This window comes from Jaculus jaculus, chromosome 13 (assembly GCF_020740685.1).
Source record: "Jaculus jaculus isolate mJacJac1 chromosome 13, mJacJac1.mat.Y.cur, whole genome shotgun sequence".
Classification (NCBI taxonomy): Eukaryota; Metazoa; Chordata; class Mammalia; order Rodentia; family Dipodidae; genus Jaculus; species Jaculus jaculus.
In genome coordinates this window covers 90,097,141-90,169,229 of record NC_059114.1, presented here as the reverse complement: position 1 = coordinate 90,169,229, position 72,089 = coordinate 90,097,141, and positions in this window count along the sequence as shown.

Genomic DNA, 72,089 nt, shown 5'->3' with positions numbered 1-72,089 from the left:
GAAAAGAAAACAAGGCAAACAAAAATGTATACACAAAAGGTTCTAAAGAGGTCTCTTTCACAACATTCTGTTTGCTCTCAGAAACGCTCTGTGCTTCTCTGGTCTTCCATCAGTTTGTTTGCATTTGTGAAGAAGTAGGTATTAACGACCACGCCTGCTTTCAGAACTCAGTTCAGGCAGCAAATCTGACCTTCCTGAGAACCCATAGGTACAGAATGTCTGCGTCCACGGAAGCCATATCCTTTTACGGAGAATTGCTTTTTGTGTCCTATTGTGCATCTAAAAGCTCTGTTATTAAACGTATGGCTATGGTTTGAAATTATTCTGAATTTATATATACAATTAAAATAATTATAACTAATTTAGTTCCAGGCACTATCAAATTCTTATGAAAATACAAAATTTGATACATCTGTGAGATTTTTTTTCATTGTGAGATTTTAAGATTAATATCCATTTTAACATTATTCTCCATGGATAAATTTAAAGTTATGATTCTAATGTGTACTTTGTGGTAGATAAAATAATTAACTAAACACAAGCAGAGTTTTTACAGCTCATAAACAAGTTAAATCATAGCAGTTAAGCAGGGGATAAGGTTTCTAACAGCGCAAAAATAAAAATGAAAACAACTGCCGGGCGTGGTGGCGCACGCCTTTAATCCCAGCACTCGGGAGGCAGAGATGGGAGGATTGTGAGTTCGAGGCCACCCTGAGACTCCATAGTGAATTCCAGGTCAGCCTGGGCTACAGCGAGACCCTACCTCGAAAAACCAAAAAAAAAAAGAAAACAACTATAAAAAGGCAGGTGCCCATATTTTGACTCTATAACTCTTTAGCAAAATTTATACTTTTTCTTCTTAGCTAACTAACCACATTTTATAAGATGCATAAAGTTTATCCTCCAAGGCATATAAAAATAATTGGTGAGTTAAAGATTTGGGTTAACATAACTACCACAGGGAGAAAGATATATCCGGAAGCATGTATTATCACAGAACCCAACATCAAGGTCAAGGTCATAAGCATGTCATTGTGGCTGATTCCTTCACATCACTATTGCAATATTAGGGTTGTATGCTAGCTACAACAAGGCACCAACTCTTCATTAGTATCTACAAAAAAGTCACTCTGGACCACTAGTGCACACACTATCTCAATTCACTGCATCTTCCAGTTCTTCCTGTGTCCTGGAAGTCTAATGAATCTGACACACTGGAAGTTTAATTACGTATGCGTTATGGAAATTGCATTTAAAATTGAAGGTAAAATTTACAACAAAGGCCAGAAATTAGCCTTCTAGAGACTGAGGCTCTAGGATCAAAGTTCAGTTCAAAGTCAGGTCAGTATCACTATAGGGTGAGTCTCTGTCTTGAAAGAGGAGAAAAAGAAAGAGAAAGAAATGAAGACAGAAAGAAAGAAAGGAAGAAAGAAAGAAAGGAAGGAAGAAAAAAGGAGAAAGGAAGGAAGGAAAGAAGAAGGAAGGAAGGTGGGAAGGAAGGAAAAAAGAAAGAGAGAAGAAAGAAAGAAAGAGAAAAACACCTTAACATTGAAAAGATTCAAATCTGAATAATTGAGTGGCTATGTAAGATACATTTAAATCATGAGTGGGGCAGAGTAACATGTTTTCAAAGCACTTTTTTATTATTTAGTGAACTAAATATATTGCCTTTACAATAATGTCATTTCAAGTACAGAAATAATGCTACATTATTTAAATATGCAGAAGTATGTACTATAAAGCCCATTTTAAGTAAAAATCAAAATACTAGGCAAAATGACTCTATTATCAAAATTTGATACTTCAAATATTATATTTATTTCTCTTGTGGTTTGTCATATGACTAAGAAATGATCCATATAAAATATCTTTAGATCAGTACAATACTTTGATTATGGCAATGTTTTCTTTATTCTTATTTGAGGACAGAGTTAGTAAGCATTTTCCAAATATCAACATGTCAGAATTTCAAGATTCCTTATTGGGTTACAATTAACAGAGATCTTTGTCACCTCTGTTTCCATTGAAACAAGTCATCCAAAAATATATCAGTTAGATATAGCTATGGCTTCCCATGAATTTCCTCAACTGGCCATATCAGGAAGTCAAGAAAGTCTATCTATCATCTATCTAATCTGTCATTTTTCTATTAATCTGTCATCAGTCTATCCGTTATCCACCTATCAACTACCTATTTTTCATATTTCTATCAACATGGTTTTCTAACTTCATCTATCTGAGCTGTCATGTATCCATACATCTATCATCTATTTATCTATCATCCAGCTATCCAATTTCTAACTTCAAACTATTTTTCTTCTGAGTGAGACAGAAAGACTTAGACAAAAATCAAAATGGTTTTTAGCAATTATGCTGGTTGGAAAGATCTGTGAACCTTTGACCTCCGGTGCCCCACGAGTTTGAGTGAACAAGGACTTCTCTCTCCCCCAGAGTTTATTCCTCATCACCCTTCCCTGCCTTGATGGCATGGGGGCAGCCTCGTCCTAGCTACTAACTCTGCTAACTTTAGTCAGAGGGAGCTTCATGCCCCTCCCACCCCGGTTCTTCTCGTGCTAACAGCCCTGACTCTCAACATGACTCCTTTGGTAACCGGTGTTATCTTGCCTTCTTCCAGCTCCTGAGTATTTCTTTGTTTCTGTTCTGTATCTGTGAGCAGAGGAATCTTGAGAACATTCACTTCTTTTCCTCTTGTGCTTTACTCATATCTGACTCTATCAGGAAGTTAAAACTCCAAGTGGGGGTTCTTGACTCCATCAGCTCTGTCAGTACCTAGAGTAAATTTCTGACAATACTTTAGTCTTTCATCCTATTTTATCCCTTCACTGCCAAGATCATTAGTAATTAATACAGAGCCTCATAAAGAAGTAGCCAGAAAGAACATCTGTAAGCTCTTACCATTGTGTCTTCCCATAGGCCTCTTTTATACTTAAACTCATATCTCTACAGATTGAATAAACTCTCTGAACACAGGACACAGGGCCTGCCCGTGCCTCTTTCCCATAATACACATAGTGCAGGCACTTCTCTCTGCTCTTCCACACCCTCATTTCCTCTCTAATAGATATTTTGAATCAACAAAGAAACCATTATTTTGTCTCTTGAAAGCAAATCCATTTCTATATATTCTAATAATTTTCAAGTTTTGACCGTGCAATTTGCCACTCTTTACAAAGCAAAGTGGAAAAACTCTTCTCAAGTTAAGTGGAAAAGATGAAGGGTCCATCATTGATTTCTAGTCTGTGTCACTCCAGGATTCTGCCCTGGTGCCACACCTTAACAGCCAATACATTTCTATTAGAAAGACACTCAACATTTCACTCAGAAAAGAGGTAAATGACTGCATAAGAAAATTGTAAATTTTGATTAATCACATAGAAATAACAGAAGGAATGATAAAAGAAAAATAATAGTATTATAATCAGTTGCCTCAAGGTATGCTTGGTTAGTTGCAAGCTGATATTTTATCAACTGACTAACTCTGTCAGTCATTAAACTGGCTAATGTGTAAGGTCAATCACCAAGACATGGAGTGATAATTACTTCTGGACCTTTTACGTTTCTTTCATTTCACAAAAGTTAATTTAGTCTATGAAGATTTGTATTCTTAAAATATTTTGTTTTTATTTATTTGAGAGATAGAAAGAGGCAGATAGAGAGAAAGAGAGAGAATGGGTACATCAGGGTCTCCAGGAACTGCAAACAGTTGAATTGAACTTGAGGCCTTTGGCTTTGCAAACCAGCACTTTAACTGCTCAGCCGTTTCTTCAGCTCAAGATTCGTAGTTTTTTTTTTTTCAGTGACAAAGAATGGGTAAATCTGAAAGACATCAAGTTGAAAGGAGGACAACATATCCAAGTTCTTACTTGTAGTCTGTCGCTGCGTCTGCATAATTAATGTGATCTAGGAAAAGCAGAGTGAGAGCCACTGGTTGCCAGGTGCAGGATGTGAGTATCTACCACATCTAGGTAAATATCTGAAGGCACCATTCCGGGTGAATAGGATGCTCTCTATGTTATGATTTTCATGGAAGTTTAACAATATGTGTGAGAGTTCATTAAACAGCGCAATTTAAATGTGAAATTAATTATTGTGGATTGAATAAAAATGAACGCATATTTTATGCTGGGCACAGAGGCACAAGCTTGTAATTTTAGCATTTGTGAGGTGAAAGTTAGAAGATAAAGTGTTCCAATAATCCTTGGCTATAGTACAACTTCAATGCCAGATAGGATTACATGAAACACTGCCTTAAAAATTGTATTTTATCACTTTGTTTAATGTATAAAAATGTCTATTCTAAAGATATCTATTTCACTCAGGATTCAATATTACATAAACATAAGTGCACCATACAACAAAACATAAACAAAACACAGTCTTTTATGTCAAATATCAGATATGTCCATTTTACGTTAAAGGGGAGGTTACAGTATCTCTCTATTTTATATTAAAAAGTATAATTAGAATTGACTGAATGCAGTATATATGTTATAACTTTAAGTCTTAATATACTTTATATTTTCAATTGCCTTATATAAAGTAACATAGAACATATGTGATAATTTAACAATGTATTTTTTCAAACAAATATTTAAATAAAAATTTATACATGTGCTGTTTACACACTGAGAAAAAATATTTATTTATTCATTAGCAGTCACTGAATTAATGTTCATTCACATTAGCAGTAAGATGTAATCATAATCAAATTTTGATTTACATATTTTCTGATGGCTAGTGAAATTGAATACTTTTTCATACATTTACTGGCCAGATGTATTTCATCTTTTAGGGATGGAGTGTTCATTCCATTAGCCCATTAACAACTACTGTATTGCATGGTAAAACTTAATTTACCTTTGTAAGAAATGTCCACACTACTTTCCAAAGCAGATATACATTACCACTGACAATGTCAGGGCACTATTTATCATATCCTTTCCAGCATTGGATATTTTCACTTGGGAGATTTTAGCTATTTTTTCTATAACTTATAGTTGATTTAGCATTCATCACCTTGGGCTGGGGAGATAGCTCAGTCAATAAAGTACTTACCAGGCAGGCATGAGTACTTGAGCTCAGACTTTGAGTACACACCTCTCACCATGTCTGTGGGAATAAAAGAGGGCAGAGAAAGGTGACTCTCCAAGACTCTTCCAGGCAGTCTGAGTGGTAAAAGCAAGTTAACAAAAGCAGAGAGTGCCTCAAACAATGTGAATTGCAGGGATCAGCGTGTGAAGTCAACCTCTTATCTGTACATACTCCATGGCATATGTGTGTGCAATTACCACATACATGCACAAAAATGCACATGCACACATACATACCATAACTATCCAATTCCATAATGGTCAATGTAGGAAGATCATTTTGTGTTTATTTTTCAACTTTTTATTCTATTTGTGAAGGTACGTGGGACAATTCATATTTTTGACAATTTTAACTGATATATGTATATATTAGCAATATATACACATTATAATATATATGAGTATTATATGCATGTATTTGCAGATATCAGGCAGTGGTGGCTGTATTTTATTCATTATTTATTTATTTATTTGAGAGGGACAGACACAGAGAGAAAGACAGAGGGAGAGGGAGAGAATGGGCGCGCCAGGGCTTCCAGACCCTGCAAACGAACTCCAGACGCGTGCTCCCCCTTGTGCATCTGGCTAAATGTGGGACCTGGGGAACCAAGCCTTGAACCGGGGTACTTAGGCTTCAAAGGCAAGCACTTAACCGCTAAGCCATCTCTCCAGCCCAGTGGCTGTATTTTAAAAGACAGCTAAAGATAGCTACATATACTGGGATTTATATTTATATTCTGAGAGAAAATTAACACAGGATAAATCCCCCAAGGAACCTCAAAATTTGAAAGTGAGGTGAAACAAGCAAAATGTACACAGTTGTTAGTTGAGAAATTGAAGAAGTTAAGAAGGATGAGAACTTGTTATCTTAGACTGAAATGCCATATGGCCATCACTACCTATGGTTTTGAACATCAGTAATCAGAGAGGAGAGGTGGCAGGTGTTAACTCTGTCAGAAGTCTGGCAAGTTATTTTGCCTAAAACTTCAATCTTCCTTCAATTGCTGGGAGACATAGTTCTTCAGAGCTCCCTTGATCTCAGTGGGGACGGTCCCTAACTTGAGTTTTGCCTCTGCTTTTTAGGTAAAAGGGATATTAGTGTAAAATAATAATGAGCTTCATAACTAGTATAAGTGTTCACAGTGCTAAGGTGTTGGCTGGTATTAGAAGCTGGAAATAAGCATTTAAAAATAAAATTGCCAGATACATCTTGTTTGAGAAGTATTTTAGGAAAATGGATGAAATGAATTGGTTTGAATTGATGATATCCTAATTCTTCTTTAAAATCAGGATATTAGTCAATGACCCCAAATGAGAAAAAAAGATAAAAAATGGTAATCTAAAGAAGAATTGATCCAATAAAATGGGACTGGATGGCAAAATTCTATTCCAGGTAAACACCACATAAGTAAACTAATTTCCATAGAGATACATAGCAAGGTGGATTTTATTGCAGATTGGCCATGACATGCTATATATGGAAAAACATCTGGGTTATTGTGTTCTTCCATCATTTAGTATATCAATCTGTTTAATGAAGATGGTGCCTATATATTGAATGCTTGCCACTTAGCTTTCTCAAAACGATGATAATGGGCTGGAGAGACGGCTTAGCAGTTAAGGCTCTTGCCTACAAAGCCATAGGACCCAGGTCTGTCTCCACAGGACCCACATAAGCCACATGCTTAAGGAGGCACATATATCTGGACTTCATTTGCAGTGGCTGAAGGCCCTGGTGTGCCCATTCTGTTTCTCTCTAGCTGCCTCTTTCCCTCTCTCAAATAAATAAATAAATTATATATATATATATATATATATATATGTATATATGTATATATGTATATATGTATATATATATATATATATTTAAATTAAATTAAATTAAATATATATATTACAAAGAAGCTACAAAAAATATTCACATAGATGAGCATGAACATGAAGGGTACCGTAGGTGCCATGAGGTAAAACTCTGGACACCCAAATCACATTTCAGCTTTGACTGCCTTTAAAGCATCCCTTTGTTGTTGTACAAAATGTTAACAGAAACTTAGGGTGTTGATTTAGCTTTTTCCATAAAATGAAGGGCATGTTCTTGCTTACAGGCTCCTGTTACTTCCTTTATTGAAATTTTAAATTCAAATTTCAAACCAAATAGTGATACAGGAGATATTTTCATTATGAATGGAGTACTCGCACTGTTGAAAGATGATTATGGTCAGTGGATGAATTATTCACAATAACATTGAATGACTATAAACAAAGTAATTATATAAAATTAATTCTGACTTTAAGATAAGAAATAGCATTTCCTTGGGTTGGAGAGGTGGCTAAGCAGTACATCATTTGCTGGGAAAGCCTAAAGACCCAAGTTCAATTCCTAGTAACCCACAGAAAGCCAGATACACAAAAGTGATGCACACATTTGGAGTCTGTTTGCAGCGGCTAGATGTCCTAGCATGCCCATTCTCTCTCTCTCCCCCTCTCTCTCTGCTTAAAAATAAGTGAATAAAATATAAAAAATTCAAAATAAATAGCATTTTCTTATTCTATATCATATACATTTTCTGTGAAGTGTCATGTAAGATATCACTGGAATTTGCTGGCATGTGAAGTACAAACATGGCATCCCTCAAATCATGATGTTGATGCCTGTTCATGACTAGGTTCTGTCCCTGAAATCTTAACATGGAGAAGAATACCCTGGGGAGCCTATCTTTAGTTGCATAAGGCCTCGTGACTCTGCTCCTCCTGCAAGCTCCCAGGTGATGCTTCTGCTTGTGATTCACAGTCTGTGTTTCTGGGGAGCCTGGCCCCACAGTACACCAGAGCCAGCTGTCTGGGCTGAACAGGATCATCATCAGATGTAAACATCATGGCTTTGCAAACTTGTGTCTGCAGGAGGAAAATGGGAAAGCAGCTTGTAAACTTTATGGGGATTGGGCTAATTCATTTTTTATGTTTTAGTTATAATTCCTAGGGTTTTAAAATTCCTTTGAACAAATTCACTGCTAGAAATTGATACTGTCTATAGACTTAAATGGAATCAACAAGTTTTATTTCTTGCAAAATCCATATGTTTAGGTTTGAAGAGGTATAATGATCCCATTCTATACCCCTCAAATGTAAGTTGTGTGATACTAGAAGAAAATTTAAGATTTTTTTTTTGTTTCCTTTCTGGAAATTGCAACTCAAAAGTTTGCATGGTGAAATGACTCACTTTTTTCTTTTATAAAACTTTCATAGAATATACACTCATGGAACGGGGCATAACCTTTCATATGAGCATGTGTGCTGAGCAGTTTCCTCTCTGTTTCCCTCTGCCCTTGTCTTATTAGCTTCCCCTTCCCCCTTCCTGTTAGTACCTTTGGTTCCTCTACACACTTCCTTTCTTCTTTCATCTCACATATGCATACACAAATGCAAGAATCTCCAATATTTAAAATTAATTGTATACATCAATTATTATTAAAACCAAAATACTTTAATAAATTGTGAAATTATTTTATTAAAATATTTTAAAACTGTTACTTAATTAAACAATTATGTATAATAAATTGATATTTTAGAAACCTATAGCCAAAGTTCACATATACATGTATGTGTTTGTGTTTGAGAGAGAACATATTTTTTAAGAGAAAATAAATCATTCACAATGAGACATTGTGGTATAAGTATTAAAATTGTGAATTAAATTTGACTTTTGGTAAAGGTAGCAGACAGCTTCAAGTTCTCTGAGATGAACTTCCAGACCAGGCATGGTTATGGAGGAAGGGATATTTATTGAAGCTTACAGATCCAGGGGAAGTTCCATAAATGGCAGAAGAAGCTGGCCTGCCTTCACAGGTCCAAGCAGAGAGAGAAGCACAAACCAAAAGCCACAGAGCACAGCATACTTCAGGAACTCCAGCTAGGCACACTTTGCATATCTTTCAATTGAAATCTGAAATCCACCACTGCCTCCAGCCAGGTGGCTGCAGATGCAAACTACAAACAAATAAAAAACTGAATATATTGGGGGCCATCTATTCAAACCACCACAGTAAATTATAAATTATGTGGATATCAATGTTGTCTATAAAATGGAGAAAATTATATTTGTCTCACAACATTGGTCTGAATATCAATGCATGTACAAACTAAAATGTCCACTTGGACGATGCTAAGTTCTTAGTAAATGCTAGTTTCTCACTATGTTTGGGTCACTATTATAAAGTACCACCAGGTGGGTGCCGTATAAGCAACACAAGCTTATTTCTTGTGGCCCTGGTGGCTGGGAAGTGCAAGAGAAGGTGTGCGCCATCTTAATTTTTTATGAGAGCCTGTTTCCTGGCTCAGAGGTGACACTATCTTTCCCTGTCCCTGTGTGGTGGGAAAGGAAAAAAATTGCTCCCTGGGGCATCTTTCATAAGGCAAGTAATCTCATTCATGAAGGTCATACATCCCTAAATCACCACCCATGCCTATGAATGTGGGATGTAAACATTCAGAGCCTTAAACATCAGTCTGTTGATGGCAGAATCCCCCTTGCTAAGGAGAACATCACAAAGAAAGCCTCTGACAGAGTAATCCTGTGTTGATTAGAACTAATTCAGTGACAGAGATCATTTCTTGGCAGGAGGTCAATTTAATCTAACATGGGGATTTTTGAGGCAGTACAGTGATATTGACTGAGAGGTAGAAAACTGACTGGGATTAGACAAAGTTCACGACATCATATTTTGAAATTGATGGGTATTATTGCCACAAAGGTGATTCAAGTGAATCACTGTAAATAAAGTGTTTCCTGAAAAGTGATCTCATGGTCCAAATGGGTACTCTATCACGCAAGCAAGGAAGAGGAAAGGCTGTTACATACATTACTTTCCAGGACATTTATGAAAGTGTGTGTGTGTGTGTGTGTGTGTGTGTGTGTGTGTGTGTGTGTGGCTGATAGCATTACATACCAGAGTGTGCCCTTGTTTTTCAGAACCAGTATGGATGGTGATGATCTGTGCATTGAACTCATTTCCTAGTATCTCACCTGTGAAATGCCTGTTTGTTCTTCTTCTATCAAAATGATCAAGCAGTTCTCCAGGTACTGACAAGTGTCCGTGGCAGGGGTGGGAAGCATGGGTCTCTAGGAATGACTGGCGCAGGCACAGCCACATGCGGACACTGGACCTGCTTCCGCACAGGGACAGGATCAGATGGACGGCTCCACGGTCAGTCCTATGCACTAGTGTAGCGGCGACAGACCTAACTTAACGAGCACTGTTAACTCATCGAAACATTTTGCTTTTAGTTTGCAACACTATTATTATTATTATTATTATTATTATTAGTTTTAGATTGTTTTACATGAAAATGTAATTATATTTTTGTACCTCTGATTGAGAAGCTTAAATAATATCAGGTATTAACAATAAACCATACATTTTCCATGATAAAATAATCTGGCTAAATTAAAATAAAACTGATTCCAAGAGCTTATTGACATTTGTAATGAAATTGGACAAGAAGCAATTAAGCTTGTGTGGCACAAGTTAATCAAACCCCTTGCAGTGTAGTCTTTTTTATTTCTTCCCCAAGACTTAGACCAGCTTTTATATCTTTTCTAATTATTAAACTCTACTTTAATTTTCTATCTCCAAAACAGTACTATATAATTATGAGTATGATACACTTCAGATCATTTGTAATCTAGCACATTAATTAATGCAATGTGCACCCTCATTTTCCTCTTCCTGTAGTAAAACAAAAAAGTCTAAACTAGGAAAGCCTATGAAGAAACATCATTGGAAACTAAGTGGGAAAAAATACTTTAGTAGAATGAGATGTGCTTATTCGGGGCTTCTAAAAGTGTGGTTTCTGACACAGAAGGAGGTAGAAATTGAATTTGGTGGGCCTACTGCAGATCGGTTGAGTGAAACTGTGGTAGAGGGACTCAGGGTGAGATCTGAGAAGCCCACTGCGTCAACGACAGACGTTACGAGTGCGGTAGCATTGTTTTGCAGTAAAGTAAGACATCTCAAAACTTCTAAAGGGGATGAATTCCTTTAGCAAAGTGGCAGGATGCAAAATCAACACACAAAAGTCAGTAGCTTTTCTATATTCAAAGAATAAATATATATATAGAGAGAGAATCATTGAGGCTGCCCCATTTTCAATAGCCACAAAAATTAAATAACTTGGAATAACACTAATCAATGATGTGAAAGGCTGATATAATGAAAACAGAAAAACACTCAAGAAAGAAAGTTGGAATGACTTGAGCAGGTGAAAAGACCTCCTTGCTCCTAGAAAGGTAGAATTAATATTGTGAAAATGGCAATTATACCCAGAGCAATATGCACGCTTAATGCAATACCAACACAAATTCCAGCATCATTCTTCACTGAGATGGAAAAATGATCTAAAAATTCATATGGAATGGAACCAGGCCTTTGTTAGGAGCAATAATTAAAAGTAAATATGGGATGTTAGAAGCAATACTTAGAAGTAAAGTGAGAACTGCTAGAAGCAATAATTAGAAGTAGAAATGGGACACTCACTCAGCAATGACAAGGTCGCCATGGCAACTAGGGGCCAACCCAGAGACCAGAGACTAAATACCTACAAGAATCCCAGTAAAGGCTTAGGAAATTGTCACTCAACTCAGAAAGGCAGACACCACGTCTCTCTCTCTCTCTCTCTCTCTCTCTCTCTCTCTCTCTCTGTGTGTGTGTGTGTGTGTGTGTGTGTGTGTGTGTGTGTGTGTGTAGACACCCACCATGAGGAGAAGCAGTCCGCCAGACCCTTGGCAGCTGAGCACAGAGAGAAGGAAGGACAGGAGACAGAAGTGGCCACCTGCAGAACAAGTGAGTGGCTTGTGAGTGTCTCAGGGGTTAAGGCCACGAGGCTAGGATAGTTGAGCAGATAAGGAAAAGAGAATTAGCTTAATTAAAAGAAGTATAAACTGATGGAACAGAAGTGAAATGCCAGATCTTACATCGAGTGCTACTTGATGTTTGACAAAGGTGTCAATAACAGAGACTGGAGAAAATACAGCATCTTCAATGAATGCTGCTGGACAAGTTGGATAACCACATGTACAAAAATGAAACTAGACCCATTCATCTTACCATCCACAAAAATCAACTCTAAATGGATTAAAGGTCTTAATACAAGACCTGAAACTCTTCAGCTACTAGAAGAAAAAATTGGAGGAACTCTCCATGACGTGGGAAAGGGGAAGGACTTCCAATACCCAGTGACCCAGGAAATTAAACAATCACTCAACCAACGTGATCTCATGAAGCTAAAAGCTTTGTCACAGACAAACATACCATAAGCAGAGCCAGTAGATTACCCACAGAACTGGTAAAATTTTCACCAGCTATAACACTGACAGGGGCTGAATATCTGGAATCTACAAAGAACTAAAAAAAAAAAAAAAAATCAAAAATCAAACAACCCACTGAAAATGGAGTAAATAACTGAATATGGATTTCTCAGAGGAAGAAATACAAATGACTCACACACACTTTATAAAATGTTCAATGCCCCTAAGCCTGGCGTGGTGACACACGCCTTTAATCCCAGCACTTGGGAAGCAGAGGTAGGAGGATTGCTGTGAGTTCAAGACCACCCTGAGACTCCATAGTGAATTCCAGGTTAGCTTGGGCTAGAGTGAGACCCTACCTCAAAAAAACTTAAAAAAAAAAATGCTCAATGTCCTAGCCATAAGGGAAATGCAAATTAAAATCACTATGAGATAAATTTCACTTCAGTAAAGATAGCAATTATTAACAAACCCAACAACAAATGTTTGTGAGGATGTGGAGAAAGAGGAACCTATATCAACTATTGGTGGGAATGTAAACTTGTACAACTATTATGGAAACCAATGTGGAGTTTCCTGAAAAAAGATGAATATAGAACTACCAACAGACCCATTTGTTACCTTACTGGGCATTTACCCTAAATAATCGACACTTAATTGCAGAGATATTTACTCAACCTTGTTTATAGCTGCTCAAATCCTAATAGGTAAGAACTGGAGTCAGCCCAGGTGCCCATCATTGAATGAATGGGTAAGGAAGTTGTGGTACACACACACAATGGAGTTTTACTCAGTAGTAAGACAAAATGATACAATGAAATTTGTAGGAAAAGGGATGGATTTGGAACAGATCATACTCAATGAAAACACACAATCACAGAGAAACTAATGTCATGTGTTCTTATCTTCAGTTCCTAATCTGGATCAGCTTGAGTTGTGGGCATACTGGACAGGGATGGAAGGGATTGTGGGGAGGGGAAGAGGAGGTTGTGAGAGAAATAAACACGAAACTGAGCACAAAATTAACTGGTACCATAGAAACCTTTTCCCTTGCAGATAGACTAAAAGGTGTAACACTCAACAGGAGTATAGGAGGAGTGCCCAAAAAGAAGGGCCCTGGAGAGGGTGGACTGATGTCTAACCTTAAAATATAAATGACTCTGACCTGTAACTCACAGTACAAAAATAGTTGCTACTCACGTTGAGTTGTTGATTGGGAGACCTATGAGGTACCCAACACAAGGCAGGCGTCTGTCACAGCACCTGATATCTCACCTGAGGGAAAAGGTCTGACCCTATTGCTGAAGACACTATATGCTGCCAGCCCAGAACACAGAGAGACTGGAGTGGAATCCATAAAAGAGCCAGTCCCCAGACAGTCGTCAGCCTATCTAGTGCCGCAAAGCTCTACATGAGCTACGGGGGGAAAGTGGCCAACAACGGTGTGAGCGAGCTGGGGTCTCAGCTCCTAGAAACAACCAGCCTGACAAGAAGTACATATCACTGCAGTGGTGGAACACAGAATCGGTACATAACTAATCGCTTTCTGATCTGAAATCTGCTCAGTGGAAAGAAACCCATAATTGGAAATGGAACCAGATCTGACTCCTATGGAGACAAAGATTTTGCTCTGCAATGTCAAGCTGCCAGTAGTCTCTCCCTAACTTCATACCAATTATCCAGTTTAACCTGTGCTAACTTCACTCTCCATTGGAGAATCTGTTTTCTTCTTCAGAAGGTAGTGAGACCAGAGGAAATAAGTCATCCCTGCATTTTGGCCAAGACCTAGTTGAAACTACACAGGAATGGGGGAGATGAACAAGAGTGCTGCTTCCATGGCGAGCCCAACACTGAGAGCCAGGTGAAGGAGACAGACTCTGAGAATACTCAACACATTGCAAAGCATAGATCCAGAGACTACTGAGAGCTCATCTCTGAAATAGACTTAAAACATACCCACTGTGGCACAGGGAATTTTGCAAAAGAGGAGTCGGAAAGATTGAAAGAGCCACAGGTTGGGACATCATGCCCAGAGGTGTTGCCTCTCCCCAAAATAACTGACTGCTGCTCCCACAATGCATAACCCACAACCCTGTGGGGCATACCAGCAACCCCACTGAGGAGGGCCCCCAGCAGAATTGGGGCAGGGACGAGGGAAAGGATGGTACCATCACATGATGTATTCATACTAAGTATGTTCTTATTAAAATAAAAAAAAGCCATAGATGGGGCTGGACAGATGTCCTAGTGGTTAAGACACTTGCCTGTAAAACCTTAATGACCTAGTTTCAATTCCCCAGTATCCATGGAAATCCAGATGCACAAAGTGGATCATGAATCTGGAGTTCATTTTCAGTGGTTGGAGGCTAAAATTTCTCAGCACCTTTGGAACAAATGAGATTTCTTTGCCTCAGTTAACCATATATAAATTTTAGAAGAACTTGAGGGATGTTCCACAGTTGAAGTAATAGTTAGCAGATGGGCACAGTGTTGGCAAGATGGGGAAGTGGCTTAGACTGAATTGGCTTGTGTACAAGGGGATTTTAGGCACAGTTGAAACATGCACTTATTTAGACAAATTCACCCTGTGACTTGACTTTAACATTACTATCCTTCTGAGAGCTCAAGAACTCCTGAGCCATCACCAGCATGCAGGTCACCATCCCAACAAATGCCCATATACAGGTTCCACGCAGTTTGAATAATGCAAATAAATAAATAGTCTGGGAATTGACGGTTCAGTGAATGTTTCTATTCTAGAGAATGCTAAAGTATGGTTCATATTTTCTTCTGTGAAGTTGTGATAAAAGGCCATGTGTTTCTGGGGGAGGGGTAGAGGGGGAGGGGATAAAGAGAGGAGTGGAACAGAAAAGAATAGAAGACAAAAAGACACACACAGAGAGAAATAAAGAGAGAGAGAGAGAAGGAGAAGTTTTGGTGAGCAGAACTGAATGGAAGAATTGGACTCCCTGAGATTTGCCTTTAAAAGCAATTATCTGACCATGTTATACACAGAAATAATGTAGGTAATCATGCCTAATCATATCCTATTTAGTCATATTATGGTATTGAGGACAGTGTAAGATGATGGTGCTGAAAGTATGTAGCTAAAAATCACTCATGCCATATGAAATTAGCTTGCATGAGAAAACTTTTTAGATTTTTATGAAATGTATATTCTAAAAACTCTTAAATAGCCATTAGGTTCTAAACTGAAATGTGCCATCATGGAAGTTTTATAATAGTTATGTAAACTAAAAAAATCACTACAGGTCATAATTAATATAGAATATAATAAAAGCAGATCATTAATTCCTGAACAGCCCCTTCTCAGGCAATGACAGGTAGAATTGGTTTTGTAGCTTGCAGTAGGACTATGTTCATAATTTATAATGGTTTGAACTTGAATGCACTTTGTACTATGGGCAATTTTCATATCATTATTGTCCTATCTTAAGTAAAATTACACAAGTTAGTTTTGGCCAGAATTTAGGAGAAAATTTTGAAATTTGTCTGTATGAAAAATGATTTGGGAGTTGTGTCATGGCAGTTTAAAGCTGTGTGATACTGTTTAATAATGAAAATATACTAAATTTAGGATGTCAAAAATACTGTTCCCAGAATAGTTGTAAACTTGATGACATTGCATATACACTAATATATATAACTTAGAAAGCCCTATGACATATGAAATAACTATATATAAATTTTATTAGAGACATTTTAATGGAAAGTATAATTCTAGAAGCTACTGCTTAGACAAATAAATCCTTAACATATTTTATTTTAATTCTACTTACATTGTTTCAAAGAGGAGAAGAATTTCTTGGTATCTAATGCAGCATTACAAGCCCACATGCTCCACTTTTGTTAGTAGGATTGGAAACAGGTAGACTTACTACATTTGGGGATTTTAATGATGGCAAAGAGGTCAATAGCCAACTGAAGCTGTAGTGATATGAAGTGCATTTCTCATAAGAAATTTCTATAAAACTGCTTTATTTGTTGAGCTATGAGACCACAAAGCTTGATATTAATCCCACTTTTCATGTAGAGAACTTAGAAAAGTTGCAGTTCACTTTTAGGGTATAGTATGATGATATAATCAAAGTTACACACACACACACACACACACACACACACACACAATTTGTGGTTGACATAACAAAAAGCATTTAAGTCCATGTTGCAGAGTTCACATAAAGGCTATAGAAGCCTCTATGCATTCTATGCTGTGCTCCGTTAATCATTTTGGCCTGTGTACTACAATTACCTTCAGAGTCAGTGCCCAAACTTAGTTTGTTTTTCTTCTTATAATATATATTTTCATTTTACTAAGTTGGTAGATCTTGAGTTATGAGAACTTTAAATGGCCATTGTACTTGTTGGAGGGATGTAGTTTGGACCATGTTGTTAGGCCTGTGGCAATGATGAAACTTCATGGCCCAAGGAGAGAAGAGAGCAAAGCTTTTCTCTTCGCAGTAGTCAGGGTCAGATAGACATAGAGGAAGGGCCTCGGGGTAAGAAATAGCCTTCACAAGTATACCTAGCCCAAGTTATTTTCTCCAGAAAGACCCCACTTTTTAATAGCCCATCTAGCTGTGAACTCATCACTGGATTAGTCCATTGACTCACTTAGTACTCTCACGATCTATTCTACTAAAACACCAGTTTGGGACCATTCTTTCAATACATGAAGATTTGGGACCATTTTATATATAGTCCATAATATACAGAAATAAAAACTAAAATAATTTTGAAATGGAAATAAAAGACATTAACACATTCATGTATTTTATATTTTATGACTTACTCATTTAATTTTACTATCTAGCATTCAATAAGGTCTAATTTGTTTTATCTTTGATCAGAATAAACAGCAATATTTTCAATGATCCTAAATATATTAACAAATGCCTCACTTCATGAACTTTCACTACTGCTGAGTTATAAGGTCACATTTTCCCTGCCACATCAAGGTGAAACCTCACCCTTTTATCAACATATGCAGAATAAATTGCTGTTTCCAATAATGTTCAAACACTCTGAAATGCAAAGTTTTCCAATTTAAGAAAGGGAAACATTTGCTGCTCTTGCTGCTGGTGAAATGTGCATCATTATGTACCTGATTCCTTATCCTAACTTCTTACTGAGGGGGACGCAGCAGACGTTCCCCTCAATAACGTGAAGAGCCATGTGAGGGAAAGTCAGCTCAGACGTGCGTGCTGAGATAAAGTTAGCGCATATTAAATTGCTTGTGAGTCGTGCTTGGCAGTACCTCATGTCCTATAATGGGTACATTATTTCTCAAAGCAGAGTCAGCCCTTCCATATTTGTTACCTTTATCAAACCCAGAACGTCGACATGCTGATCATTCTACTTCATTTTTCTTCATTGAAACGTTCACACTTTATTTAATATAAATGTATAGATAGTGAATTTGTCAATGTATTATCTATCTGTTGCCTTACCTCTTCAATCAACATGCATAGTAAAGTAATTGCTGTGAAACTAAAAAGCAGACTGCAATTATTCACTGCTGTGTTTTCTACCAGTTAGAATTGATTTGGGTTTATATACTCTCTGTTACTCAAACAATATGTAGATATTTGCAATGTGTGTCTAGTTTAGATGTTTCCTTTTCTATTGTTAATGAGTTGTGGAATGACTTCCATAGTGCAATGGAGTCATGTTATATTGCTTAACATATTTAACATGCTTTAAAATTTTTGAGATGCCCATTTAAATAAGGCTTTTGATATTCAAATAGCCTAATTATTTAACTATTATAGTTTAACTGTGTGATGTAATAAAGCTAATAAGAGAGATCTAAGATAAAAAGATGGATTTTATGACACAAAGAACTAGGAGGAAAAGGAGAACTTCCATGTTAATTAAATGTTTTATTTATAAAACAGGATACAAAGTGTCAAAGGAATATAATGAAGAATTACTTTTTACATATAAATTCAAAGATATGCACATACATAAATAACCCAAAGATGTCAAAGGAGAATCAAACATGCACGCATATGTGTATACATATTCTGATGTAAATTTAAAAGTGTAAACCAAAGATGTCAAAGGAAACCCTTGCTTTAAATTTCCTGTCTAGCTAAGTATGGCCCGGAACCCCTGATCCTCCTGCTCTCAGCCCCGAGTCCCAAAATTACAGAAGTGCGCCACCACACTTGGCAAGTTGGTAGTTTCTATAAAAATGAAACACACACGCTGGGCATGGTGGTGCATGACTTTAATCCCAGCACTCAGGAGGCAGAGGTAGGAGGATTGCAATGAGTTTTAAACCACCCTGAAACTACATAGTGAATTACAGGTCAGCTGGGCCAGAGTGAGACCCTACCTCAAGAAAACAAAAAAAACAACAAAAAGAAATAAACACACACCTATTAGATTATTCTCTTAGGTAGTCATTCCAGTAAGAGAAAAATTCATATTAACACAAAGAACATATACATTTTAAAGAAATATTTTTTCAATTTTTTTGTTTATTTTTATTTATTGATTTATTTGAGAGTGACAGACAGTCTGAGAGAGAAAGAGGCAAATAGATAGAGAGAATGGGCACATCAGGGCCTCCAGCCACTGTAAATGAACTCCAGATGCATGTGCCCCTTTGTGCATCTGGCTTACGTGGGTCCTGGGGAATTGAGCCTAGAACTGGGCTCCCTAGGCTTTACAGGCAAGCACTTAACCACTAAGCCATCTCTCCAGCTCCTTTAAAAGAAATCTTAATGAAATATTCCAAAACTTGATTGAAGCCAGTTGCATGTATCCCCTTGTGCATCTGGCTTATTTGGGTTCTGGAGAGTTGAACTGAGCCTGTTTAGCTATGCAGTCAAGCACCTTAACTGCTAAGCCATCTCTCCAGCTCCAGAATTATACTTTTGAATTCATAAATTGAGTCTTCCATGGCAGAGGGAATCATGAGACCCTATGCCCCTATAATGGTTGCTGGTACAAAGGAAGTCAGGCTACTGGTAAGTTCCTCATTCTTAATGAAATATTTGTATCTATGATCATTCAAGCAACTTTAACTTAAGTCAATGGTAAAAACAAAACAAATGAGGCATGAACACAAGATGAGATTAATTGGGAAAAAGGATGTAAGTAGGAGGGTTGGAAGATAAAAGAAAGTGATTAGGAGGGATAAGATAAAAAAAAATACACGTATAAAAATGTCAAAACACAAAATAAGTGAAATTTTTTTAAAGAGAATAATTCTGTTTAAATGAATAAAACTTAATGCATTAGTGTAATGCAAAAGTATGTATGACATATATAGTTATTTGTGTCAGTTTTCTTCTCTGTATTGTGATATTCTACTTTAGTTATTCATTATGTTGGGGTCAAATGGGTTAAAGATATATAGAAGCTCTATATTCCCTCTCTCTCTCTCTTACTTACAAACACACACACACACACACACACACACACACACACACACACACACACACACACACACACATTGTTGTTGGTTTCTTCTTTTTATCATAGTTTTTTCGAGATAGTCCCAATGTGTAGCCAGGTTGGCTAAACTCACAATTGCTGTTACTCTGCATCCTGAGTGCTGGGGTTATGAGAATGATTGATTCTACATAGCTTCTACATTATTTCTTCATCTGTATTTATGGCCATATGGTGTGTGTGTGTGTGTGTGTGTGTGTGTGTGTATAGAAACATATGTTTATGTTTCTCTGTGTGCAAATAAATGTATAAAGGTGGAATCAATTGATTGATGCCATGTGTCTTCAATCACTGTCTTCTCTGTTTACTGAAGTACTATCTGTCATGTTAACCTAGAGCTCACTATCTGGTTGCCTGGCCAGCCAGCATGCCCCACATACGCCTCCTCTCTGCCCATGCGTGCTGGAATCCCATGCATCCACCATAGGCGTCAGCACCCCAGGCATAGAGGGGTCTGAATCCCGCTCCTCATGCTCCTGCAACAAGTGCTTTAGCCACTGAGAAATCTCCCTCCCCCTCATTTTATTTCTTTTACCACAAATAAATCTTTTTTTTTCTCAAAACAATAAAACAATATTTTACATGGCTTTTAAGTCAACTCCCATAAACAAGTTCTAAAATCCCCATAGGCCTGCCACACTTCCTGAATGGAATGTGAATCATACCATCCATTTACCCATTTACCCTCCTTCTGCCTGGAAGCACATGTGTTTGCAAAGCGTGTTGTTGACGTGAAGCTTCTCTAACTTCATGAAAGAGGAAATGCAGCAGACATCATTCTGTTTTCAATGCTCCTAAACATTGTGCTTACTATATCCACATACAAATTTGTATTGTTTCATTTATAGATAAGTCAGTTATGAATCTGTACCATGATCAAAAAAAAAAAAAACAATTCAGAAAACTTTGCAATAAATTCTGTATTTTATCCACACACAGTTCAATAACTACTTGAAAAGCCAGTGTTTCAATGTATAGGGTTACTGTTGCCTTTACATATTGCCTAAACCTCTTTGTCCTCTAGAATATTCAATATAAATGTCATGCTTGGCATATAATCCTAAATATCCTCATTCATACCAAACTGGGGAACGGCCGACACTTATCAAGACGTGTTTGCTGGGAAATAAGAGTCTATGTTTGAGTGTCAGCATCGGATTTTGAATTTTATTTCGAAGAAGGAAAACGTATGACCCCATGATTCTAAGTCAGTGAGGGTAGCAGCAGGAGTATTAAATTGCCAGAATTTAATATTGTGGATGTTGAAACTATTATTATAAAATAACAGATTCAATCATTTCTGCTGAGCCCTGACTTTCTCAAGAGACCACCATGCAGGAAATATCTACTCACTCAAGTGAAGAGAGAGCTGGTGGGATGAAAGACCCAGAGGGTGATTCTCATAAAAATGCATACTACATTAAAGAGAGCTTTGGCTATAAACAATCTAAACTTGAAAAGAAAACTTAGGAATGTGAAAGCTTGACCTCACTCATTGGTACTCTTAGGTAAGCTGAGGTTGAATTAATGTCATTTAACACTTCTATATAATCATACATGTAGACAAGAGGAGCAGAAGCCCCTGTTCCCATACATGCCAACTCCATAGCTAGGAAAGCAAGTTTCAATGCATAGAAGAGAAATTCCCAGTGCTTCGTTGGAACTGAACCCAGCTCCCAAGGAAGGGGTTAAATATAGAGCTCTGTGTTGAAAGAGGCATGTGCTTCAACAAAAGAAGTTACACACTAACTCTGCAGACATAATGTCCATGGAAACCCAAAGCCAGCATTACAGATTAAACTGAAGTTTAGACACAGTTTCCTTTCAAACACAGAGATCATTATTTAGCATGTTCTTAATGAGGAAATCATAGCTAGTGGCTTCTTCCTGTGTTTGCATGCCCAAGAACATAAATAAACAAGCAAATGAGCCAAAAATTCAAAAGACCCCCCCCCCCACAACATGTTTCTACTTTGCTTAATATCCAAGGTGACAAGTTCTTTCACATTTTCTGAGCTCTTCTCCATAAATAAATAAATCTTCTTAACCAGTTTACTTGAAATGTGTAAAATAATTAAGAAGCTTTCCTTATTAGAATAATGTTCAATTTGATGGAGTACCATACAAAGAAACCCTGACACTCACTTGCCAAACATCTATAGATTTATTTTAGGGAATGTCTTTCCAAATAGTGAATCAGGATGCCCATGGCTTACTACTATCATTTTTAAAGAGACAATTGGAGGGCTGGGCACAGTAGCTGTTGCCAGAATAGAAATAACACCTGGCATCAGAATCAATAGCTGTAAATCACAGGAATGCACATATTTAGGTTTAAATTCCAAGGAGATGAGAAAGTTAGACATTTTATATACCTATAATGGAGAAGAGTTAGGCAACATGGAGGCAATGCAAATTGTAGCCCTTTTCTGGTTCAACTATTTTGGACCTCAACAATTTTTATGTAGATATATACATGTAGCTTAGGTGTATCACAAGTCATTACTTTTTAACTCTTTTGAAGAACCCTAATAAAATAGTGGCTGGACTAATTAATATCTCCACCAACATTGTACAATATTTTTTTTTGTTCCTCCATGTTCTAACCAACATTTATCAGTATATTACTTTATTACTATATTACATTTATCAGTATATACTTATTACAGCCTATGGAACAGTATCACCTGTATTCAGACTGGATTTTTAGTCCTGGATCACAGCCTGTGAAATGGCACCATCTGAATTCAGAATGGATTTTTAGTCCTGAGTCACAGCCTGTGGAATGGTACCACCTGTAGTCAGAGTGGATTTTCCCGTTTCAGCTAGACATCTCTGGAAACAATGTATAGATGTGCTTGGAGATTTGTCTCTTGGCTGATTCTAACCTCTATCAAGTTGACAATGAAGATTTTAAGATTAAGCATTTAGAATTTATTTTTATTTCATAATAAAGTAAATGAAGTCTGCATACCAAAGAGGTAACTGCCTGCCCATATCTACTGAGGGACTGTTTACAATAACTAATATATGGAATTAGTCTTTATGCACAAAAATAAAGAGAATATGAAATAAATGAGTATTATTCTGTCATAAAAATGATAAAATCGTGCCAGTTTTAGCAAAATAAATGAAACTTCATGACTTAATATTAATCAAACCCATCCAGGTATACACAGACAAATATCACATTTTTTTCTTTCATGTGGAACTTAAAACAAGAAAAACACACTACATTTCAAATAACCTGAAAGTAGAGATCACTAAGGATCAGAAGTGTACTTGGTCATTTGGGAAATGGGAAGGAGGAAGAATCCTGAATGCATATTACCAGGCACAATTAAACCATGTGTAGAAATCCCATGTTGACAGAGCCTATGTCTCTGAGCACAATATTGTCTGCCACCTTGGATCTACACTGGATCATTTTCTTCTCTTGAGTTTGGGGACTTTGGGTCCTATACTCTGTTCTGTGCAATCTTTCTTTATTTAAGGATTTTATTTTTATTTATTTATTTATTAGAGACAGAGAGAAGGTGAGAGAGAGAGAGAGAGAGAGAGAGAGAGAGAGAGAGAGAGAGAGAGTATGTGTGAGAATGGGCATGTCAGGCCCTCTAGAAACTACGAACAAGCTCCAGATGCACATGCCACCATGTGCATCTGGCTTACGTGGGACCTAGAGAACCAAACCTGGGTCCTTAAGCTTTGTAGGCATGCACCTTAACTGCTAAGCCATCTCACTAGCTCCTGATCCATGCAATCATGATGCAAAGAATAGCTGTAGGGTGATAGTAGAAGTTCAGGAAGCTGGAATGGAATTGCTGTCATTTAAAGACATAGCTGTGGACTTCACCTAGAAAGAGTGGTGGGACCTGGATGTTGCTCAGAAAACTCTCCACAGGAATTTGATGCTGGAGAGAACCAAAACAACTTGATGTTCTTGGCTTCATCCACACTGTTGAAATGTGCTGTAGCACAGAGCTACTTTTCACCATCAGAACTTCAGTACTATATTTATAGAAGATTGGTAGAAGAGGAACTATAAGATCAAACAAGATTTGATCTTCAACTTGGAGCATGGATTTGCACCATGGTGTAAAACAGAAGGCTCAGTTCAGAGGCTGGTGAAATTCTACTGTGCAAAGATGTATGTATTTAGACAATTCCAGAATGCTGCCTATCACATGCTACAACTTACTCATTATCAGGGAACTTACACAGGTGAGAGGCCATAAGAAGGTATTGAATATGGTAAAGTGCCCTCTAAGATGTCACAATTCACTCTGCCTCAGAGAAGTCATACAGGGGAGAAGCCATATGCATGTAATGAATATGGGAAAGCTCTCATTATCAAATCAAATCTTAGTAAACATCCAAGAACTCATACAGGTGAGAGGCCACAGGAATATTTTGAAAGTGAGAAAGCTTTCATTGCCAAGTCAGATCTTAATAAGCATTAGAGAAGTTATACAGAGGAGAAGCCACATGAATTTAATGAATATGGAAAACATTCATTAGTAAGTCAGATCTAAATGGCATCAGGAAAGTCCTGTGGTGAGAAGCCATATGAATGTAATGAAATGTGGGAAAGCTTTCAGCAAGAAGTCATGAATCACTCTGTTTCAGAGAAGCCATCCAGGGGAAATGAATATGGGAAACTTTCATTGACAAGTCAAATTTTAATAAAAATCAGAGAACTCATAAAGACAGGAGGCCATATGAATGCACTGAATGTGAGAAAGTTTTCTGCCAGAAGTTCCAAATAACTAGGCATCAGAGACCACATACAGAAAGGAGGCCATATGAGTGTAATGAAAGTGAGAAAGGTTTTGCCAGAAGTTACACTTCACTAACCATCAGTGATCTCATTCACTTGAGAGGTCATTTGAATGTAATTAATGTAGGAAAGCTTCTTCTGCAAGTCACATATCATTGTACATCAGAGCATCCACACAAATGAGAATCATGTGGATGAATTGGGGAAACTTTCTGACAGAAATTCTAACAAACTATTTATAAGAGAACTCATACAGGTGAGAAGCCAACTGAATATAATGAATACAGACACAAGGCCATCTGAGACTAGTGTATGTGAGAAAGCATTCTGCCAGAAATCACAACATACCCTATCTCACAGAATCCATAGGAGGTAACATCCACATTAATGTAATGGATCTGGGGAAGTTTTCTTCCGGAGTACATACCTCAACATTCATCAGAGAACTTGTAATGGATAGAAGCTATAGACATGTAATGGTTGGGGAAAAGTTTCCTCAGCTCCCACCTTGATATTAATCATTATACAGAGAACTCTGGTGAATGTGGACAACCTAACAAAACCACATTTCATCCAACATTCAAGGACTCAGATAGTTTAGGAGTCCTATGTGTGTAAAGTATGTAAGGTAGTTTTTCATTCAAATTATACATCACTCCAAATGGGAAAATTCATGCAAGTGAGAATGCTTATAAAATGAAAACCTCATAAAATTACTTTTCTCTGTATGTTACAATTGACTTTATATCTTGTCAATAAAAGCAAGAAACACTGTAAGAATTTATGGTAGTTTGAATTTATGACCCTAAATGGACTCGGGAATTTATTAAAGCTTGAAACATATATTTTCAGCTGTCTGGCTGGAGGAGGTGTCACTGTGAGCAGAGATCCTAGGTCCAGCCCTATGGAATTACTTGGGGTAAATATAATTCAAGCCCTAGGCATGCAGAGTGCTTGGGCTCTGCCTGGAGTTCCCAGAGTGTGCATCCTTTTAGCGTTGGTGGTATATTCTCTCTCTGAATGAATGTGGTAAAAAGGAGCCAGCTTCTTGTGCCATTATGAATCTTTGCCTGGATCTGTCAGCCTGCAATAAGTCCTGTTTCTCTCATAAACTAATTGGAAACTTATGTCAGTGATATGGAGCTGACTGTGAGAGGAATTATTACCAGAGAAAGGGTTGTTGCTGTGCAATGATTCTGACCATATGGGTTTGGTCTGGAGAAATGGAACATTTCCGTGTGGTAAGCCAAGGTAAGTGAAGTATTTGATTGAGAGTTTAAAATTGCTAAGTGCTGAGAGAATTGTATTTGCAAGCTCTGCTTATGAAATCACAAAAGGGAAGGACAGATTGCAGAAAACCTTTTTGGGGACGGAACTATTGGAATAAGAACTGGTTTCAGTCTGCTGCTCATAGACAGATAATTTGATAATCATTAAATTTGTAATGAAGTGATGTGGTTGGCTAAGATATGGAACTGAGAGATATAAGATTTAAAAATTAGAGAAATTCAAACATTTTTTTGTGGTGGGCTTGATTCATAAACATAGACATAGGTATTGTGAATGCCAGGTCCCAGCTGATGGAGATATGGGAATTAATGCCTCCTGGAGGGAGTGTATTGTTGGGGGTGGGCTTATGAGTATTATAGTCAGTTTCCCCTTGCAAGTGTTTGGCACACCCTTCTGTTGCTGTGGACCACTTTATGTTGTCCAGGGGTGATGTCCACCCTCTGCTCATGCCATTGTTTTCCCCTGCCATCTTGAAGCTTCCCCTTGAGCCTGTAAGCCAAAATAAATCTGTTTTTCCCAGAAATTGCTCTTGGTTGGGTGATTTCTACCAGTAATGTGAATCATAGTGCAACAGTAAAGTGGTACCAAGGAGTGGGATTGCTGCTATTCACCTGACTGTGTGGCTTTGGCCTTTAGGAGCTGATTTTCAAGAGGAATGTGGGAGGATTTGAAACCTTCACCTAAGAGATGCTTTGAAGTGCTGTAAGAACAGTTTGATGGACTATTCTAGTCAGAGTTGAAAGATCTGAATGCAGTAATAAATATGGACTGTGAGGTTTGGCTTATGAAAGAGCAGTTTTGCCTGGACTGGGATAGGAGTTTGTGTGAGAAACTTGCTGTTATGCCCGTGTCCTGAGAAGTTGTGCAGGGTTGCTTTGCATAGAAATGAACTGGTGTAAGCAGAGGATTATGGCACAGAAAGAAAAATCTTTGGGTGAACTGTTGCCCGTTCAGCTGCAACTGAGAGATTACAACCTTTGAGACTGGGCTAGCTGACCTGTGCTGGGGCAACAGGAAGAACGTAGACTCATTTGAAGTGGCCTGGGTGCTCAAGGAGTCCTGTTCTTCAAAGTCTGCTTTATTTCCCCTCTGGATTAACAAATTGGCACCCTACCTGGTATTGTGGAATACAAGAAATGCAGGAAAGAGAGGGTCATTGAGTTTGCAACATGGTCTTGTGTTTTGGAAATGGCTACGGGCAGTGTGAAGCAGGTTTGCTGGATGTCTGCACGGAGACCCCATGGAGCCATGAGGATGAACCGTAGCTTGCATTGGAGACCCAGTGGAGATGCCAGGACCATGAGATGGCTGCCAAGGAGAGCTTCCAGCCCTGATGACGTTTTCCAGGATTGTGAGTAGCCTAGCTGGAGGGGCGGAATTGGAATGCCAGGGACGTGTTGCTGGTTAGGATTATCAGACTTGGAGATTTGTCACTGGCTAGAGTTGTTGGACTTGAAGCTACAAAGTCTGATGTTTGCCCTAGTTGTTTTAAATCTTGTATTGGTTGAATGTTCTTACTATGTTTAGATCTTTTAACTCCATCAAGCTGTATTTACAGCACTGCAAGGCATCTCTTAGACCAAATCCTTCCACATTCCTCTTGAAAATCAACTCCAAATGGCCAAAGCCACACTGTCAGACATCGAGCAGCAATGCCATTATCCGTACCCACTATCCCATTGCAGTCAGATTTGCATTGCTGGCAGAAATCACCTGACCAAGAGCAGCTTTTGACAAAAAAAAAAAAAAAAAGGTTTAGTTTGGCTTACAGACTCAAGGGGAAGCTCCATGGTGGCAGGGAAAAATGATGGCATGAGCAGAGGGTGCACATCACCCCCTGGCCAACATAAGGTAGACAATAGAAACAGGAGAGTGTGTCAAACACTGGCAAGAGAAAACTGGCTATAACACCCATAAGCCAGCCTCCAACAACATACTCCCTCCAGGAAGCATTAATTTCCAAATCTCCATCATCTGGGAACCTAGCATTCAGAACACCTAAGACCTGAAGGTAATTTGGACATACTAGGAGTGTTCAAAGGCTGTCATGGAGTGTTGATGGCTTGGGATAGAAGTTTTCTCTCCACTACTCAACCTAGCTGTAGTAGCAGAATTGATCAGTGGTCATGGATAACAGACTTGAACTAAAGATAATGGCCTAATGGTTGTTGTGTTTGCATTGGGCCAGTCTCCTTGTTATGACTTATAGCAATGGAAATTTTTACTCTCTGCCATTATATATTAGAAGTAAGTAACATGTTTGATTTTTATCAGAATCACAGTTACATGACGGTTTTCGATCCCCGATGAGGCTTGGAACTTTGAAAAAATCTAAACTTGGTAAAGACTATGTGGACCTTTGAAGATGGACTGAATACAATTTACAATATGATAAGCTTATGAGTCTCTTGGGGGCCAGGGAAAGAATGTGGTAGTTTGAATTTATGTTCCCAAATAAACTTAGGACTCTATTAAGGTTTGTAATTTGGATTTCCAGCTGCTTAGCTGGAGGAGGTGTCACTGTGGGTGGATTCTGGGGTCCATCTCTAAGCATATCCGAATTCAAGTCCGAGTTATGTGGAGTGCTTGAGCTCGGCTTTGTATTCACAGAGTGCACTGTGTGCTGCTGCGGGTGGTTCTCCTCTGTGTGCATCTGGTAAAGGGCCAGCTTGTTCCACTAGAGAACTTACCCTGGATTTGTAGGCCTGAAGTAAATGCAATTCCTCCAATTTAAAAAAAAGAAGTATCACATTGAAATCCACTAATAGGTACATGTGATGTGCAGTAATTCAGTGAGCATTAAAACAGAAAGCAGTTTGGTCCACTTTTACCCGTATTCGTGGCCAGAACACAGCCCCCTCCACTTCATTGCATTTGCCTCGTACAATCCAAGGTCCCTGGGTTACCGCTGTAGATGCCCGTCATGCCTGATTGCAACGGCTTTGGATGCATGTATCTGCTACTAACAGTGAAGATAACTTTATGTTATTGCATACTGATGCTTATTCTAAAATCTCTTGTGAAATAGGCCTTGAACCCATCTACTTCCAGTCAAAACAAATTTAGACAAGCACATTTCATACCATTTGGTTTCACATCTCATGTTTTATTTTAGCTACTATGTGACTTAAGTCTTGAGATGTAGTCCTGGGCAGACCATTATTCTGTTCCACTGACTCCATCAACAATGTGAAGTCTACCTCTTTTGTGTGTTTATTCACTGCCTCCACTCTCACTGTGAACCGTGTCACTGCTAATGCTTCACATGCTCATTTGAACTCTTTTTTTATTAGTAAAATGGAATATGATTAGTGAAATCAGTATTAAGTTATTTTCTGTCTCAAGATATAAAATCTCACATTACTAAGATGTATATATTCATTACTATGCATATATTAAATAGTCAAAAATTTATATACTTATAACAAAACCAAGATATTTAGGAGAACTGCTTAGAATTACCGAAGGTTTAGTTTTAAATTATTTTTGCAGGGATGGCATCAAGGCTGGGTTTCTCTCTAGCCCAGGCTTACCTGGGATTTACTATGTAGTTTGAGGCTGGCATCAAACTCACCTTATACTTCTACCTAAAGGCATGCTCCACAACACCTGGCAGAGGTGGGGGAAGAGAGATTATGGGTATTTCAGGGCCTCCTACCACTGCAAACAAACTCTAGAGACATGCACCTCTTTGTGCATTTGGCATTCCTGGGAATTGAACATGGGTCATTAGGCTATGCAGTCAAAGGCTTTAACCACTGAACTGTCTCTTCAGCCCCAAAAGGTTTATTTTTAATTTACTAACTTATCAGTAACAGAGTTGTGGATTGGCTTTATTTTCTAACTAAATAAGATTTTCAGAAGACAAACTATGCATACCAAATAAAAATTTAAATAATTCTAAGTCTGTCACAGGAAACCTTTTTTCTCATGGGGAGACATGAATACATATCTATAGCCCAAGTATGGTTCAGATGGCAGACCAAAGTAGGATTTCACCAGAGAATCAGTAAGCTTTCTGGGGGGATTACTTACAGATCATATAGAAGGGTTATGGGAACATGGAGCCTCAAAGCAGCCATTCTGATGGAGCTTCCTGTGTCAAGATTACTGCATGGATCATCTTCCCTCAGCTTTAGGATGAGGGCTTACTTACATTACGAGGGGACCCCAGAATAGCCACACCACTGGGGAGTCTCATCCTACCCTGAATGTTTTCTTTCCTGTGGCCACTTCCAGCAGCTCCTGGCCCCTGTCTTGGACTGTGGCGGCACTGCTCAGCACTTCAGTGAGGCTCCCCATGCTAGGAGAGCCGCTGCAGATGTTCTTCCCGGTCTGCAGGTTAGGGCTTTCTTCCAGAGCATGGAGACTCAAAAGAAACTGCCTGGGTGGAGCCCACTGTTCCTTGATCTTTTGCCCTCCATAGGCTCTATTCCCTCTGAAGCCACACGAGCACACTAAATATCTGTATAGACGTGCTGGATCCAGCTTTGCTAATCACCAATTTCAGAAAGGCTTGTTGTGGAGAAGCGGACTTCTGAACCAAGTTAGCTCAATTGACTTTACTTGCCACCCTCAAAGCTGCAGTGGCTAACTGACTACAATGTGCTCAGACATGCCCTGGAGATTGGTACACTGAGGTGAGAGAGGTCACTGGGGACAGATGATGCAACTGTGCACTTTGAACCATGTGAAACCCTGGCAGTAAAGCTGTGAAATTTTGCCCTATGCATCTTTTTAAAACATATTTTATTTTTATGTTAGTTTTTTATTTGACAGAGAAAGAGGGGAGAGAGAAAGAGAGGGAGAGAATGGGTGTGCCTGGGCCTCCAGCCACTGCAAACAAACTGCAGACATGTGAGCCCCCTCATGTATCTGGCTAAAGAGGGTTCTGGGGAATCAAACCTTGTCCTTTGGCTTTGCAAGCCATTCCTCCAGCCCTGTGCATATTTAGTGTATCATCACAAAAATAATTTGAGATATTTAGTGAGAAGGAATGTTTTAGATCCAGAACTATGACAAAGCGGTAGAATGCAACTTTACATAACAAAATTGCTCAAAGGGAATTGTTAAAAGATGTTGTAATTTAATTGAAAAATTCCTGATTATATTAGAAATGGGAAGTATGTTATGTACCGAATTCTTTGTCTCCTTTCCAAACTGGAACACTAACTCCCAGTAACTCAGAATAAAATTGTGTTTGGCCCACAGCTTTCCAAGTGGCAGTTGTTGTTAAATAAGATCCTAGGAGGTGACCCTTAATTGAACATTTGTGATGTTTATATAAAGAGAAATGCAAGGCTGTGTGGCCACTAAGAAAGTTGCAAATGGGTGCAAAGAAAAAAAAATCCCTGTGAGCCAGGAAAAATCACTACTGGACCCCAGTTTTTTTTCAATCATTGAATCTGTATTATTTTGTTACCATATCAAGCCTATAATATAAGGAAACTTATGTTTACATAACTTGCAATACTAGGCATGCCTTGTAATTTCATTTAGTATATATGAACATATTGTAAGATTTGTAGTGCTCCTAAGATTTTTAAATCTTCCAAAAGACATTTGATATTTTAATGTATTATTCCATGCTAAAGCAATGGGATTTTTAGTACACCCAATTCAGTTTCTACATTCCAAAAGAACTTGTGCTTTTCTGTATGGGAAAATGTCAGTGCCCTTATTCAAGGAGAGCTTCAGGTTTCCAAATGGAAGAGAGATTCCAATTCTCTTCTTGGACGTGCTTCGTGGATTTCAATTAGGAGACATAGCTTTGACAGAAACACTGACAATTCTTTTCTTTAGGGGAAAATGAGTTCAATTTTAATAAAAACCTTGTTAAATGTGCTAATATTTGATCTCTTTGCCATCATCATTATAAGAACAAAATGTTAAGGAAACACTCAAGTGGAGAATTACTTCACATTTTATGCCACTACCCAGAGAGGATGTTAAAAATTACAGAACAGAGAAGAAGTGACAGGAGTGCTCAGCACTGAAGCATCTCTATCACACCTCCAAGGCTCAGGGTCCTTCGTAGAAGAGGTGGCAGAAAGAATGTAAGAGCCAAAGGAAGGGTACCACTCTATACAATGCAACTGCCTACTGTGAGTTCAAGGCCCACCTGAGACTCCAGAATGAGATCAGCTGGATTAGAATGAGACACTTCCTCAAAAAGAACAACAACAACAAAAAATGGACCATATATATGCCTAAATACACCCAATAGTAATTTGGAAAAAAAATGGTGGAAATCTAGAATTGTGCTTAATTTGCTGTGAAAATCAGAAAAAATAGAATACTAGTTCTTCCGTTAATCTGTTAATAATTTAGGATTTAATATTTAATTAGTTATTTAGAATTTATGCATATAAATGATACATATCAAGAGGTAAAATATATATGTATATATGTGAAAATACTCAGTATAAATAAATGATTTATTGATTTTTATTTAGATTAGTCAATACAGGTGAAATAACCACATTTTCTGTAAATGAATTATGGATAGAGTTACTAAACAATGTTGGTCCTCATAAAATAGAGTTTTTGTTGGTGTAATTACAGACATCCACATCACAATTTATAGGAAGGGCCTGTTTCAGATAAAAAATATTTACTATATTGCAATTTTTTTCCAAGTACAGAAATTTAAATTACAATGATTATTTTTCATGTTTCTGTGCATTGCCTGTGATTTTTCTTTTGGTCTCACTGAAAAATCACTCATGTTAAGCTCGGCATGGTGGTGCACACCTTTAATCCCAGCACTTGGGAGGCAGAGAGAGATAGGAGGATTGCCATGAATTCCAGGCCAGCCTGAGAATGCAGAGTGAATTCCAGGTCAGCCTGTGCTAGAGCAAGACCCTACCTCGAAAACCAAACAAACAAAAAATCATTCATGTTTGCACCCAGGTGGTCATTTCATTGTGTACAGGACTCAGTTCCTCTTTCATACTTTTGTTTTTTGATTCCAGATTAGGGCACAAAATGAAATTCAAACAGGAAATATTCTAAGTGTTTTTTAAAAATCCACTCACCCTGAATAACAACTTTGAACTGCACAGTGTGTCTCTTCCAGTACATTTAGTCAAAGCAAAGCAAAGAGACAGTTCAGTGCAAGGAAAGAGAAACAAGTTTCATTGCAATTTTTGTTTGGCTTGTTTCATAACAAATTCTCATGCTGCAAGGTGAGGAAGGAGGATTACTTTTTAGACTTCTATAGACACTGCCTGCCCCAGGATATGAACTCACACCCAGAAACTCTCCTTGGTTTCTGGCAACTCCCATAGACAGATCCCTCTGTGAGCACAGCATAGAAAGGTTCTTGAAGTTGGGACAAGAGTGTCACCGGCTTGAAGTAGAACAGGGAGCACATGCAAGCTGCCAGAGCTGCTCCTCACTTCTTAAACTCTAGCTGGAATCCAGTGACTCCCAGATGGAGAAATGTAAACCATGCTGTCCTCAGAAGAGAGTTCATGCACTTATATGCTGACACTGTTTTTGGCAATAGTGTGGAGAACATATGGGAACACATGTTTAGAGTGAGTCAAAGAAGATAGACACTAAGACTGAACACTCCTAATTTCATCACTGTATAAGCACCGAGGGTTAGGCATTTGATAAGTTAATTTAAGAGATTTTCAGTGACTGTCCAAACATTGATCCTTACATACCAGCCTCAGAATTCCAATCAATGTGTCGTGATCAGGATCTGGTTGGAATCATCAATGACTCATTGTTTGATATTCCCCATTTTGAGTGCTATAGAATTTTTGCAATATCTACAGTCTATCAATAGAATTTAACTCCTTGGGTTTGGAGGGCTGAGTTCCTTAGCTACTAGGTGCCTATTTTTTCTTTCTTTCTTTCTTTCTTTCTTTCTTTCTTTCTTTCTTTCTTTCTTTCCTTCCTTCCTTCCTTCCTTCCTTCCTTCCTTCCTTCCTTCCTTCCTTCCTTCCTTCCTTCTTTCTTTCTTTCTTTCTTTCTTTCTTTCTTTCTTTCTTTCTTTCTTTCTTTCTTTCTTTCTTTCTTTTTTTTTGAGGTAGGGTCTCACTCTGGCCAAGGCTGACCTGGAATTATCTATGTAGTCTCAGGGTGGCCTTGAACTTATGGCATCCTCCTACCCCTGCTTCATGAGTGCTGGAATTAAAGGTGTGCACCACCATATATGGTCCAGCTCTTTCAATAAAGGTCAGGGTCAGGGTCAGGGATAGGATTAAGGTTCAGGTTAGGGCATGGCCATTCAATGCTCTTTTAAAGGCTAAAATGAAAGAGAGAGAGAGAGGGAGAGACAATGTATGTACATTCATATGTAGAACATTCATATGTATGTAAATCCACATGTATGGGAGGGTAGTGTATCTATGTGTCTGTGTGTGTGTGTAAGATGAAGGTTAATGTCATGTTTTCTCCACAATGGATTTGCCATAATAATTTTTATGATATTTCACATTCAATCTGCAACTCACCAATCTGGAAAGACTAGATATCATAAAGTCCAGGGACCCTCTTGTCTCCTCCTCCCTATCACTAGTACCATCACGTCCAGGGACCCTCTTGTCTCCTCCTCCCTATCACTAGTACCATCACGTCCAGGGACCCTCTTGTCTCCACCTCCCTATCACTAGTACCATCAAGTCCAGGGATCCTCTTGTCTCCACCTCCCTATCACTAGTACCATCACATCCAGGGAACCTCTTGTCTCCACCTCCCTATCACTAGTACCATCATGTCCAGGGACCCTCTTTCTCTACCTCCCTATCACTAGTACCATCACGTCCAGGGATCCTCTTGTCTCCACCTCCCTATCACTAGTACCATCACGTCCAGGGACCCTCTTTCTCTACCTCCCCATCACTAGTACCATCAAGTCCAGGGACCCTCTTGTCTCCACCTCCCCATCACTAGTACCATCAAGTCCAGGGATCCTCTTGTCTCCACCTCCCCATCACTAGTACCATCAAGTCCAGGGATCCTCTTGTCTCCACCTCCCCATCACTAGTACCATCAAGTCCAGGGATCCTCTTGTCTCCACCTCCCCATCACTAGTACCATCAAGTCCAGGGACCCTCTTGTCTCCACCTCCCCATCACTAGTACCATCAAGTCCAGGGATCCTCTTGTCTCCACCTCCCCATCACTAGTACCATCAAGTCCAGGGATCCTCTTATCTCTGCCTCCATATCACTAGGATTGTATCAAGTGATGCTCTGTCTATTTCAAATATGTGTTGAGAACCTGATCTCAGTATTTCATCCTAGCACCAAGCATTTTCAACATGTTATGTTCCCAGTCCTTATGTTGTGAATTTTTGAAACTCCAACCTCTTCTCAGAGTCCTCCCCATCATGCTGGAACTACCCAGGACAAACACAGTTTAATTATAGATCAATAATGTTATAGGAGCCACTTAGAATGCAGGGAACGTGCACAAGATGGTGTTGATCGCAAGGGCCATCAGAATTCTCCCCGACAGAGGTGGAAATCTCAGCTTTGTCATCCACTAAGCTCCCATTTATGCTTGTGTTATAGGTCTGGCTATTCAGCTAAAAACATAGGGTAAGAAAGTGAGATGTCTGAGTGTTATAGTTTTAATCAGCGCTGTCCAACATGTGTTTACACTTGCTGCCCAGTGCTTGTAGCTGTGGAGGGCTGAGGAATCTTTGGTCACGGGGCCAGGGTGATGGGTGGAGGCCACTGCGGAAGGCTCTTATGTCCCTAAGGTGTTTCCATCCCATGTCTGTTGTCTGATCTGCCAGCACAAGGGCAAGCCTCATTACCAACCAGGCCCTGCCAACTGTTGCCTTCTAAACTGTGAGACAAAATAAATATTTCCTCCCTCAGATTGCTTGCCATGGTTGCATAATATATTAGAAATAAATTGAAATCATGAAATTGAGAATGATGGAGTTAACACTATTTATAATCTACTTAGACAATTCCTTTCCAAACCTAGGAAAGACAGAAACAGAGTATGAAACTTATTGTCTGAAAGAGTTTGTTGAGATAAGCTGTCATTCTGTAGCCCAGATTGGACTAGAATTTACTATGTAGCCCAAACTGCCATTCTAATCCCAGAAGTCAAACTGCCTCAGCCCCCTGAGCTCTGGAGTGACATATGTGAGCCATCACAGGAGACCAGAGCATGTTCCTTACACTAAAGAATTCAGCTATGCTTTTAGGAGGTGTACACCATATACCATTTTCCTGCTGTTTGTAACCTTGTTCCAGAGATTGTAGTAGGAGACATAGGAATTATATGTACAATGATATCAAATCTAATTGATCCCCCAAAACATAGGATTTAATAAGAATATGTAATACATGTTAATAAAAATGTTCTAGGACTCCAACTCCCCGTGATTCTGATTATCTGCCAAAAACTCCTTCTTCAGTGGTACAGCCATGGTAGGACCCATTAAATTCAGTGGGTCACACCCACACAGACATGAAACAAAGTAGAGGCACCAAAGTAGGAAAGGGACTACTGGGATAGAAGTGGTTCAGTGGACGGGGGTCACAGAGGGTCAAAAGAAGGTGATGGAGAGAAGTTAATGTCAAAATACATTATATACATGTAGAAAATTTATCAGAGAAAAACACAACTGCACCATTGAAAAATTAGTCATCATGCTCCAAACTGTCACACCCTTTCCAGATATAGAAATGAGAAATTAATTGAATGACAGAAGTGTTTGAATTTGTTGTCAAAAATACAGGTCCAAATTCACCCTGAAGCTTCTATGTCAGATTTTCCACAGACACTCCCATCCATTTATCAAAAAAAAAAAATGTGAATTAGGAAAGAAAAATAACCAGAATTTATTATAGTAACACGTTATATTTAAAGAAAAGTGAACCTGTGTGATTCATAATGAGGTCAGATAATAAATATGATTTCTTCCCTGAATATTTTCTTCATATGGTTGACATGCACTGAAACCTTAATTCAGATTATTTTCATATTTCATATACATGCTGCAAGCAGAAACATATTTTATGAAAGAGGATGCTTGCTTTTCTGTTCCTGCCTCAGAAAAATTAACATTATTCAGGAAGTTCGAACAATCCCTCATAGCATATCAATCTGTCTTCTATATTTAATTTTTTTTTTAACTTATTCATTTGTGAGAAGGAGAGAGAGGGAGAGACAGAGAGAGGGATAGAGAATGGGTGTGTCTGTGCCTCCAGTTACTGCAAATGAATTCCAGACACATGTGCCATATTGTGCATCTGGCTTACGTGGGTCCTGGGGAAGCAAACTGAGGTCCTTTGGCTTTGCAGACAAATACCTTAACCACTAAGTCATCTCTCCAGCCCTGTGTTTTATCTTGAAAAACTTATTTAAAGGAATACCATACCCCAGTGAAATTTGGCTGTTATTAGAACTTGAAATTTTCATTTTTTTTTTTCTATGCTGGGTAATTCATATGGCTGGCTATGTCAAGATCTCAATCAAGTAGGGAGAAAACACTAATATACATTAATGCCAACTACATATTATTTCCCAGATGAGTGATTATAACTGGAATATACTGATGTTAATTGTGGTATTTGATATATGACTTTTTTTTATTACCTATTTTCTTCACTTAAGAAACTAGAATCAATTCATGTTGTAGTTTAAAGGTGAAATGTCCCTGATGGCCTCATGGTGTCTGTGGTTAACCCTGATGCTCAATTCCCAACTGATAGCAGTTCAGGAGAGGGGGCCTCTTGGAGAAGGTATATCCCTGGGCGTGGAACTTGAGGTCTATTTGCCAAATGCTAAGTTCAGTGCATACATTACTTTTACCCAGATATGTGCCAGCTTTCCTTCTCTTGTCTCTATCATAGTGAAGCTCCCCTCAAGGCTATAAGATAAACCTTTTCCTCCCATGTCTGCTTCTAGTCAGGTGTTTTGCTCTAGCCATTAGAAGGTAACTGCTATAGTTATCTGGAAGGAAAAGCAGGAAAAACATCACATGTTTATAGCATTGTGTTCTCTTCTTCTTTCATAATGGTCTATTGATTATCTTGATAACATGCAGCACACAACTATGGTTTGCCCACTGGAAGACTCTTAAGTAAACAGAGCATCGAGCAGAATGGGGTACACAAGGGACAGAGTGTGAGGAATAACCGAGAAGATCAGTTGCTCACTAAAGCAGTAAAAGTTTCAGGTTCTCCCTGCATTTGGCTATGTTCAGCTCTTGCATGTCAAGTGGGAGATGACTTTCTGCTACTTCCACTGTTTGCTTACAAAGGAGGAGTGCAGCAATTGGTTGACTGGGGTGTGCACCATCCATGTGCTCTTACCATGCCCTAATGGGTTATCCACCTGTTTTCCAGTTTAAGTAGGGTTAGTACTAAGATGTGCTAGCCGGGTGTATAGTGATTCAGAAGTCCTGGAATTTAGATGTTAGAAAGCAGCATATTTCTGATATTTAAAAAAGGGTTGTAGAAAATTGAGCTCTCTCCCCAAAGCCCTAATGAGATACAGAGTAGAAAAACCAAAAAAGAATTTTGAACATGGAAATCCCCCTTTTTATCAGCAACTATTTTCTGTTGTTGAAGTGTCAGGCTGGATCTGTGTGTTCATCAAATATTGAAAGTCTGATAGCAATGACCAGTGACAATACAAACTCAGTTTTTCATCATAAATTATTTTTACCTGATATGCCAATACAAAGAATTAGCTGTACTCAGCAGCAGACCATTTATAACAGTGTGCCCCTTAAGCAATAGACCAATCACAGGTGATATGCAGTAGAATGCAGAACAGATCCCCATTTACATTAGCCCTGCCTTATGCTTTGGGATAGGTTCCATAATCCCAGTGAATATCAGAAACTGTAGATAGTGGTAACAACCCACATACATATGAGACATATGATATAATACATATCATGTAATATTATATAACGATTTTTTCTTTAAACATATATATTGAAAAAAACTAATTTTGTAAATTAAGCATGGTAAGAGATAAGTAAGTACAAGTAAAATTTAAATATTTTAGTATTCACAAATAAAAGTCCTGTGAATGTGGTATCAATTTTAAAAAGTTAATGTTATACAGACTTACCCTCTGGTGATAATGTGATATGGCATCATGCTGATGTGAGGAAATGAAATCAGATGAGTGGTGCAGATATTGTGATGCAGAATTAGGACGCTTCTATAAGTCACTTGAACCCTAGAACTGTAACTGCCAGTCTGGTAGCCATGTTTGCTACCAAGTACTTGTCAGGTGGTAATGACAGCATTACGTGCTGACCGACCAAAGGAGTGACTTCAACCCAAGGGAGGGGCACAAGGCAGGTTAAACTGAGTCACTGAGAACCTGACTAGCAAGAAGCTTGAAACTTCAGAGATGTTGAGTTCTGGACATTTTCTAGTTCATTTTTTTCAGTTTGAGGTTGACCCAGGGTAACTAAAAATACTGAAAGAAACCAGGAATAAGGGAATGGAATCGGGCTGTTGTAACAAGTTTGCACAGCTTCTGTCCTCTTTACAGGTCTGTGAAAAAGACTATTGTCCATGCTTAGCTTTCAGAGAAGAAAATAGGCATGCTTTTCTGAGATGCTTTTACACAGCCAAAATAAATAATATCCTGCAGATGTTACTATACAGGAGTAGTCAAGAAAGACAGTGACAGGAGAAGTCACCCAAGGGAGCTGCACTGCTGGAAATTTCACCTGACTTCCTAAATTTGGAGAAAAATTCAAGAAGGTTTCATAGTTTTTAATTTTCGAATTAAAGGCACAGAAGCCTTCTCCACAGAAATGTTCTCTAGAAACTTGTCAGTTAGTGAAATTTTCCTGTGGAAATAAACCTGCCTTATTGCCAACCTAATTTATATTCAACCAGGGTATTCAGCTGTTGAGACCACTGTCATACCTCAGAATTGTTGACAGCATAATTGCACACAAGTAAACATGTACAATGAAGCAAGTTGAGGAATGCATCTGCTCTTACCTTGAATTAGGTAAAATAAGGTGAATCCTAACCACAGGCCCCTATGCTCTGCTTACCCTACCGAGATGCCTTCCTGCAAACAAACATGTTCTCTTAAAACCACATGCCATAAAATCAAGGAAGTTCTCCCAAGTTAGTCTATGTTATGTCAAAGTCATTATTTGTGATGCATTGTAAGCTATTTGTGATACATGTGTAAGCCTATGAAGCATAAAAACACTGTGGGCCCAGCCAGGCATGGCGGCACATACCTTTAATCCCAGCACTCAGGAGGAAGAGGTATGAGGATCATTGTGAGTTCAAGGCCACCCTGACACTACATAGTGAATTCCAGGTCAGCCTGAGCTAGAATGAGACCCTACATTGAAAAACCAAAACCAAAACCAAAACCAAAAACAAAACCAAACAAACAAAAAACTCCACTGTGAACCAAAATGTGGTGCCTCTGAATCCAGCTGGGACAGAGAACCCACTGGCACCCCTTCTTCTCTATCTAATTGAGTATTGTGAGCTTCTTTGTGTATGTATTGCTGTCTACCTTCTAGGACCTGCATGAACCCTGTAGTGCGGGCTGCAGCATTCAATTACAAAGATGTTAGAAACACAGGCATGTATGGGCTACTGATGTCTTAAACAAACTTTAATTTTCATCATTATAAGTAACTTTGGGAATCTGGGACAAAGGCTAATTTATTAAAGTGTTTATCAATTAATTTCTCATTTATGGAACAAATACCTGCTCAAAAGCAACTGAAGGAAGGAAGTTTAGCTTGCAGATCCAGGTTACACCCACCAGGGCAGACTAGGTATGGAATCGGGAGCTAGAGGCAGCTGGTAGTATTCAGTTCATACTGCAGAAACAGAGAGCAACAAAAGCTGGTACTTAGTTCTCTTTATCTATATGGTGAGGAACCCAGACTACAGCTAACATGGGTCTTCTCACATCAATTCACATAATTAAAATATTCTCTCCCAGACATGTCCTAAAGGTAACCTAAACCAGATCTTCACTCACTGGTATACCCAGAGGAATTATCAGTCAATATAAACTATCACCCTATTTAGGCATGAGGAGCTGGGTTCAGATCCATAGCACCAGCTAACCTAAATGTTGGGTGTGGTGGAGTGCAATTGAAACCCCAGCCATCGGAAGCCGAGTCAGGAAGATCCCCTGGACAAGTCTAGCCAAGGGGGTGAGCTCTGGTTTCATTGAGGAACTTTGGAAGGTGGAGCGCAGCGGAGGATTCACGTCATCTGATCTCCCACCTCCACATGGCACTCATGCACATGCACTTGCGTACACAGACATTTGAGGACTGATATGCCATGACGCTGCAGCTCACTTCTCATTTCTGGAATAAAAGCCCTGACAAAGCGAGAAAACAGCTTATGGAAGAAAAGGGCTTATTGCAGGCTGCAGTTTTGAGGGGGAGGCTTCATAATGGCAGGGAAAAGCATGGCAGAGAATGGGCATCACATCCTGCCACAGCAGCTAGGAGGTAGCAACAAGAGTGAGCTGACTAGACAGAAGAGAATGGTGCCAGGTCACTCCTCAAACCACCCTAAACAACACACCTTCCCCAGTACAAAGCTACCTCCCAAGTTGCTGCCAGGTGGTGATTAATTATGAGGCTTAATCACAAGCAAACAAATGAAACTATGAGGTTCTTTTCACATTCAAACTACCACACATGCACGTATATGTGCACACACACACAAAGCAATTTGGCTAATGAACCTATGTAATAACCTAATTTCTGGGAAAAAAAATAGTAATATGGAAACATGCTAAGTAAGTGTCCTAGATTTGGGAGTTATATAGACACAGCCATTGTTCCATTAATTGTGAGCTTAGATAGTCTCTTTATTATTATTGTTATTTTTGTCTTTATCATAATCATTATTTTCTTTATAATGTCATTGAGATACTGAATAAGAGTATCATGATATTAGCAAGATTACCATCATCAATTACAAAGAGAAATTTTGATTCTATTAACAAACAGATGAATTTTAAGAGACCCAAATGTTAGACCCTCTTTACTTCTGATATTTAATGAAGAAGAGGGGAAATTGGAACTGGAATATAATATTAAAACTTAAATCACTTGATTTTTAGTTCATCCCAGCCGGTTAAACTTTTGTCAAAAGAAAGAGAAAGGACCCTCTGTACTAAAGAGGGTTAGGAGGATCAAGTGTCATCTAATTTAGTCAAAAGGTCTATAAATATAAATATAAATAAATATAAAATTATATAAACATAAATGCTGTAAATATGAGATTGGAGTAGCTGCTTTATATGAATCAAATACATATCCACAAGATACGTGTGAGTACTGCTAGGAATACCTGTTGTAGTCACTGGAAGAGTGTGTGCGTCTTTGGCAAACAGTGTGTTTGTGTTATAGTATTGGTGATTCAGATCAGAATTGGATCATTTGTTTCAAAAATTTGAATTTATGTGATAAAAATGTGTTCCTTTTATCAAAATTATAACTTTTTCATATAACTACAACTTAAAATACTAATAATTTTAGTATCTTGAGTTCCTGAGGAAAGTTTAAATCCTTTGAAAGAGTTTTGAGATTAAACTTTACATCATGACTAATTTGGTTTTGAAAAACTTTAAATGACTATTTAACAGATCACATTGAAAAATACTTTTCCAAAATTATTAGTAAGAGTGCATTAGTAAGGACTTACATGTGATTGAGAGATTATTCTGTTCAGCTAGAACTGATAGAACATTAGTAAGGGTCTCTTAGAAAATGCCTTTGAATTATGAATATATTCCTGCAATTTGGTAAGTGAAAATAGGATTTCCTTTTTATTGTTGTAAGTTAACATTAGTTTTAAATCCAAGGTATTGCTAGTTGTTTTCTTTTCACAAATTTGTTCCTGAATATACAATAAATATAATTTACTAAAAACCATATTCCAAAGAAACACTAACATTTGTGAATGGCGATTTAATCTCTTGCTATGCAGTTAACTACATGAGTATTGTCTGCCCAGTGTCCTTTAGTGCATCCCAGGCAGGGCATTCTGTCTTCCTGGTGGCTTGAACTTAATGGCTGCTATGACCTGAACCATTTTTTTTTTTTTAACCTGAATATGCCATCCTAAACTAGACTTTCCTTGGAGTCTGCATTGAATTGACTTCAAAATACTGGATTTACATCAAAATGTTTCCACTCCATGAAAACACTACCTACACGTTAGTATATTCTGTGTATTTCTTTTCTTTTTTTGTTTGTTTTCCCTTTGGATTTTCACAGTAGGGTCTCACCCTAGCCCAGGCTGACCTGGAATTCACTCTGTATTCTCATGATGGCCTTGAACTCACAGCAACCCTCCTACCTCTGCCTCCCGAGTGCTGGGATCAAAGGCATGCGCCACCACGGTGGTTTATGTGTTTCCTGATATAATGTAACTGTCTTTCTACAGGAAAAATGAATAATTTTATGAAAGGATGGTCCTTACCTGCTGTTTCAAAGCTTTATTGTTGAAAGGCTACCCTTCAATAGCAAGCTATGATACATGCACAGATAATATTAAGTGGGCAAAGCTCCCCCCACATTTACCCTGTATTAGTATCTGTCTTTGGAATTCAAGTTACAGAGCTTAAGTCACTGAGATAGGTTGGGTTGTGCTTCATAATGTGCACCTTAGTGAGTAGCAGTAAGAAATAGAAGTTTATAAAGTAGAAGGTTAAACTTTGGTCCCCCAAAGGAAAGAGCCAGTTATGCAATGCTGGTATAGAAATGAATAAGCTTAACCTCTGAGCCATCATAGTACTTAAAGTCTCCATCAAAAAAAAGCCAGGCATGGTGGTGCACACCTTTAATCCCAGCACTCGGGAGGCAGAGGTAGGAGGATCACTGTGAGTTCGAGGCCGCCCTGAAATACGTAGTGAATTCTAGGTCAGCTTGAGCTAGAGCAAGACCCTACCTCAAAAAAGAAAAAATAAAGTCTCCATGTTAAGAATGTTAAACTTTGCTGTATATTTGAATAAATTTGTTCTGATATTGTTTACAAACAACAAAATTAATAGAATTTTTTTGCTTATCAAAAAAATGCCTCCTTATTACATATATGTCATAGCAGACAAGCCTCTGTTATCACTATATCTTTGGACATTTATTAATAAGTCATACACAATTTCATTCTATAGAAAAAGTCCCTGAGAAAGAATAAAAACCCCAAGCTAAAAATGATTAAGTTTGATAACCAAATCCAAGAATGTATGAGCAAATAACTTGATGATCAAACCTTCCTGTTTCACATTTCTTGTCCTTTTAAACTCTCATTATATAAATTTCTAAAAGAGATTTTTCTTTTATAATCCTTAATGGAGTACCTTTGCTCATTTCCTGAAACCAAGTTAGTATTTCTTAAATGCTAGGTGATCATTATGTTTGGTACTGCAAAGATTAAATTACACATACCAATTATCACTGAAAAACACAGGAAAATATTGGACACAATTATAATCAAAGTGCTGTCGCTTTGTGTTATCAATTTTAGCCGCTGTGAAGAACATAGGCTGCAATGTCAAGTTTTGACACATAATTTCTCTACTACCCACAAGTCCTTGGTGAACGCTCCTAGAGGAGGCATCTTAGTCCTCAAGGGAAAGCAAGTCTTTGTGTGGATATTCTTTCTTCTCTTTTTCTTTCTTTCTTTCTTTCATGTTTTTTTTTTTTTTTTTGGTTTTAGAGGTAGGGCCTTGCTCTAGCCTGGCTGACCTGCAATTGGAATTCACTATGTAGTCTCAGGGTGGCCCGAAATCATGGCGATCCTCCTGAGATTAAAGATTAAAGGCATGAGCCACCATGCCCGGCTCCTGGATATTCTTTTCCTACTCTTCCTATCCAGTCTTTATCATAGAGCTTTTCCCTGTGGGCGGTAATATTCCTGAAGTATATGAAATGGGCATTTGTAGCCTATTCATATCTTGTGGAGCAAAGTATGTGTGTATGCATGTGTAATGTATGCACATATGTGCTCATGATATATGTTTGGCCAGTCAAGATGTCAGACAATGAAAAATATTCATAAAAATTAAAGGTTTTTAAAAAAATAATTTTCTCTCCCATCGAACCAATAAAGGTGACCATATGTATATCAAGAGTCTCTTCATTTTTACATATAAAAGTAGTTGAAAGACAAAGGAATCAATGAGTAACTCCAGTAGGTCTTCACTGTGTGACGGGAATGTATTACATTCATGAGGCATAAAAGGAATCATCATATGACTTGTTATGATTATGTCATCTGACATTTTATAGTAGACTAGCATAACTTTTATAAATATTTTAATGAAATGATATGTCTTCAATTTATTTAAAATGATCAGATTGCAAAATAGTTATATTGGTAATAAATACAGCAAGCAAAAGAGTGAATGCATCATTGCCATATTTCTATGTGAATCATACAGTAGCTCAATAAATACTTTTTAAAGGAAGACTCAGTAATCAAGTTTTTGCATTAATATTTATAGAAAGTTATTTTCAAGTATTGTGCATTGCTTTTATTTGTGTTATTCTGTGTCTTTTATTCCATAAGCACATGAGTTTATAAATTATTGGTATGGTCAATAAAAATCATACCCTGGAAGTGTAAGTATCTCTCTATCAAGAGAGCATTGTGTCAAACCATGCCATTTACTTTAAGTCAAAGAAACGTTGCCTAAAATGAAAGATTTGGTGACTGATATAGTTAATATTTCGTTTTATATTGACTAGATTGAAATGAGTTAGAGGACACATTTCTGATACATGCATGAGGGAAGATGTGATCTGAGTTTGCATTGCACCATCTCATTGGCTGGGATTTTGAATTCAGCGAAAACGAAAAGGAGAAAGAGCTGAGTGTGGACTCAATATGACCAGTAGATGCATGTTCTTCCTTTATGCTTTCCCACCACGATCAATGATATCCCACTGAGCAAAGCTGTGTTTGTCATGTGTCTTCTCACAGCACTGAGGAAAGTACTAATACCCTGGCTTTTGGAAATAGAAATTTTCATTAAAATGTCATTGCAAATCAAAAGTTTTACTAGAGTACACAAAATACCTTCCTTTATACAGAGTTGAAATTTATGTCTGTTGCTGATGTCAGGATTTTACTTTGTCAGTATGAAAAAAATATACACAGTTCCAACTAATATCATTGCTTTTATGAATTTACTTCTTCAGTAACTCCAAAAAGAAATTAGCCTGAACAAATACATAGGAATCTGCTTAATTTCAAAACCATCTTATAAAATTAAGATTTTGAAATAAAGAGTGACAAATAGTTTAAGCACATGACAAGGCTTTGAAAACCATCTGTTTTAATATTTTTGTGTTTTTTTTCTATAAAAATAAGAAAGGTACAATTACAAATGTTTGCAAAAGACTTATGCATTGTTTATTTGTTGATTATTCTAACTGATATAAGTGAGATGCGTATTTCAAATAAAGGCTCAACAGGAAACAGAAGCTATTTTACAAAATAATGACTCAGACCTAAGTGGCATTTTAGGTCAAATTGCCATTCTCTAAGGTTAATGTCAGAAAATAACATGAACTTTACAATTCTTATAAAAGACTAATTTTAGGCTGGAGGCAATACTGATAAATCTCTGCAAATTTCTTGGCAGACTGAAGATTGCAGGTGTTAGAAATACTTTTTCAATGTGTTCATAAGGTTATTTTTATTTAATCTTATGTTTTAAGTTTGTAATATTTTGTTTCATCTTTTCTTTTTTATATGAAAAATTTACTGCAGTCTTAATATCTTCAGGTTTTACTTTTGAGAAAAGAAAGTGAGAAAATCAGGGGCTGTTTACTTTATGTTCACATTCCAGCAAGGGAGCTGGCCAATGTCACTTGCATTTGGCAAAGACTCAAGGGCAAGCAGAAGAGAAGGATAGATTTTCATGGGAGAAAAGGGAATGACACCACATGCTCTTCCTGGAGGTCAGCTCTGTGAGGAAGCTATAAGGAGAATAATGACAGTTGGACAAATGTATTTGGGAAACATATTTGGCTTTCTCTGGTCAATTTTGGAAGTGAGGGCACAATTAAGGGTGTTCTCCCCATCATTCTAGCCCTGGACATTTTATTTGCTCACTAAAGAAATTATTACTTCATTTCCTGGATTGTCATTATGAAAGTAATTGTGGCTTCCTGTAAATCTCACTGTTAGCAGGGTCGTGTCCTCAAAGGTTTATTATGAATGAGTCTAGGTTCTTTGGCAAGCTGCTTTTGACTGCAATAGGAGTTCAATTTTCACCTAGGGTCTTGCTACTGCTTGTTAGTATATTGTTTGCATAGCTACTTGGACCTTAATTAACATCTTATATCATGAATTCTTTTAATTTATTTTATTTTTATGTATTTATTTGATAGAGGGAGAGGGAGAGAGCGAGAGAGAGAGAGAAAGACAGAGGGAGGGAGATAGTGGGTGCTCCAGGGCCTCCAGCCACTGCAAACGAACTCCAGACATGTGCACCCTCTTATGCATCTGGCTAATGTGGGTTCTGGGGTATTGAAATAGAGTCCTTTGGCTTTGCAGGCAAATGCCTTAACCGCTAAGCAAACTCTCCAGTCCTTATATCATGAATTCTTAAAGAATCTGAAATTTTAAAAACAAATTAATGCAAATTAAAATTGAAGTAAAATAAATGATTTATGAATACTTTTTAAAATCCTTGGCATAGAATATAAGAGGCTGTTGAGAGCTCAACACCAAATAAAGTTTGTAATAAGCCTTCCAAGTCTCAGGGAACATAAGGCAAGAGAAGGAAGAAAGATACAAGAGCTACAGGGTAGGAAGTTGAATTATGAGGCATTGCTCCCCCCACAGAGACTCACTGGTGCCTTCATGACTCCAAGGTAAACACGGATAACCCCACTGAGAAGGGCCAGCAGTGGAATATAGTAGGGGAGAGCGAACATAATAGGATAATCTGATGGGAACACTAGCATTTTGTAATATATTCCTGTATTGAATTCCCAGTAAAATTTTCAAAAAGATAAATGAAAAGAGGTAGAAGTACCTCACAAATACCTCAAGGTTACTCTTGGATGTCCACATGCAGGCTGTGACACAAACATACACACACACACGTGACACACACAAATAAATAAATATATTAAGGTAAAAACTCTGCATAGTGGCTATCTCTTGAGGATGTCTCATTCCTTAACATTGTAATGGGGAATAATTTAAGTCATCACCACAAAAAATCTACAAGATTTTATGAGTAAAGTTTCATGAGTAAAATAAAAATCTATGACAGAAGAGGAACTATTTCCCTAGTACATGCAAAGTTCTTATAAATCAATCAGGAAAGAATCCCTGCCCCAGTCCTAAAAAATAGTCAACGCTATCAACAGACAGTTCAAAGCAAAGGGACTACAAATTCTACTCATTGAACGTCTCCAATAAGACAAATGTAGCTAGTGGCATAGAGTCAGAAGTTTTATAGCGCACACTTTATCTACACGTGTGTGCAGAGGAAGAAACTCTCATAAAGCAACAGTAGACATTTAAATTGGTTAAACCACAAAGGAGAAAGAAATGGCAACTTCCATCAATACCCAGGGTGCCAGGTCTTAAATTCCACCACCCAGAATTTAGCGTACTGATTTATGTATGATCTCTTGAAATAAGATCCAAAGTTACTTGTTGGATCTTCATCTAAAATGCAAAATATTATAACTTATTTAAATGTTTTCCAAAGTGGAAATACATACATCTATAATCTTATATATTCATGTGGTAACATATTATAGATAAGCATTATTTACTTATATAGCACACATTTATAATTGTATATAATATGCCTATATACACATGTGAAGTAACACACCAAGCATGCTTGACTGTGAATTCAGAAGGGAGACTGTATTTAATAACATTTGGGGGAGCATTGGCAGGGAGGCTTGTAAAGCAATAATGTGTTAAGTCAATGTTTTGTAGCATAATGCCTTTGTTGTTTTGAAGATTGAATAAAGTAAATTTTAAAATTCCAGGAAAAGATAATAAGGTGGTACATTAAAATTCCATTCATCTGATTATTCTCTTAATATATTAATTGCTTAGAAGTATTTGGTTGGGATCTGGAGAGAGGGCTCAATTATTAAGGTGCTTGCCTACAAAGTCTAAGGACCTAGATAAAGCCAGATGCACAAGGTAGCACATGCATCTGGAGTTTGTTTGTAGCACCTAGAGTCCCTGGCATGTCCAGTCTCTATCTGCCCCTCTCTTTCTCTCTCTCTCACACATACACCCATACAACTAAATAAAATATTATATATAGGAATTATAAATCTTAAAAAAAATAAAAACAGTTTTACTGGGATGAAAAACTGTTCAACAAAGAATATAGTTTTATCGAACAGTTCAAATTGTATGTCTTTAAAATTTTCTTCAAGTATTGTGCATTGCTTTTATTTATGTTATTCTGTGTCCTGCTCCTCTGACACCCAAGTTTGTAGAGAGCAATTGTTAGATTGTGCAGCAGGTATTCTATGTGCTAATCCAACTAATTGAATCCTATTTTCAACACATTCATTTCCTCAGCCCTGTTTCTCTGGAGAACCCTGACTGATTCAGAATTAAGTAAACATCTTAGGTACTTTAGCTCTCCGTGCTTCCATGTGTTTTTAGTAGAAATCCCATTCCCAAGAGGACTTGCTGGAAGCAAATCTGAAATACTAGCAAATGTTATTCACACAATCACAGTAGAGTAAATGTTGCTAAAATTAAGATATCCATATTATTGTATAAAAAAATAATGTAACAGCTATGGAATAGCAAGTGGTTTCTTCAGAAATTAAACACAAAATCCCTACATGATCGAGTAATTCTATTTCTAAATGAATGCATATTGCATATGTATGCAATAATTGCAATTTCATATTCATGGTAGCTTTATTCACAATAGCCAATCAGAAGTAAATTGTTAAAAGTTGAATGTATCAAATGAACACTGTATATAGGATAAGTGGAATATTCAGCCTTTTGGAAATAAAAAGGAATCCTATTCCTTGCTATAATATCCATAGACTTGTAAAGGAAATATGTCCTAACAGAAGAACAAACACTGCTATGTTCTACTTATATGATGAATGCAAAATGGTCACACTTATCAAGGTAGAAAAGAGAATGCGGCTATCATAGGACAGAGAGGAGGAGGAAATAGGAATGGTCTTGAATGGGTGGAATATTGTATTTGTACAATATACATAACTTCTAGAGGTGAGATTGCAAGAAATGAGTAGTGGATGACTGTGTATGCCACAAATAAAGAATGTAGCAAACACAAGTTGATTAGAGGAAGTCTTGGGAGGTGACGGATGCTTATTTCATTCTTGTGGTGGTATATGATGAGCACATGTTTATTCTCAACATTTCAAATTGATTATGATAGATGTGTACTTATGAATGCCAGTTATGCAACAATATGTCCTCATGAACGTTATTCAAATCATTTCCAAGCTAAATTTAATTATTATAGTGTGGTTAATTTAAGTTTGTGGTGATAAAATAAAGTTGTTCAAATGATTTTTTATATCCTTCCATTTTCTCATGGGGACACACCAAAAGACAAGATAGTACTTCATTTTGGACAGTTGTATATATTATTTGTGCCTTCATAGATTCATTATTCTTTTTTCCTGTTAAGTGGATTAATTCATACTTTATGCATGACACCTGTGTATTAGGTGGTTCTGCTGTTCCTACAAGTATGTTTCACTCTTCAAAAAATAAGTAATACTATGCTGGTATACATTTCATGAATTTATGAAGTACAATATGATGTTTTGGTGTTTATAATGTGGCATCATAAAATCAAAACAATATATCTATTTTCTCACTTTCAAACTGGAGTAAAAATAGTAATTACAGATGGGTGTGGTGGCCTTTAATGCCTTTAATCCCAGCACTCGAGAGGCAGAGGTAGAGGGCTCCTGTGAGTTCAAGGCCACTCTGAGACTACAGACTACAGAGTGAATTCTAGCCTGGGCTACAGTGAGACCTTACCTTGAAAAGCCAATATGAACCAACCAACCAAGCAGCAACAAAAAAACCCATAATACTTACTTTTACTTTTTTCTGTTTTGATATTTTGATACAGTCTAACACTGTACCCATGTTAACTGGAATTCATTACATGGCCCAGGCTGGCCTTGAACTCATGAAACTCCTAGTGAGTGCTAGGCCAAGAGGTATGAGCTACCACTTAGGTCCCCATGTTTGCTGACACACAGTATTAGGTGCCACTTTGCGTCATTGCCAAGTTTAACACAGTCTCTTGCTTGGTTGTTTTTGATTAAGATTTTTCTGTTTTAATTATTCCTCCTCAAGATGGTTAATAGATAAATGATGGTGGCATGGATGGAGGAAGGGGTTCCAAGTGCTATGAGTGAAAGCTCTCTCTTCCTTCCTGAGTTTTCTTCTTTCCTGCTGGACTAGCATCAGTGATCCATGCACGGCCAGTTGATGATCTTTGCATGGTCCATTGCACTATATGTTTGATTAAGCCGCATGTGTTGAGGATATGTGCAAGATTATGTTCACAAAGCTCACATCTCTTCCCTGTATTGGCATGCTTCTATGTTAGGTGGTAATTTTCTCAAGCTTAAATTCTATATTTTAAGTTCTTCACATAGACATTAACAAATAGTACAGATTGTGGTAATGCCAAATTAATTTGTATTTAATAAATTGATAGGTGCTAATGGATATTATTGAATTTAGTAAAATGAATTGAATTTAGTATAAAATCATTGTTGGCAGTGGAAATTTTCCTGATGACTTATAGAGAAATAGCCGTTGTGCTAAAAATAAATCAATATGACATTGCAGGTCTTGATGCTATTCACAGTTATATCTCAATCCATAGTATGAATCTGTAATTAATAATGCACTCATACTTGCTTAGAGATATATCATGGACATACTCTTCTTTTTATTGTATAAAAAAGGTATTATAAAGGCCAGAGAGCTGGCTAATGAGTAAGGCACTTGCCTACAAAGCCATAGGACCTTAGTTTGATTTCCCAGGACCCATGTAAGCCAGATGCATAGGGTGGTACATGCAGCTGGAGTTCATTTGCAATGGCTGGAGGCCCTGGGGCGCCCATTCTCTTCCTATCTCAATCTCTCTCTCTCTGCCTCTTTCTTTCTTGTTCTCTCAAATAAATAATTTAAAAATTAAAAAAATCTTTAGAAATTTAGTTGCAGCTACATGAACTATCAAGGACAAACCCCTTTTCCATGGACTTTACCTGTGGCAAGACAATTCCCACTGCAAAGCACACTGACACATGTGTTCTGTCTGTTAGTAGATTTATTTCCTCCTTCTTGACAATTATGAATAACCTTTGGGGCAGAAGGAAAACACTTACAGGTTCTGAATCCACGTATACCATCTTAGGAATTTCCCCTAAGCTGGAAGGACAGGTAAATAAGACACCTACAGACTTTAAATTCTGTGCCAAAAAAAAATGATAAAAGGAGTTTGCTTTTTATATCACAACTTGCAAAGTTATGTGTTTTGAAGAAGTAGTGAATTTGTGGCCTTGAAATGCCTGAAGTTTTCATATCCTTGAGAATTCACTGACCCTCAATCATCTTGTTTTATTTCTTATAGTAGTTGTTCAAAATCCTTTGACAAAAGCAAGCCATTCTAGCTGCATAACTAAAGCCAAACCTTATGCTTTAGGACAGGGGGATATTGATAAATGCAAGTCAAAAGAATAATGACAAAAAAGACAGCTTTAGTCTGTTTGTGACATTTGACTGAAGCTGAGGATATTGAGGAAACCTATTTCCATTACTATGTTAATTTAAATTCAGAATTTAATAATGCCAAATGAACACATATAAAAATGGATTAACATTTAACTTTGAATAGATAAGACAAATTTATTTGATAAGATAAAGAAAAAGTATGGTATGTCAGAAACACAAATAGTTTTAGAAGATTGACAACATACCGAAATATAGGCCCATCAGAGTAATATATCCTTCTGATGTACAATAAAGACAGAAATCTGCCCCATTGGCTTGTGAAATCTTTCCTCTTATCAGGCTTGCCACCAGGCTTATGCAGGAACAATGCAGAATACCTCTCACAGGGTGTTTAAACAGGCCCCAGTTGAGAATACAAAGAGGGAGATCATCAGCTTAAAAACATATACTCTTCTTGAACAAAGGGAGAACTTTTATTTTACAAAGGGAGAAGTCTTGGTTCTTTCATATCCAAACTTAGAGGATGAAAGGTGCTTAAATCCAAATAGAAGACAGAAGACTGAAATTGTCAGCTTCCAACCATGTTATCTGAAACTAGCTCTCTTAGAGAAGGTTGTTCTTGTTAGTATGACTAGAAAAACTCACAAAACTTAGCTCATTGTCAGCAAATATACGGCAGTTTTTTGTAAAGGACAAAACGATCTCTTTACAAAAGCATATCCCCACACAGACAGACCAATCTCTGTGAATACGTTAGGCTTTTATATATTTTCATAAGGGGAGGATTCCCGTCCTCTCTCCCCAGCTCTGAATCACTATGGTTACTTTCCTTAAGTTGTCTCAAGGATGTTTGTCACCAGAGCATGACAATTCAAGCTAAAATTTTGGACCAACTTGTCTAAATATTAAAGAGTACTTTGTATAAATATGTCTAAAAATTTTGAATTATTCTTACCAATGAGAAATTATAATACTGATTAGATTTTTAAGAATACATAAGCAATATTGGCCACTAAGTTTTATCTTCATCTATATAATATTTATTTTTTAAATATTTTAATTTTGTTTAATTATTGGAGGCAAAGAGGAGAGTGAATGAGAATGGGTGTGCCAGAGCTTCCAGCCACTGCAAATGAACTCAAGATACATGTGCTACTTTGTGCATTTGGCTTATGTGGGTCCTGGGGATTCAAACTGAGGTCCTTTGGCTTTGCAGGTAACTGCCTTAACTGCTAAGCCATTCCTCCAGCCCTATAATATTTCTTAAGTAAAGTTGTGAGTCAGATATTAATACTGTCATATATTTTATAGTTTTATTTATTAACTTTTAAAATTAAATTTATTTCAACTAGTACATGAGAAACATAAAATCAGATATGCAATTAAGGGTATGGGGATGAGCAGATGTGGGGATTCAGATATATTTTCTGTAAAAAATATATCTCTTCAATTACACATCTTTTCTTCTTTGTAAAATCTTTCAAAATATTTTTGTTTATCTTTCTAGATACATAGCACTTGTTATCTGTAACTACCCTGGTATAAAACATCATGCCACAACTTCTGCTTATAATTTGCCCCATTCCTCCCCTAATCAAATTTTATCTGTAATTGCTCTTGCCTACCTTTTACATCCCCTATTCTGTGGTAAATCCTGTTCTCATTTCAAGATCTATGAGTTCAACTTGTCTCAGAGACGAATAAAACATGTGGTATTTGTCTTCTGTGTCTGGATTACTTCACATAAAAATTATGTCATCAGTTCAATCCAATTCACCACAAATTAGAATAATTCATTCATTTTCATGTCTCAGTTGCACTGCATTACGCACATGTCTCATGTCTTCATTACTCATCAGCTAATAGATATTTGTCTACATTTCTTGTGTTATTTTCTTTGAACTTCTGCTATTGCAATAGTGGATGACGACTAACTCCAGTTTTGCTGCAAACGTGCTCTGGGTGTGTTACCATTGTGTCAGCAATAGGTGGTGATCCAATTCTAGGATTTTAGCAAATCTTAAATGGGTGTGTTGTTTAGAGTGAGCTATGAGGGTATGTAGGCTATCCCCACAAGCCTCTTGCTAGGGACACAGTAACACAAGTGCCTCATCTATAGTCACAGTCAGGACTTCCCTCCAGCTACATTTGTGCAATATCACTCACATATAGCATCTTTTGTCTTCTACCCAATACTGGGTACCACTATGGTGGACCTGACACTGAGCTCAGAGAGACCTAGAGTGGATTTCATGTTTGTTTTTCTGTCCATAATGTAAATTCTTGCTCTCCCATCCACCAGTTAAAGTTGGAGTTTGGCCATTGCAGTTCTAGTAGTCAGTTTACACACATTTGCTGGGAACCAGCTATGCACAGGTAAGGGGCCTTTCCCTGGCAATGGCTTTCACTTAGAGAAGCCTGATACTAGCTTCAAGTCTAACAAAGAACTTGATTTGCATTTACATCTATGTTGCTTAGAGTTGAGGGAAGAGTGATACAGGCAACACTTTCCTGAGTCTCTTCAGTTTTTGTTAATTAATTAATTTGTGTTTTATTTTTGCTGCACTCACTCCATTGTTACTGCCTCTCACCTGCTTTACTTACTCTTGTATAAGTGTCTTGCGTGAATTGATGTTCAGTTTTGCACATGGGTGGGGAGAAGGTTGCTAAAGCATCTTCACCACTGGTTTCCACACTCCCACTAAATACCCCGTGTCTTAATGCGTGCTAGGACATTCTACCTTGGGAGGTATATCAGTGGAGCACATGAGTAATTGTTTGACACTACTTCCACTTTGAAAATACTATGAATTTCTTTAATTAGTTAAATAATTTCATAATATTCGCTTTAAATATTTTCATATATGCACATTTACCGCACCCATTGCCAACATTCTGTGTTGGTCAGATTTCTGTCTCTAATAACAGTGGCCTGAGTTAATATATGAAGGGAGAAAGTTTACATAGGATGGCAGATTTGAAAGATTCAGCCCATGCTGGCTTATCCCCATCCTCTTTGGGCCTGAGGCAAGACACAGAATGTGAGAGAGCACAGAAGTTTACTTCATGGTGGTGAAAGAAACAATACTGACAGGAAAACATGGAGTTATACGCCACCCTTTCCAGGAATCGTTCTAGTGTCATCACGTTGTAAAGTTTCCATCATTTCCCAATAGTGCTAAGCTGGGGGCAGAGTCTTCAAAAAATAGAACTTTGGAGACATTTCAGATACAAAGCACAGCAGCAAACAATGGACAATTTAGCTTTTCCCTTTGCAGTTACACTGAAAAAAATGAAAAAAAAAAAGTTTTAAGATGACAAAAGCAAGTTTTCTTTGTTTAATGTATGCTAACTTTTGATACTACTTCTCTATGAAGTGGCCCATGCGAACTGTTAGTAAGTAGTTTATGCTAGGTACCTGGACAGATTTGTGTTTAACATTGATTAACCAGAGTGGAAATAACAATTTGACTCCATGGATGAAAATGTGATTAAATATAATTGGCAAATATGGGGATATCTGGACAAGCCTGGGTAGCAGCAGCCAGGAGTGCTTGCCCACATTCTCAACAGAGCTACTATGCTATAGAATCAAAACAACTTAAATAAATGCAGATGTCGTATGAGTGCAATTATCAAAAAGGCAAGGCCACCCAAGTACTATTAATGCTATTGTGGAAATGAATGACATTCTGACACCAGACAATTGCCGAGGTAAAAGTTGCAAGATACAATTAAACAAGAAAATTGTAATACAAGACTGTCTTAATGAGGTGTGAAGGGCTTATCCCGTATCTATAAAAACAAAATTGGGAAACATTTAATTGCTGAGGTAGAGGTAATCCCTTTGAAAACCTTGAAAATGCACTTGATTAATGTGATATAACCAATATGTTGAAATATTTCTAACTTTGCAAATTCTGCTGTCTTTGGATTTGGTAATTTTGTTGCCCTACATGGGCAACAAAAGATAGGCTCCTGTTACTCTGCAGAGACTGGGAGTTACAGAAGTATTCTCACAGATTAACGCTCTTCAAAGGGATGGTTCTGAGATCCTTGAGAAAGTATTTCTGGATTGCAATAAATGGCAAAAGCCTTTTAAAGAGATTTGTATGTACCCAAATAAGGCAGAGAAAGAATTTGCATTGTTACATTTCCTAATATAATGCTTCTAAGAAAAGGGAGGTCAGTGACCTAGCACTTAGAATGCTTCCTATCTAAATGTAACCAAATGAAGGGGAACATAAAAGTCATTTTGGTCAGAACTTCTGAAAATGCAAAATGACTCTAGGAGGTCACAATCTGTTATTTACCTTTCTAAACTTTGCAAAACCTCATTTAAATTTTAAAATACTTTTGCTTTATAAGGCCCTCACTTTTGAAATATAAATTGGATTTGTGTTCTTAATTATTTTTCTAATTATATTCATTATTACTATTCTCAAATATGAAAATAAATGTTCATAAAAGAATCTAGGGTCTTGTCATCAGACAAATTCAAGGTAGTTAGCACAAGTTTCTAAATGAGTTGAATATTAAAATTTGAATTCATGTAGTTAATTCAAAAATAGTGTTTAAGAAAAAGTGAATGGATAAATGGTATAATTTATTGCTATATTAGTGAATTTTGTTATTTATTTCAATTTTATGTTGTATTAATTTGCCTTGTATATATAGTCAACTCTCAGTTATTATGAATGGAAACATTGAAAAATAGAAAAATTTAAAATAAAAGGAAATATTAAATCAATATTTAATTATTTATTATGTTCAGATATTTAAAATGTATAAGGTGAACTGTATATTTCATGCTAATTCAACATTTTACAAAAACATTTGCTTTTATATATTCTTGCTACATTCATCTTAATATACTACAAATATATCTTATTCTTTCAAGTTTTAGATACTTATTTCAACAGCTTGATACTGCCGTCTTGTGTTACACATTCTTGATAGTACTTGAATACTTTTTTCCCTTCCTTTCATTCTTCCTTCCTTCCTTTAATTTTCTTTCCTCTTTAGGATATAAAGGCTGCACGCACAGCCCATCATGGGGGAAAGCAACATGACAGATGACATCTAGCTTAAATTGCAGAAATAAGAGGCAACTGGTTAAATTGTATTCATAGCAATGAAGCAGAAAGAGATGAATACTGGGGTTTAGCTTTCTTTGTTTTCCCTCTTCATTCTTGAATACTTAAAAAATGTTCTTAACTTAGCATGCAAATTAATGGGTTTAATGATGCCATTTTCACATGTGCTTTGTTCTTACTAATCATTTTCCTCTACCGTCCTCTGCAGTCTCCCTGCCGCATATTGCTGGGCACGTAACTCCTCCCCAAAGCTCCTTCATTTCTTTCATGTATTCATGAAATTCCTTCATTCCACAAACACACATACACACACAAAATCTGGGTTCAGCATGAGAGAAACAACTTGGTATTCTTCTTTCTGAGTCTAGCTTATTTCCCTTTACAATAGGAAGTATATAGACATCAAAAGTCAAATGAAAATTAGCATGCGGATTATCATTAGGAAATTATGTTTTATGCTTTATACCCTTGCACTTACACATAAGTTAGCTTTGTTTAATACATAAATAAAAAAAGAGAAAATAATATTAGGTGATGTGTCCTGTGTTTCAAGAGAAGCACTGACTTTTTTGATGTGGTGGTGAGCATTATAACCCCACTCTTGGAAGGTTAGGATAACTAGTGAGCATTTGACTGAGAGCATTTGGACCATCAACCACACTGACAAACAGGCGTCTCAGGCTGAAAAATTGACTTTACAGTTCGGGAAGAATGTGTTCATGTTTCATGTTCAATTATTTAACCCACAAAATGAAGTAAGTAAAAATACTTCAAAATAACATGATTTTCTCTCCCAGATTTGTAGCCCAGTTCAATCTTCCATGTGCAGCCAGTGCTCTAGGGGTCTGCAACTGTGGGTATACTGGGAGAGACTGGTCAGAATTCTCTCTGTTTTATAGCCTGACCTATCTGCTTGAGAATGTCCTAATGGCCAAAACATCATCTTATGCTTTCATACATAATTGAGAAGAAAATGCTTAAAGGTAAAGAGAAAAAGAGATTTCTAGCCGTTTCCTCCTTTTTAGGGGAATTTTGAAACAAAATATCCTATCACTAAGTTTCAGTTAAAATAGAAGAAATGACCAAAATAAGAAGCAATCTGAGCCCACCCCCAACAATACACGCCCTCCCGGAGGCATTAGTTCCCAAATCTCCACAGCTGGGAACCGAGCATTCAGAACACCTAAGTTTATGGGGGACACCTGGATCAAACCACCACATTCTGCCCTGGCCCCAATAAACTGATATCCATAAGTGATGTAAAATTTAATGCATTCATCCAACTTTAAAACTCCCCATAGTTTTTATCAATTCCAATGATGTTCAAACATCCCCATAGTCCAAGGCCCTTTAATTGAGCAATGTTACCAAAAAATTCCCCCGCAAACCCATAATGGCACAGAATAAACATTCTCACAGCAAAAGATGGCATTGGGCATAGAAAAGAAACATTCAGCCAATACAAGATTTAAAACAACCAGAGAAACATCAAACTCTATAGCTTTAATTGCAACAACTCCAGTCAATGACAAATCTCCCAGTGGGATAATTCTAACCAGCAGCAAGTCTCTGGAGTTCCAATTCCACCCCTCCAGCCAGGCTACTCACAGTCCTGGGAAACTTCATCAGCCAGCAGCTCTCCTTGGCAGCCGTCTTGTGGTCCCGGCATCTCCACTGCAATCCACGGTTCATCTCATGGCTCCAATGGGTCTCCATGCAGGCATCCAGCAAACCTGCTTCACACTGCCCATGGCCATTTCCAAGACACAAGACCTTGTTACAAACTCAATGACCCTCTCTTTCCTGCATTTCTTACATTCCACAATACCAGGTAGGGTGCCAATTTGTTAATCCAGGTGGGAATAAAGCAGACTTTGAAGAACAAGACATACCTTGAGTGCTCAGGCCCCTTCAAAAGAGTCTAAATTCTTCCTGTTACTCCAGTGAAGGTCAGTTGGCTCAATGTCAAAGATTTTCTTTTGTCAGTGCCATATCCCTTTGCTCACACCAGTCCATTTCTATGCAATGTAATCCTGCACAACTTCTCAGAACACAGGCTTAACAGCAAGTTTCTCACACAAACTGCTAACTCAGTCCAGGCAAAGCTCTTTCTCACCCTTATAAGCCAAACCTCACAGTCTATAGTTCTTACTGCATTCAGGCCTTTCAACTCTATCCAGAATAGTCCATCAAGCTGTACTTACAGCACTGCAAGGCATCTCTTAGGCTAAGGTTTCAAATCCTTCCACTTTCCTCTTGAAAATCGGCTACAAAAGGTCAAACCCACACAGTCAGGTGTCTCGCAACAATCCCACCCCTTGGTACCACATTGCTGTTGCAGTCAGGTTCACATTGCTGGTAGAAATCACCCAACAAAGACCAGCCTGTGGGGTGGGGAAAGAGATATATTTTGGCTTACAGACTCAAGGGGGAAGTTCTATAATGACAAGAAAAAAGATAAAGATGGTATGAGCAGCGGGTGGACATCACCTCCTGACCAATATTAGGTGAACAACCGGGACAGGAGAGTGTGCCAAACACTTGCAAGAGGACACTGGCTATAATACCCATAAGTCCACCCCCAACAACACATTGCCTCCAGGAGGCATTAATTCCCAAATCTTCATCAGCTGGGAACCCAGCATATTCAGAACACCTAACTTTATGGAGGACACCTTAATCAAAGCACGAGAGGAGAGAGAGAGAGAGAGAGAGAGAGAGAGAGAGAGAGAGAGAGAGAGAATGCTAGGGCCTGTAGCCACTGCAACAGAACTCTACATGCATATGCCACCATGTGCATCTGGCTTATATGGGGCTTGGAGAATTGAACCAGGGTCCTTTGGCTTTGTAGGCAAGTGCCTTAACTGCTAAGCCATCTCTCCTGCCCTCATTTTTTAAAATATAGATTCTGCATATGAGTAAAGCATGTACTTAATGAGTTTGTGTTTTTCAATCTGAATGAGAAATTGAGATTAAATTGTTTTGGGACACATAGTATTTTTTTTTATTTTTATTTTTTTGTTTTTTTTTGAGGTAAGGTTTCACTCTAGCCCAGGCTGACCTGGAATTCACTATGGAGTCTCAGGGTGGCCTTGAACTCCTACCGGCGATCCTCCTACCTCTGCCTCCCAAGTGCTGGAATTAAAGGTGTGTGCCACCACGCCCAACTCATATTAAAGAAAAAAAGGAAAGACTGTGACCAATACTGATGTCAATCCAATAGCTTCAATAGTAATGTACAGAAAGTGGAAGTTATTTTAGAATAGTCGCTGATCCTCATGTGGAGTTCAGTGTAAAGCATTTGTGACATTTAGAGCTAAGGAGCCGGCTCTGTGAATAAAGCATTGGTTTGCTCACTGCTTGTGGCTAAGAACCCGAGCTCGCTCCTCAGAGACCACTGGAAAATGCTGGGAGCCCTGGCAGAGTGCTGTAATTCTGGCACTGTGACGAGACTGGAGGTGGAGACACGAGAGGTTACCAAGGTGAGCACTGGAAGAACAGCAGCAGGAAAAGTATGAGGGAAAACCCACCCGGTGGGGCCTCCGAGTGTGCACTTGACATTACAGCATGCACGCACGCACGCGCATGCACACACTTTAAAAAGAATAAACATCAAAGCATTATATCCTCCCCTGTGCTTGTTCTCCAACACCAGGGGAAGCTCAGATTTGGCAACATGCAGAACGGAGCATTCTGTGAGCTGCTGTGACAGAAGTGGGACAGACACGCATCTTTGGACCAGAGTACGTGAAGCTAATATTCCATTAACCCAGCGGAAGGCTCACCAAAGTCCTAAGACTCGCAATAATACCTACCAGGTAAGCACATGGAAAAGAAAGTGATTCACAGAATAGCGCCATTAAACACCAGGACATGCATACACACACACACACACACACACACACACACACACACATACACTTGAGAGAAATTCAAGAAAAAATTAAAATGATAGTTTCTAATTCCATATTTAATTTGTAATAGTCTTTTTGCTCATTTTAAAATGTGTTAAAAATTTTAAAACCTTGCGCTTAAAAACAGTATGAGCATGTAGTAATGATAGTAGCAAGCTGGGGTATTTCCATACGTGCTTATTACGTACTTTGGTCATGTTCATCCCGTCATCCTCTTGTACTCTCTCCGTTCACTCATCTCAGATAGTTGCTTTTTACTTTCATTTTATTTTCATAATATAGATTCTTAATATGAGAAAAGAGTATAGTTTTTGTTTATCTGAGTATAGAAGAGAAGTTGAACTAAAACTTGTCAGGGCTCTGAACATGCAGTAGTTCAAAAACTTAAGGAGGCTGAAACCCATTCTAATACGAGTCTTAGAAAATGAAAAGTCTTATGACTCCAGTCTTCAGTAAGGGACCTCTACAATAGTCCACTTGATAAAAAAAAAATGCCCCAAAGTGCATTGGAATAATTTGAAGGCTTAGAGATGACTTTCTATTGCTTTTATAAAAAAAAGCTTTTAAACCACAAGTTTCAGGTTCACAAAATATTACATGGACATTTCAGTCAGTATCTCTTTCCCTCTGAAAGTTTCCTCTGTTATGAGCTTTGATTCCTATGTACATTTGTTTCTCTTAGTGTCAAAACACGTACATTATAAACAAAAGTGCATATGCTACCCAGGCGTCCTCAGATGACCGTGACGTCTGTCTTCAGTCCCAAGGCTCCTACTCTGGATGCAAGATGTTCTCAGCCGTCGTTTTTCTAACAAGTCCTCTGTGCTTAACAATTCCTGCAGCATTTCCTGTTTTAGATAAGTCCAGGTAAGAAATTTCCTTTTTTGCTTTACTTATTGATTGATTGATTGATTGATTGATTGATTTGAGAAAGAGTGAGGAAGAAGGTGGAGGGAGAGGGAGAGAATGGACCTGTAGCTGCTGCCAGTGAACTCCAGACCCATACACCACCTAGTACATCTGGCTTTACGTGGGTACTGGGGAATCAAACCCCAGCCTTTTGGCTTGGCAGGCACTTGCCTTAACCACTAAGTCGTATCTCTAGAAGCCCCAAGAAATTCTCTAGAAAGTTTCTCTCTTGACATATGTCATTTTTAAAGATTATAATGAGGTTAGTTTCATAGGTTGTGGATAAAAATACCAAAGCTGAAGCAGGTTCATTTCATGCCGTGTGAGTGCGCAAACTTTGCAATTGTTAATGGAAAACTTTTCAGCCTGCTTAGCGAGTGTTTGTCAGGAGCCACTACTGGGATGTTGCCTTGGCATCCACTCCGTTCGTATTCAGTCTTAGGAGATGCCACTTTGAGAAGCACACTTAATAAGCAAGGAGTTACGTTCATAGTGTTCAGATTATTTATGTAACATTCATGTCTCTTTTAGACGTTACATTAAGATAATATTTCCATTATAATAACAAGAAACTGTGAATATGGTATTTCATTCCTTGGACTGTTATCTAATAACATTTAGTTAAGTGTTCTCCATTTCATCCAAAATTTGGTTATGGAAAATTATTTTAGATGGCTTTTATGTCCCCTGGCATTTATCTGCACCATCCTTTTAGTAATGCTCAAATATTTTCTGGCTCTTATATTGTGCACTTGGATTTTTTAATGGAAAATCCATCAGAAATAATGTGATTTTCCAAATATTCTTATTGCAATTATGGTATATATTTTTAATCTTTCTGTGCTAACAACATGTGTAAAACTTCCATTTATATTTTATATAATAGTAAATATTTTAAGAAAGCTATATTTTATATGATGGAATCTGTTTGCATACTTATTAATTAATCAATATTTTTGAAGATATTCTTCATTTTCATATTTTTTGCTAGTGATAGTTCATGTCTCCAACAGATTCATAAACATTTAGGATTTTCTTCTGGCTGCAGATCCATTTTTCTTGCATGCTCCTCTGGTTTTTATTTTCTTATAGGTCATTTAATTGATTCAGTCTGTGACACACTAATTGTAGTTATTTTAAGTTCACCATATGAAAATTCCAACTTTTGTTAGTCTGAGGATTCCTCTGAGAATTGCAGACGCTGCTCTTCCTCGGTGCTTCCCCAGTCAACCCTGCATTAGTCTGGTTATGTCCCTCGCTTTTCTTCTTCTGCATGTCGTCTTTCCTTTCCTTCACTATGCTTACGTGTTTTGCTGTTGTTAAATACTGCCTCCTTGGCGGTATAAGATAATAAGAGAGATGAGTAGGTCCTGATATAAGTATGTATGTTGACCTTACTAAGGTGAGCTGTGTTTAACATTTTTACAGCCATTTATATAAGAGAATTGGATTCTTCAAGTAACTTCTGCATCTTCCCCCTTGTTAAATTTGCTCTTTTATGAATACTGTTTGTTGTTTTTTCAGAGAGACTGTTTATCCCAGGTACGTAACATTGCCACTGCACTGCAGGTCTGTTGGTCTGGAGGGAAGTTGCAGGAGTGAACGGTCCAGACCTAGTGTCCTCAATCTTTTGGTGGTGACCCTCGCAAATGCCTCTTTACTCGGCTATATTTTCCCAGTTGCAGACCCCACCCCATGAGAGGGGGAAGCTAGAGAAAGGTGGACTATGAGGAATGCCCTTCCATAAAAGTACATGACTCTGGCAAAATATGTTCCCTAAGAGAAAATATCTTTATTTCGCAAGCTAACTTAGAACTATTTCACAATGATAGTATTCTACTGCCAGAGGCACAGAGACTCTTTCTAGGTGACCCTCAAAATAACATCTGAACATGATGCACGTGAGGATTCCATGGAGAACTACAGGCCTTGCTGTTCCTCAATGTTCACCCAGTCAACACCTGACCTTCAGCTTCTCAAGACTATCTCTGAAACGACACTACAAGTTCATGTTTCCTGTTAGCAGATTCCATCCGTAATGCTGAAATTCTCTGGGATCTTCAGATTTTGGGTTGCTCGTGTATGTTGAATCTCCTATTCACTGACGTATTTCAGTTTTCTAACTCTTCCTTGTTAAATAGAGATAAATAATGATTTAAGAATGTTTATGTTGGAGCTGAAACTGATTATCAATCTCCGCTAAAGCTAGCATTTATTATTTATAATTTTTCTCTCTAGAAATTTAAGAATCAGTATGCAAATTTTGTATTTAGAAGGTACACACAATGTTTACAAACATGTGTCTTTTTATTTTTCCTTACTGAGCTTCTGAGAATCATATTTTGTCTGAGTGTTCCAATCAGCTGTGGAAAAAAATTATAGCACTATGTCAACATCTGTTTTGGAATATGAACCATGTGTTGGTAGCATCTACCATGACATTATGGAGAAGTGAAATGATAAGCTAACATCCCTCCCTTCATAATCTTAGTTTGTTTATTTTCATATGTGTTTCCTCTGGTGCAGGTCAGGGACAGAGCCTCCAGGCTGGGAAGACATGTCTACACTGGTAAAGTGCATGTCAGGCTTTCAGGGTGTGGAGCCTCTGCCTCCAAGAATGTGTAAGCAAACCCCTCTGAAGCCTTCTCAAGGCCTTATGCATTTTGTTTTATTAGTTAGGATCTTTACTGTGTGGACAAATCATACTTTGGTCTCACTCCCCTCATGTTATCCTCTTAGATTTCCTCTTCCCCATCCCCATTCTATGAAGGAAATCCTCAAAGTGTTTCTTATATGTTGCATTTGTTTTCTTTGTCGTGAATTTTACATTATTTCTTCCACTGGCCACTGATTTAATCTAGGACTCATTATATTCTTTATGAAGTAATGGACATTACTGTAAGAACCAGGGACATACTTAATTTATTTTTGTATGTGAATGCATGTGCTCATTTGTATGAATATTCATATGCATGGGCAGGCTTGTATGCGCACATTTCTCTCTGCGTGTGTACACATATATGGGAAGGTCAGAGGATAGCATTACATGTCTTCCTCAGTTGCTCTTAGCCTTATTTTTAATTAACTAATTTATTTATTTATTTACTTAAGAGAGAGAGAGAATGGGCACACCTTTAGTCCCTATAAACACTCAAGATTCATGCACCACCTTGTGCATCCAGCTTTATGTGGGTACAGGAATTGGACCAGGGTCCTTTGACAAGTGCCTTAATTGCTAAGCAATCTCTCCAGCTCCTTCACCTTATTTTATTTATTTTATTTTTTTGCAATAGTTTCTCATGGAATCTAGAGCTCACTGATTTGGCTATATGAGCTAACCAACAAGCCCAGGAATCCTCTGACTCCACTACATAGCACTAAGATTACAGATGTGCACCATCCACACTAGGCTTTTGCATAGGTACTGGGAATTTGAACTCAGGTCCTCAAGATTGTACAATAAGCACTTTATTAAGTTACCATCTCCTATCCATCTGTTTTGTAAAGATCAAATCATTTTTACCTATTCTTCTCATTTAAAAAATTAAATAATAGACAACCCTTAAAGACATTTTTGCCTATAAGCATAAACTTGTGAAGCTATGAAGTAAAGTTTCATTGGCTTATATTTACTAATTATATAAGTTTTTGCTTACTCTCATATTGATAAAATAATATCCCATGTACAAAAGGTCAATGGTTGAATAAAATGGCCAGACACTATCACGTGTGAGACTGAGCACAATTTCCTCACTGCTCCTTATTACCTGAGGAATTCTGTGGGTGCTGTTGCTTACCACATATAACTGGGTACTCCACAACTTAATCTACACGAATCTGCACTGGAGAGCACATCTCTTAAGGTGCTAGCACTGAGGTTATTAAATTATAGCATGCCAGTTGTGTGGTCATAATGACTTTGTTCATCCCCCAAAATATTTCTAGCTGAGAGGATGAATTTTTTAATCAATAATGATTTTGCTTGCTAAATTATAAGGAGAATTCTAGTCTAGATAAAAGCAGTTACAAATATATTTGCTTTCAAGTGCTAATTTATTTCTATTGTGAAGATAACTACTTTCAAATAGTAAATCCTGAAATTTTATGTCAGTTTGAATAATTCAATGAATCAATATAAGAGTACAGTAAAAATGTTTATCAAAGATTTCAACATAAGAAATGGTCAATAAAAATGTATGAGTTGAGGCATTTTATGTAAATCCAAAAATACCTAAACGTCATTTACATTTATCCATAAAAGGGAACTGTGAATGCTTATTAGGAGATGTGACTAAGTTCAGAGAGTGTTTGCCTAGCATGCTTGAAGGTCTGGCTTTGATACTCAACCCCCCATTAAGATGGGCACGGTAGATCACAGATGAGCCTAAATAATGGTACCAAACTGCCTGTATTCACTGAAATGAAAACTAATAAATTAAATTTAAAAAAAAAAAAAGATGGGCACGGTGGCATAAGCTTGTAATCCCAGAACTTTGGAGATGGAAGCAAGGGAATTGGGAGTTCAAGGTCATTATTGACTACATAATGGGGTCAAGGCAAGTCTGGGCCAAGTAAGAATCTTTTTATAAACAACAACAAACATATACATGCAGGCAGCAGACACATGATGATGTTCTACTGTCAGCCCAGACACACATGATTTGTAGGCCTTGGAGAAAATCTCATGTTGGTGACTGTTGAAGTCAGCTCTGTGTTGCTGGGACAAACATCTGACCAGACATAGCTTATGGGAGGAGGGGATATATTTCTGGCTTACAAAATGCAGGCCAACTCCATCAATAGTGGACCAAGTTTGCTCCCTTTCATAGATTCAAACATAGAGAAACAATTGCAACAAGCAAACACTAGCAACAACCCCCTGAGCTCAAAGTGCTCTGAACACACCTGGTAGGGCTGGTCTTAGATCTGCCCCAAATCTGCCTTTGGGCTGGACTCTAAGATCTGCTACCAGTGACACAACCTGTCTAGCAGGTATCTTGCCTACTGGGGACTTAACTAGGAAGTTTAGTTTTAACATATCATGCGAGTCTATGGGGCCACATATTTAAACCATCACAGTGTCACATGACATTTCTTATTCAGATATTGCTTTCTCCAAAGTCCTCAAACTCTTCAAAAATTAATTATTTCAAAGTATCTATCTATGTATACATGTGCTCCACTCCAATGGCTTGCCTTCTGGCATAAAGTTTCTAATTTTTTAAACTTGTCAGTAAATAAAATTATGTTCTCATCTGTCCAATCCTGCCATCATTCCAGGCTGTGCTCCAGTGAGGAGATGCATGTGTTATAGACATACAGCTTGTGGGTTTGGGTATATGAACCCTCTGACCAGTGCCTTGTGTTTGATACTACTGTGCACCTGTTTCCTTATCTGAAGGATGGAATTACAAATCTTGCCTAACTCACCAGCTTCATATGAGGACTTCATTCTTTAGTAAACAATCCCAGAGTCTGGAGCTAAATCACAGAGAGCATGCAGATGATGTAAACGTATATGAATTGAATATATAACTGTACTTTAAATATATTTGACATATATATCATTCATATGCATGTATGATATATATGTTTATATAAACATGTATATATATACATATACATATATACATGTTTATATATATATAAACATGTTATAGTCTATATATATATATATATATATATATATATATATATATATATATATAAGAGTTTCAATCATGTAAAACAAAGAACGTTAATTTAATTCCATTATATAAAAATATTGTTGGATGTTAACAACTTTTCACATTATCTTTTTTTTTTGCCACAGGTTTGTTTTTTTTTTTTTTTTAATTTGATTTATTAGTTTTCTTTTCAGTAAATACAGGCATTTTGGTACCATTATTTAGGCTCATCTGTGATCTACCCCCTCCCATTAGACCCTCCTTGTTATTGAAAATGGGTCGTGCATTGTGGAGTTAGCCCCCATTATCTTATAGAAGCATGAGCTATAACCTATGAGATCATCTTATTTTTATACCACATAAATGTTTTTATAAGGGTTAAGATTTAAGTACTTATTCTATGGCAAGTTCTGCCTAAATAAAACATTTAATTGAATCCCACAAAGCATCATTAGGTACAGCTGGTGTCTCCTTTACAGGAAGACATATAATCTTCACCTGTAGTCCTTAGTCCCTTAGTAGCAGCACATGCTACAATGCACATTGCAAATCCATTCTGGAATTCTTGTTCCTGTTTTAAAATACAAAGGTATTTTTAAATACTAATTTTGATGCATACATTAAAATTATTTAGAAAAAGGTGCTGCTGATATTAGCTTACTTAGATAATTAGTTCTATGAGTTGAGTTTCATTAACAATTTAAATACACAACCTTGAGGCTCATATGACATTGCTGTTATTGTAATCAGAATTATTATACATATTGAATGTTAGCTTTTGGTCAGGAAACCTTTCATTTTCTGTGATCATATTTTGATATTAACTTTACTATTCTCTGCTTTTACCCAGTTTTTTTTTTTTTTATCTGTAGCATGAAGTGACATCACTTCCTCGAATGCCTATAGGGCAGCAGGCGGCAGGAAGACAATCATACCTGACACCTACGTGCAACTTGTTCAGGTAAGCATGTTGGGAAAAAATAAACATCCGTGAAGCACCTGAAGAGCATTTGATTCAGGGAGACAGCATATCTACATATGCATATACACACATGTATATATACCACACTTTCTATATCTATTCCTCTGTTTTTAACACCTTAGTTAGTTCCAAAACTTAGCTATTCTGAATAGTACTGCAATATACATTAATACGTAAGTCCCCCTGTAAGATGTTGACTGGGAGCCCTTTGGATGAATATGCAAGAGTGGATACACCTGGGTGATATAGATGATCTATTTCATTTTTCCTTAAGTCCCTTACAATGGCTACCACAGTGGTAGGACTGGTTTTTGTTTACCACCAGCAGTGCATGCAAGTCCCTTTCAGTTGAGACCCTCACAAACCTGTTATATTATTTGTTTTCTTATTGAGTGCCATTCTGACAGGTGTGAGGTAATATTTCAATGTAGGCTTAATTTTCAGTTTTAATTTTTCTGCAAGCTAATGAGATTTAATTTTAATTTTTAAAATGTATTTATGTTCATTTTTGTTTCAGCCTTGAGACCTGTCCATTGATTACCGCATTTATTGATTGGATTGTCAAGGACAGGAATCACATGGTTCTCACAATAGATGCATTAAAAAGGCCTTTGTCAAAACCCAGATACATACATGTAAAAGTACTACAAAGATCAAGTGTAGAAGGAATTTATCTCAGCAAAATAAAAACTATATATTACAAACCTATAGCCAACGTCATGATAAATGGGGAATAACTCAAAACAATTTCCACTAAAATAAGGAACAAGACATATGTATCAACTTTCTCCACTTCCATTCAATGTACTGTTTAAAAATAAGACATGTTGTTATACCTTATTAGTAAATTGAAGGGTTTTTATCAATAATATAATCGTTCCCCTTTGGTAATTGTTTTTACCGTGAAATATACACTTCTGGTGTGAATATGCTTATTCCAGTTTTCTTTTTCTTATCAAGGATGTTGATATTGAACCCACTTGATCATGATATGTCTTCATATAAAAGGCATCCCATAGAGAAGACACATGTCACAAAACATTATGAAACATTCCCAAGATCACTTACATCACAGAGAAGACCTCATTCATTCAGCACAGTATGAAGAATGTCACACCACCATACACTAGGAGCACTGACATCAATAAAAGGGCTGTTTCATTATGGCTTTTGGTTTGCAGTGATGCTAGATTAGATTGGGAAGAACAAAGTTTGCAGAACACCTCCTGTGTTATGTACAAAAGTCGATTTCTACTTCCTCTACTCTAGGTGGAAGTAAGTTATAAAGATCTATAAATGACACTGCGCAAGGTCTGAGACTATATAGTGAATTTCAGGTCAGTGTGGGCTAGAGTGACACCCTACCTTGAAAAACCAAAAAAAAAAAAAAAAAAAAAAAAAAAAGGAGAATTGAGCTACCATTTCTGGTGATCAGAAAAGAAATAAACTGCAGCACAGTTACAAAGCAATCAAGCTTCTAACTTTAACTCTACCTAGAAATATGATGGCCTATCCTAGTGGCAATGTGAGAAGGAAAAGTTAATTTCAGGAAAAAAAAAATGCCCTCATATACTATGTTTGTGGTGCTTAATAACAACTGTGTGTGTGTGTGTGTGTGTGTGTGTGTGCATGCCTGCATGCATGCATATATACATGGAATGCTGACATAAAGGATAAAATATTTAAGAAATGAAAAAATGGAAGTCTTAGTTTTGTGGAAGTGACAGCAAAGGAACTGTACAAGTGAGAGATACAAGTGTCAGCTCTCGGCAGTCAGACTCTGGGCAGGAGATGGACCGAGGGCCTGACCTCTAGATGGACCAGATGAAGGCCGAAGTGTCTTTTCTGTATTATTGGAAGCACCTGAGGACCTGAAGACATAAACATCTCACTGAATTATTTATTAAAGGTGAAATTGGATATTTCAGCATCTTCAGTACAATAATCTATGACTAATTGTTGCCTCCTTTAACTGTTCTTTTTCTTGCAACATCTAGAATCTAAATGATTCTTTTTCAAAATTGAAAACTAAAACTAAAATAAACTTATTTCACAACATGCTAAGAGACGACCCTATGGGAAACAAAGAAAGAGAATTTCTTTGGCAACAAAAGGCAAGGGATCATTCATTACTCATTTTCACATGAGTTTAACTTGGTGCTTTGCCAAAGGATCCTCAGAGAATTTAAACTTTGCTGAGAAAAGTCAGTGCCCATCTCAGATATCTCTGAAAATAAGGTATACATCTTTCCATCTGGTTAAAAATGTAAGTGAAATTTACTGAAATAACTCTCAGGAACTGTCACTTTTTCATATCTAGATGTTTTAATAGGAAAATTCAAGTTATTAAAATATTTGTGTCCAAATTTGCTTTAAATAAGTTGAGATAGACCAGGTCATTGGCATTCTTTCACTAATTCTGAAAGCATGTGTTAGCAGATCAGCTAAACAGTCAGATCCTGGGTCAGCATTAGAAACTTGATTGAAAATCAGATCTTCCACATGCAGTATTGAGACTTAAATACACACATACACTTGTGTGAATGCATGCACACTTACACTCTTTCACTTTGATAGCCTTTCCTGAAGAGCAAAAATGAGATTAATACCTGCCCACTGAACTACTGTAAAGATCAATGGAATTCATCAATATAAAGTACCTAATGAAATTCACACCAACATGGTAAACATGAAGTAATTTGTTATTCCTTTTTGTGTGTATATATATGTATGCTATGTGCTTGTGTGCATGTTTGGGTGTCCATAGGTAAATGGCTCTGTGTGTGTGTGTGTGTGTGTGTGTGTGTGTGTGTGTGTGTCACATGCACATGACTCAATGTGTG